Source organism: Balaenoptera ricei, chromosome 16 (genome assembly GCF_028023285.1).
Source record: "Balaenoptera ricei isolate mBalRic1 chromosome 16, mBalRic1.hap2, whole genome shotgun sequence".
In the NCBI taxonomy this organism is placed as follows: domain Eukaryota; kingdom Metazoa; phylum Chordata; class Mammalia; order Artiodactyla; family Balaenopteridae; genus Balaenoptera; species Balaenoptera ricei.
Genome location: NC_082654.1, coordinates 111738368 through 111810456, shown reverse-complemented (window position 1 = coordinate 111810456; position 72089 = coordinate 111738368). Strand labels below are relative to the sequence as shown.

Below are 72089 nucleotides of genomic sequence, written 5' to 3'. Positions count from 1 at the left end.
TTAAGAGTACTTAAAAGCTCATAGATTTTTTAAAGCAAAATAGTAACAATGTATGTGGGGTTTATACTATATGTAGGGGTAAAATTAGTGTCAACAATGGCTCTAAAGCCTAGAGGGGAAAAATGGAAGTGTACTCTTCTAAGGTTGTTATGCAGGATTGTTATAATGTCATTTAAAGATATACTGCGATATGTGAAAGATTTATACAATAAATTCTAAAGCAATCACCAAAATAACACAAATAAGAGTTATGGTTCATAAAGCCAATAAAGGAAATAAAATGAAGTCAGAAATAATACAGCTTGGCAGTTTCCTAAAAAATTAAATGTACACCTACTATATGATCCAGTTATTCCACATTTAGTTACTCACCTAAGGGCAATTAAAGCATATTTAAAAGACATGTACATAAATGTAAAACCTAAAACTATAAAACTTCTGGAAGAAAAGAGAAGAAATTTTTGTGACTTTGGGTTAAGCAAAGATTTCTTAAGTACAACACCAAAAATACAATATCAATTTAAAAATTGAAATATTGGAGTTCATCAAATTTCAATACTTTTGCTTTTCTAGAGAAACTTAGAATAATGGAAAGACCAGCCACTTCTGGGAGAAAATATTTGCAAGCATGTATCTGACACAGGACTTTTATCCAAAATGTAAGAAGAACCCTCAACACATAAGGAAACAAACAACCCCCCAAAAAATGGACAAAACATACAAAGAAACACTTCACCAAAGAAGATGCAAATAAGCACATGAATAGATGGTCATGTCACTAGGCTTCTGAGAAATTCTAATTAAAACTATAATGAGCTACTACTTAACACCTGTTAGAAAGGCTAAAATTTAAGACTGACCATATCACGTGTTGGCAAGGATGTGGAAGAACTGGAATTCTCATACCCTGGTGGTTGATATGCTAAGGGGTACAATCTCTTTGGAAAACCATTTGGCAGTTTCTTAAAATTTTACATATACACCTACCACATGATCTTGCTATTCCATGTATTTACCCAAGTTTTTAACAAGCATGTGTCCAGACAAAGACTTGAACACTAATGTTTACTACAGCTTTATTTGTAATAGCTGTAAACTGGAAACAACTCAAATATTCAACAGGTGAATAGGTAAAAATATTGGGGTATACCTTTATAATGAAATACTATTCAGCAATAAAAGGAATGGACTCTTGATACACATAACAATGTGGATGAATCTCAAAATAGTTATGCTGAGTGAGAAAGGCCAGAAAAAAAAGAGGACATACTGTATGAGTCCACTGATATAAACCTATTGAAATTCAAACTATCTATAGTGACAGAAAGCTGATCAATGGGTTCCTGGGCCTGAGGATGGGAAGGAAGAAGACATTACAAAGGGAAATGAGTCACCTCTGGGTGTGATGAATACACTCGCCACATGGAGCCTGTGGTGACGCTTTCATAGGTGTATGCCTATGTCAAAACTTGTCAAATTGTACACTTTAAATATGTGCAGTTGATTGTATGACAATTATTCCTCAATAAAGCTGGTTTTTATTTAAAGAATGGATACATGCCAAACTCTTAACAATGGCTGATAATGGCTATCTCTGGGCAATGGGAAAAGGACCAGGATTGGGAGAAAGTAATACTTACAGGAGACTTTAGGCTTGTCTGTAATGTTCTAATTTTATAATATAAATATTAATTTATGTATACCTTATTTAATTAAAAATTTAAATAGAACACTTAGAAATGATTTTCATAAATGTGCCTGCATAACAAAATCAGTCTTGCCCCTCCACAAACATTGTTTCACAGATTGATCTGTTTGCAAAGCTTCAGTCACCTGAAAAAATTATCTTCACTTTTCTCATTTTCCAGACTATAAAATGTTCAAATAAATATGAAAATTAATAGTTGATTTTTTTGTGCTTTTTATAGAATAAATGGTGATTAGCATATTTGACTTAAGACTGTTCCTATATGCAATTGCACCATTAGCGTTTCATTCCTTTGTGTTACATTATTTTGATCCCTTTTATTTATTTAATTTTAACATCTTTATTGGCATATAATTGCTTTACAATGTTGTGTTAGTTCCTGCTGTATAACAAAGTGAATCAGCTATACATATACATATATCCCCATATCTCCTCCCTCTTGCGTCTCCGTCCCACCCTCCCTATCCTACCCCTCTAGGTGGACACAAAACACCAAGCTGATATTTTGATCCCTTTTAAAAGGCAAACAGTTTTATGCTATTATCAATTAGTTTTATCCAATCAGGTTTTCTCTGGGGAATATGGGAACATGGGAACATTGTGAAAGGAGGAAATAATGAAGAGGAGCCAGAAGATGGAAATGCACCGAAAGGGAAGGTAGGGGGCACCAAAGGCAAACAAGAGTGCAGAGAACCTATGCATGAATTACCTCAAACCAGCACCTGTAACGGAGCTGTTTCAGTGAAAGGAACTAGTACTTCTTCATCAGTAATTTACACTGGGCACCATCAGCATGGAGTGAAGTTTAAATCAGTTGAAACAGAAGGGCAAGTTTAGGTTGCGCATTATAGAACAGAATTTCTCATAGGTTAATAGAAGTTAATGGACCTTTCTTTTGTGGTCGTTAAGAACTTGCATTTCAGAGATGCCCATCAACAGTAATTCAATAAAAGCTCTCTCAGTTTCAGAACTCCTCAATTCTTTTGTAGAGAAAGGGGATTGTGCTGTTAGTTGTTTCAACAGGCAACTTTCTGTGGTGCTCAGAGATTTTCCATTTCAATCAGGGCAGCTGTGGAAAGAGGCCAGTCCCCATCTCTCTCCTCCTCGCCCCCTGCCACAAAGGATCTGATCAATTATGAGTAATACAGTCATTTTTTAAACAGAGTTTGAGATTGAGGATTATGGATGTGAATTTTGGATCTAAGAAGAAAATTAAACAAAAGAGTAATTTTAAGTGCAGAAAGATATACTTCATTTTAGCTGAAGTATAAATAAGAAATAAAGGAAAGGTAGTAGCACCTAAATGTTCAATGACAAGAGAGTGGTTGAATTATGATACATTAATCATGACCACAAAAGTATATCAATATAACAATAAAATAGTCATTTTGTTTTCAAATACTTAAAACTATTTAATGGTGAGCAGGTAAGGAACTTGCAAGTCATCACTCCTTCCTAACAACAAGTAGACAGTTCAACAAACTGAAGCATCAACAATTCCTCTTAGATTCATCAGAGGAGTGATGTCACAGAGCAAACTGCTGTCCTTAAAACTCAAGAGACCAATGGGCCAATACAGGGAATTGCAATTTACCAGAACAGAAACACACAAGCAGACACCTCCATGGGAAGGAGTACCAGGGTAGGAAAACCTGAACCGCAACTGACAAACTGCTGAAGGTCTCAGTGTAGACCAATCTGAGAGAGAAAAACTCTGGGGGCGGTGGGCGCACATTTATGAGTTTTACCTCCAGGATTTTTTTTTTTTTGGACGCGTGGCTTGCAGGATCTTAGTTCCCCAACCAGGGATTGAACCCAGGCCCACGTGGGTTCGGCAGTGAAGGCCCCAAGTCCTAACCACTGGACTGCCAGGGAACTCCCCTACCTCCAGGATTTTGACGAGGTTCTCATGCTGAATATCAGCAGGGGAAGTAGGAAAAGGAACCATTTTGAAATACCCAGAGCATTCTGTTTTTAGCAAAACCTGCCCTCCAGAGAAACTATTCTACCAAAGCCTAAACTATCGGGGTTTTATCAGAGGCTCGCCATCCTGGGGGAAGGAAATGCCCAACTCCAGCTGCCTCTAACCTTTCCCATGGCGGAAAGGAAACACCCAGCTCCGACCCACTCTAGTGTTCCTGTCTCGCCTAAGCGGGAGAGGGGACTGAGAAGTATTTGTGAAGTTCACAGTCCAGAGGCACAGGCTCACTAAAAGACTGAGACCTAATCACAGGACTAGAGATACTTCCCTTCCCCTCACACCTCACCACCACATCATTAAAGGCCTATTTACTGCAGTTGCGTTTGCCGAGTACATCATGTCTGGCTATCAAGAAAAAATCACAAGGCATACTAAAAGGCAAACCACACAGTTTGAAGAGACAGAACAAGCATCAGAACTAGTCTCTGATATGGCAAGAATGTTGGAATTATCAGACAGGGAACTGAAAACCACTATGACAATACGCTAAAGGCTCAAATGGAGAAAGCAGACAGCAGGCAAGAAGAGATGGGCAATGTAAGCAGAGAGATGGAAATTCTCAGAAAGTATCAAAAAGAAATGCTAGAGATAAAAAAAACACTATAACAGAAATGAAGAATGCCTTTGATGGGCTCATTAGTAGACTGGACACGGATGAGGAAAGAACCTCAGAGCTTTAGGTTATGTCAATAAAAAGTTCCAGAATGGAAAAGCAAAGGGAAAGAAGACAGAAAACAAAAAAGGACCAAAATATCCAAGAGCTGTGGGACAACTACAAAAGTTTTACATAACATACATACATGTAATGGGAATATCAGAAGAAGGAGAAAGAGAGAAAAGAAGAAATATTTTAAGTGACAATGATTGAGAATTTCCCCAAATCAATGTCAGACACCAAACCACAGATCCAGGAAGCTCTATGAGAATGGCTAAAATCCAAAGCACTGACAACATAAAATGCTGATGATGATATGGAACAAAGGGAACTCTCATTCATTGCTGGTGGGAATGCCAAATCTTGGAAGCAACCAAGATGTCCTTCAGCAGGTGAATGGATCAATAAACTGTGGTACATCCAGACAATGAAAATTTATTCAGCAAGAAAATGAAATGGCTATCAAGCCATGAAAAGATATGGAGGAAACTTAAATCCATATTAATAAGTGAAAAAAATCAATCTGTAAAAGCAACATACTGTATGATTCCACCTATGTGACATTCTGGAAAAAGCAAACCTATGGAAATAGTAAAAAGATCGATGGTTTCTAGGGGTTACGGAGGAGGATAGGATGTGTAGGCAGAGCACAGAGGTTTTTTAGGGTAAACCATTCTGTATGATACTATAATGGTGCATACATATCATGACACGTTTGTCAAAACCTACAGAGCACAACACTAAGGATGTAAACAATGGACCTTGGGTGATAATAATGTGTCACTGCAGGTTCTTTGATTGTTACAACTGTAGCACTGTGGTGGGAGGTGTGGACAGTGGGGAGAGGCTGCGTTGACGTGGGGACGGAATAAACGGGAACTCGCCATACCGTCTGCTCGACTTTACTGTGAACCCCAAACTGCTCTAAAAGATAAAGTCTTTTTAAAAAAAAAAAAAAAACTTTGTAATGCAAGACAATATAAAACAAGAATGCATATCAAGAGAGAAATAATATTTAAATAGGGACAAAGAGTGTGCATAAGACATACCTAAGGATTTGGGGTGGTACATTTGTAGCAAGTTCATACGGTCATTAGCAATTGTTTACCTGTCCAAAGCAGAGGTAACACAAATAAATAATAATGAAAATTCAAAAATAAAACACTGAAGATGAAAATGCCATCTCTGGGCTCTTAAGAAATGGAACAAAATTGTTTTTCCTCCAACGCTTCTTGACTTTACAAAAGCTGTGGGAAATGAAGGGACAGAATGGAAATTCAACTTTATGATTTTTAAAAGATCAGATAATATGTCCTTCTACAAAGAAGGCCCCTCGGGGTAATGAAGAAACGGATATGGTAGCAGAAGGTGTAAAAATGCTACTTTCCCTTCAGTTCACACTCCCTGAAGCCCTGCTACTTAGTAGACAGTCATTAATGACTTGATGGGTGGCCAATGGTACTCTTTTAGATTCTTGAGATATTCACTAAGGAGTCTTGGTATTCCTATAGTAAGTGAAGTTCGTGAACCAATTTTTTTTTAATATGTGAAAAAATGTCTACACTGCAAATATTGGCAAATAACTGAAGCTTTTGAAGAGAATATTTTAATCAGCAGAGAGGGTCAAAATGGCAAAGTTTCAGGATGGGAGCACCTACATTTAATATAGGGGATATTTAAAAGATTTAAAGCCTTTTAAAAGATAGTTGACTGTTTAAACAAAAATTGCAAACTCACTCAGAGAATCATCACATTATTTATTTGTGAAACACCTCTTCTCTGCTTGCTTGTGTGCCAAGTGTTTGACCGGTTAAGAGTACATTAAGTTAGGTAAAGTCGTAATAATTATCAGTGTCTTAAAACACATTGTAAACTTCCTTTTTTAATAACTTCCCACCCTATAGTTAGAGAAATTTATTTGTGAAATACCTCTACTGAAATGAAATGTCTCATTACTGTTACAAATTTACCACGGGGGAGAGGGGATTTTCTATTAATGAAGTGTCGAGAAGGGGGGTGCCACTGACAATCATGAGACGTTTTGGAGAAGGGGCGATTTGGTTGCAGAAATTTGAAAGCAGTCAGGTAAGACAGAGCCATGCGCTGGAGGAATTTTTAAAGTTCCCCCCCAAAAAAACAATGACCAAGAATTCAAGTTTGCTATTAAAGGTATGGCATGATTACAAGGAAGGAGAGAATGACATGGTCAAAATTACATTTGAAGAAGATGAAAGATTTGACGCAGTAGGTCCATGTAGATTATAAATTACTGGGTATAGAGTATATAAAGGGTACAGGAAGGAACATATTTTCACCTTATCTGATCAGAAAGTGGTTGAAGCCTGAATTAATGTAGAGAGAGGAAAGGTCTGGGAAATATATGGAAAAATATCCCCAGAACTTAACAACAGCAATAATAAGGGCTACTTTTATTGATCTAGATCCCGTGCTAAGCACTGCCTGTGGTGGGCAAAGGCGAGTCCATGGGAGCTAGAGGACAACCATCTATCTGTTCAGGATCCAGCGTCTCCTGGGAGCCAAGCCTGGGGTGCAGCACTGGAGCTGAAAAGGCTCGGTGCCCTCAATGCTCTTTCCTTCTTCACAGAACGGTGGGGTGGGGAAGATCGGCAAGTCTACAGTGCCATGCGACAGGCTCTATGATAAGGGGAAATGAAGGCTGCCAAGGGTTGGAGGTGGGAGGGAGCCGCTAAGTTAGGAGCAGATTTCCAGGGAGGTGATGGTTGAGTGCCACCTTGAAGAATGAGTGTGAACGTGCCAGGTTTTCAAAGTGGCAGGAGGCGGCACTGTGCATTTGGGAAACTACAGCAAGTTCAGGACGACCTCGGCACCTGGTGTGAGGAGCATGGATTGGAGCCAGAGGCTGGTGATGGAGGCTGAGCCCAGAGCATGGAATGGAGGTGAGATGGTTTGTATACCATGCTGAGGAGTTGGAATACTACACTGTAGGGCAAGGGGAGCCACTGGAGGATTTAAAGTAGCAGAGTCATAATCACAGTAAAGAATTGAATTGAATCTAAGCTTCTGTCAATGGCAAGATACACCATTTTTATGTACTGCTAAGAAATAGAAACGCTGTCACTTGAACTATGATATACCATCGAATGCAAGATGCAAGCCACTTTAAGAGACATTAAAATTGGGAGGAAAAAAGTAAATCTTAGAACCTATAAATTATGGTAATAGAACAATTAAGAAAGGGTGACCGTTTGAATCAACAAACAGGTGATTATTGCTCACTAGGCGCTCCACACTAAGTCTTAGAGAGAACACCTAAGAACACCTGTGCGAGGTGTCCTTCCGTTCCCAAGGCTCCACAGCAGTTAGACCCAAGGTACAGAGAGCAGCCAGTACCTCCAGGCATGAGGTGCCATGGCGCAGACTCTACCAGCAATGGCCTTTCAGAGAGGAGAGGCTGACCTGGGGTGGGGCTGAGAGGGGGACTCTCTGAAGTGAAGAATACCTAACGGAAGTGGGAGGTGGGAACCTAAGATGATTGACACACAGAATTGGGGTTGACGTTTCTATACACAACCGTGTGACAGTCTATGAAATTCCACTTCCCAGAGATCTTGAGACTCCCCAGAAGTTCAAGTATTTTTCATTTTGGACAGAACACTCACGATAAATATGACCCATTCGAGTTACTGCTTCACTTTTCAGAAATGTTTCTTGGGGTTCATTGGCACAAGCAGAAGGTTTTGATACTCCAAAAGGGAAGTCCGGATGGAAGCAGGGCACAGTGTTTATGACAAACGCTCCACTGGGAAGAGAAGAGATTAAAAGCCAGACCAGCCTGACCTTGCAGGATAGGTAGGGTTGGTCTGGCAACCTCGTAGGGAGGAGGAGGAGCAGATGGGAAGTGCCCATCTCAGGCTGAAGAGCTAGTAAAGACGGGAAGACCCCTCCTGCAGAGACCAGGAGGAGGAGGGTGGGGCATGCTGGGAGGCCCTCGGCGTTCGCCCGAAGCAGGCACCGAGGAGTCGCGTGGATACGGGGGGGGCATGCTGGGAGGCACCCGGCGTTCGCCCGAAGCAGGCACCGAGGAGTCGCGTGGATACGGGGGGGGGCATGCTGGGAGGCACTCAGCGTTCGCCTGAAGCGGGCACCGAGGAGTCGCGTGGATACGGGCAGCCCTGTAGGCCCTCCTTCCTTTTTCAGGCCTGGCTGCCTGGGACCGTTACCTGTCGCTCACTCCAGCTGGCTGAGGCCGTCACGTTCCTGCCCACCTGCTCGCTGCTGTTAATGACCGACGGGAGTGACGCTGGTCAGCACCCTGTGGCTTCGCCTGGCTCAGCTCCTTGAGGGCCAAGCACGTACTGAGCGACAGATCAATACAATCTTAAGCCCTGAAATAGAGTGCGACCTCTGACTTGTGAAAAATTGTGTTGGAGGGAGAATAGGGGGAAGAGGAAGATCCAAAACTTTTATAGGAGGTAGAAGTAAAGCAGCTGGACAGTGGTGAAACTTGGCCTTGTACAGTAATGAGATATTTTGTTTGAAACTTGATAGAACAGTAAGGAACCATCGTCAGGCATTTCGCCCCAGCATGACCTCGTTATTGTTTTTGTCCATCACAGGCAGTGAACCTTCCTGAAGAATGAGGAGCCATGACCTAGGTTTTGGTATGACTTGAGCAGCTGGAAGAGTCATCAGCTCACTCCCAGCAAGGGCCAGCTTTCTGCATACACATTCCCGGGCTTCTCCATTGACCCCCTGGCTTCTAGCTTCCCTTTGGGATGTTGCTTTTCCCCATGGGCCCTCAGGCCTGTCTGACTGCCCCGAGCACTCCACTGTGGTTTCCCAAATGTAACTCAGCTTATTTCCCACCAACAAAATCTACCAGTGCTGCTCCTTGGTATCAGAACCTTAATTAATGATGAAAGGCCATATGTTACGGTGTCAATGGTTATAATATGTTGCCCTTCTCTGAGAATATAGTATTTTAAATTAGAGCCTTTATGCCTAAAATAATTAATCAGCAAATCTTTTTGTCTGTAAAGTAAATGATAGGTAATCTTATAATCTAGTCATCATTTCATTAAAAAGGCATATCCCTTACCACAAAAAACTTACATGTTCTTGGGAAGACATGTACAGATAGTGAAATGAAAATACATATAGCTGGATAATGGATTGTCGAATGCTTGATACAGACAGTAAGTGCTATAAAAAGTTTAGAGGAAATAGAAATATGAGAGAAAGAGATCCTTTTGAGTTGTAAAATTCACAAGAATAACAAGGGCAAAAAGTATTGTTAAGCCTTTGAATGACTGAATGGGGAGCTGCGGTGAGGAGAGGGAGGAACAAATATTATGCAGATGAGGACACGGTGTGGATTGCTGCATAGTGAGAAATCAAACAATAGTGAGGGAACATGTGATTAAAGTAAAGATTCTTATGGGAGATAAGGTTGGAAAGAGGTGGAAGAGCCCAAGTAAGAAAGACATTAAATGCCAGCCAGAGACTTGTTTGTCCTTTTGAAGGTGGTAAATATTATGGGTTATATGATAAAATTTTACAGTTATAGAAATTAATTTTATTTGGATTATAAATGTTTTATAACAGGTATTGGGATTGGGAATTAAAGACTACAAAAATCAATGTTTCATCTTGTTCCTTCTAGAGAGCACATCTACTTTTCAGCATTATTTCTTCAATTATAATATAATCTGGTTTTACACAATAAACTTCTTTCTTTTTTGCAGAATATATGCTTTAATACAAAAGTAACCTAAACCTGTAGTGAAAGATTATTGATGGGAAGGACAGGATTCTAAAAAGAACAACATCTTGGTATAATATTTAATTTTAAAACTAAATGGACCATCAATATTTATGGTAGGGGTTTTATTTATTTTTGGCTGCGTTGGGTCTTCGTTGCTGCACATGGGCTTTAAAAAAAAAAAATATTTATGGTAGGGGTCTTAACACTTTGTTTTTTTCCAGTTAATTTCTATCAAATGTCTATCTACAGTAGTGTCTGAACAGTCCTCTTCTTATAAATTAATAAGCCAAAAAAATCTTAATCCAAAAGCCCCAATTTGGGTTTTGAAAAATATTGCCACTTTGTTAATGTAGAATTTAGTATTACACACAAACTTAGATATTATCAACCCCAATCACAAGAATATAGTGAACAGTTAAATGGATAATTTAATCAGCAGGCACTAGGCATAAATTTTGGTGCCCTCTGTTTTTCTGGAATCTTGATTTGTTGATTTCATAAAATGTTTAAGATAGTATCTTAAAAAAATAAAACACACCCTTAGTTTCTATTTCCAGCAAAGATGGAGTTATATGGACTCAATTTATTGTCCAGCCTGAAACAACCCCCCCAAAATAGACAAGATATATGAATCAATGGTTTTAAAGACGCTCCACATCAAGGAAAGAAGAACAATGATCAAAAAACAAAGGGACAAAAAACAAAGAAGGTGAGCCCTATGATTATCCCCACTTACTACCTTGAGAAAAATTTTAGGCCATGGTGCTGAGTGGAGAAACTGAGGTAGAATCTGGCAAACTTCCTGCATTGAAGAAATGGAGTTATGAGTTTAGGGAAACCAAGGCAGCTACTGTCCATAGATCAGAGTACCAGAGAGGAGAGGGCTACACGGAGAGACAAACCTGGGGATCCTCAGAGGGTCCCCCTCATTACTCAGTTGAGTACTAATCAGCACATGTGTGTGAGGAATCCACACAAGGCCATAGAAGGAACCATCAGAAAGGACTAGAGTGAACCGTGACTGGTGTCCACAGAGGGCCAAGCACAGTGCCTGTTCCCACAGCCAGACTGGAAAAGCTCATAATTCACAGGGCATTAGGTTCAGGAAGGTCTTATCTCAGTAGTGAGGAAGAATTAGCCCCTGTCAGAGCACTACTCCCGACCTGCCTAACAAATTTTAAAAACAAGAACTGAAAGATCCAACTGTTTCCAAGAACAACACACAAGAAGATTTATAGGAATACAAAAATATCCAGCACCCAAGAAGGTAAAGTCACAATATCTGGTAACAAATCAAAAATTGCCAAGCATGCAAAGAGGCAGGAATATATGACCCATAATGAGAGAGAAATAAATCATAACTACTATAGAACTAACACAAATGTTAGAATTATATCCATTACATTTAGAATTACACTTTTATGTCATTAAATTTATTCCACACATTCAAAAAGTTAGAATAAGCTTAGAGTTAGAATAGAAATGGGGGACATATTTTTAAAATACCTAAATCAAAATTCTAGAGAGAAGAAAATAACAATGTCTAAGTAGAAAAGTACACTTAGATGGGATGAAAGGCAGAGTATACCTTGCAGAAGAAAACATTAGTGAATTTGAAGGCAATAAACACTAAAGAAAGCAACACACTGTGAGAAAAATAATAGTAACAGAGAATGAAGACAGCATCAGTGAGTTGTGACATAACAGCAAGCAGACTAATACATGGATAAATTGAGTCCCCCCAAGGAAGGGGCAGATAGAAAAATATTTGAAGAAATAATGGTCAGATATACACACTACTATATATAAAATAGACTAATAAGTACCTACTGTATAGCACAAGGAACTCTACTTAACACTCTGTAATGACCTCTATGGGGATAAAAGCTAAAAAAATGAGTTGATATATGTATATGAATAACTGATTCACTTTGCTGTACAGCAGAAACTAACATAACATTGTAAATCAACTACACTCCAATAAAAATTTTTTTAAAAAAAGGTCAGAATTTTTCTAAACTTGATTAAAACTATACACCTACAAATCTGAGAAGCTCAAGGAATTCCAAATACAAGACCTATCAAGAAAAAGAAACCAAGTCACATCATATCAAGAAATAAGGAGAAATCAAGCAATAAAGAGAAAATCTTATACATTTGTCAAAACCTATAGAAAGGCACAATACAAAGAGTGAGTTCTAAGGCAAACTATGGACTTCAATTAATAATAATGTATCAATATTGGTCCATCAATTGTAACTAATGTATCACACCTATGCAAGATGCTCACAATGGAGAAACTGTGTAGGGGTGGCTGGTGGGAGGAGGGGATTTGTGAAAACTCTCTGTACTTTCTGCTCAATTTTTCTGTAAACTTAAAACTGCTCTAAAAAATCAAGTCTGTTATTTTTTTTTTTAAAGTAGCCAGAGAAGATAGATGTAACATATAGAGAAACAAAGATAAGGATGACATTGGATTTTTCATAGGAAACAATGCAAGCAGGAAGCAGTGGAATAACACCTTTAAAGTACTGAAACAACAAGAAATCAAAACCTATCAACCTAAAATTCTATACTTAGAAAAATATCTTTCAAGAATGAAGATGAAATAAAGACATTTTCAGTCATACAAAAAGCTGAAAGAAATCAGCAGCAGCAGGCCTATACTCCGAGAAATGTTAAAAGAAATCCTTTAGATAGAAGGAAAGCAATTATTGATAGAAATCTGGATCTACACAAAGAATGAAGATCAGTGGCAATGGCAACTACATGAGTAAATATATCTTTTCCTAATGATTTAAATCCTTTAAAAATATAATTGGCTGTTAAATAAAATTTACTACAATGTATTATGATAATACAATATATACATATGTATAAGTAAAATACATGACAACAATGTCTCCTGGCATGCAGGCCAGGAGGAAAGAAATGGAAATATATTATTATAAAATATACTGTACATGATATGGTATAATATCATTTGAAGGTAGACTGTGATAAGTTAAAGAATAATTGATAAAACAAGTAGGCAGAATATCAGCAACAATATAGCAGACTGGAACAACACTATTAATTATTTTGACCTAATTGACTTTTATAGAACACTCCGTTCCTTAATTGCAGAATACATGTTCTTCTCAAATCCACACAGCACAACAGAATCCAATGGATCATATTATGTACCATAAAACAAGTCTCAATAAATTTAAAAGGATTCAAGTCATAAGAAGCAGGTTCTTTGACAACAATGAGATTAGATTACAAATCAATAACAAAAACATCACTGGAAAATCACCAAATATTTAGACACTAAATAACATACTCCTAAATAACCTAAGGTACAAAGGAGACATCAAAGGAGGAAAATTATAAAGCATTTTGAACTAAGTTAAATTGAAAACAAAACATATTAAAATTTGCTGGGGGGCTTCCCTGTTGGCGCAGTGGTTGAGAGTCTGCCTGCCAATGCAGTGGACACCAGTTCGAGCCCTGGTCTGGGAAGATCCCACATGCCGCGGAGCAACTGGGCCCGTGAGCCACAACTACTGAGCCTGCGCGTCTGGAGCCTGTGCTCCACAACAAGAGAGGCCGCGATAGTGAGAGGCCCACGCACCGCGATGAAGAGTGGCCCTCGCTTGCCGCAACTGGAGGAAGCCCTTGCACAGAAAGGAAGACCCAACACAGCCAAATAAATAAATAAATAAATAAATAATAATTAAAGGTGCTAATAATTAAAAAAAAAAAATTGCAGGATGCCATTAAAGCAGGTTTTAGGGAGAAATTTATAGCACTAACACCTATATCAGAAAGAATAATGTCTCAAATCGAAGACCTTATTTTCCTTAAGAACCAGAAAACAAAGGAGCAAATAAAATGCAAAGTAAGCAGAAAAAAGGAAATAATAAAGATTGGAATGGAAATTAATACAATATAAAATAAAAACAAAAGAGAAAATCAATGAAACTAAAAGCTGGTTCTTTGAGAAGATCAATAAAATTGATAAACCTATAGCCAGAATAACTAGGAGAAATTATTTTCTCTCTGAAGATATAAATTGCCAATATCAGGAATGATAGAGGTGACATCACTACAGATTCTACATATATTAAAAGGAAAATGTGAACAATTTTATGCCAATAAATTTAACAATTTAAACAAAATGGACAAATTCCTTAAAAGATACAAATTACCAAAGCTCACTCCAGAAGAAACAGATAATGGGAAAAGCCCTATATCTGTTAAGGAAATTGAATTTGTACTTAAATACCTTTCCACACAGAAAACTCCAGGTCCAGATGGCTTCACTGGTGAATTCAGTAAAGTACCAGTAAAGTAAGAAATAATCCAAATCTACACAAACTCTTCCAAAAACATGAAAATGGAGGGAATGCTTTCTGACTCATTCCATGAGTCCAGCATTAGCTTAATGCTAAAACCAGAAAAGACATCACAAAAAGTAAAATTATACAATATATTACTTAAACATAGATGTAAATGTTCTAAACAAAACATTAGCAAACTGAATCCAATAATACATTAAAAGGATAATACATCATGACCAAGTGGAGTTTAGCCCTGGATATGAAGTTGGTTCAGTGTCCAAAAATCAATGAATGTAATACACCATATTAACAAAGTAAAAAAGAAAAGCCATATGGTCACTTCAATAGATGCAGAAGAACATTTGACAAAATTCAACATCCATTCCTGATGAAAACTCTCAATAAACTTGGACTAGAAGGCAATTTCCTCAAACTGATAAAGAAAATCTTCAAAAAAGCTATATCTAACACCATACTCAGTGATGAAAACATGAACGCTTTCTTCCTAAAATCAGGAACAATACAAGGATGCCTGCTTTCACCACTTCTATTCAACATTCTACTGAAGGTTTCCGCTAGTGCAATCAATCAAGAAAAAGAAATGAAGGTATTCAGATTGGAAAGGAAGTAAAACTATTGTTATTCTTAAATGACATGATCATCTATGTAGAAAGTGTGATAGATTCCTCAAAAGAGCTACTAGAACTATTAAGCGAGTTTAGCAAATTTGCAATACAAAATACTAAATACTAAAATGAATTATATTTCTGATTACCAGCAACAATCATAAATAAAACTAAAAACTATAATTTATAATAGAATTTAAAAATTTGAAATGCCTAGGGATAAATCTAAGGATATAAAAGGCCTGTATGCTGAAAACTAAAAAACATTGCTGAGAGATGTTAAAGAAGTTATGAAGAAATGGTTACCTTTTTCATGGGTTAGAAGACTCAATTTTATTAAAATGTCAATTTTCCCCAAGTTGATCTTTATATTCAAAGCAACTCCAATCAAAATCCTAACTAGTTTTTCTGTGGAAATTGAGAAGCTAATTCTAAAAGTCATATGGCAATGCAAACTTTATAAACTAGTCAAATTGCCAAAGGACAGAGTTGGAGGGCTAACACTATCTGATATCAAGAATCTGTATACAGCTACAGTAATCGAAACAGCATGATATTCACTTATATGTGGAATCTAAACTATGACACAAATGAACTTATCTACAAAACAGAAACAGACTCACAGACAGAGAGAACAGACCTGTGGTTGCCAAGGGGGAGAGGAGCTGGGGGAGGGATGGATTGGGAGTTTGGGACAAGCAGATGCAAACTATTATATATAGAGAGAATGGATAAACAACAAGGTCCTACTGTATAGCACAGGGAACTATATTCAATATCTTGTGATAAACCATAATGGAAAAGAATATGAAAAAGATTGTACATATATGTATAACTGAATCACTTTGCTGTACAGCAGAAATTAACACAACACTGTAAATCAACTATACTTCAATAAAATAAATTTTTTTAAAAAGCATGATATTGGCATTAAGATAGACACAGAGATCAATGGAACAGAGTCCAGAAAGACACTTACACATATATGGATAACTGATGTTTGATAAAGTTACTAAGACAAGGCAATGGAGGTAGGATGGACATTTCAACGAATGTTGCTTTTACAACTGGATATCCATCGCTTAGAGAAAAAAAAAAAAAAGAATTTGGATCCATACTTTACACCACATACAAAAATTAACAAAAAATTGGTCATAGATCTAATAAAGCCTAAGACCATAAAACTTCTAGAGGAAACAAAGGAGAAAGCCTTTGTGAACTTGGGTTAGGCATTTTTTAGGTACAACATCAAAAGTGCAATCCATAAAATAATAATAAGATGATAACTTGGACTTCATTAAAATTAAAAACTTCTGCTCTTCAAAAGACACTGTTAGAAGAATGAAAAGACAAACCACAGACAGAGGGAAAATTTGCCAAGCATCTATCTGAAAAGGGACTGGTATCCAGGATAAATAAAAATTTCTCAAAACCTGAGAATAAAAAAACAACCCAATTAAAACTGAGCAACAGATTTAAGCAGACATATCACCAAAAAGATATACAAGTGGCAAATAAGCACATAAACAGATGATCAACATCATGAGTTATTACAGAGATGCAAGTTAAAACCACAATTCTATACCACTATGTAACTTTTAGATGGCTAAGGTTTGAAAAGATGACAATACCAATTATTGGTAAGTACTGGAGCAACAGGGACTTTTGTATACTGCTTGTGAGAATATAAAATGACACAACCACTTTGGAAGTTCATTGGCAATTTCTTTAAAAAGTTAAACCTACATCTATCATATGATCCAGCCATTGCACCCCTAGGTATTTTCCTAAGAGAAAAGAAAGCATCATCCATACAAAAACCTGTACATAAATGTTCACGGAAGCTTTATTTATAATAGCCTCAAACTGAAAACAACCCAAATGTCCATCAATAGGTGAAAGGATAAACAAATTGGGGTACAACTACACAAAAGAACATTACTGAAAAATAGAAAGTAACCACTGATACACAAAACAACATGGATGAATCTGAAAGTAATTATCCTGAGTGAAAGAAGCCAGACAAGAAAGAGTACATATGGTATGAATTAATGTATTTGTATAAAACTGCAGAAAATGCAAAGTAATCTATAGTGACGTAAAGGAGATCAACGTTGCTTGGGGACAGGTGGTGAATGGTGAGAATGGGGAAAGGGGGAGGGAGGCATTACAGAGGATTATGAGGAAACTTTCGGAGGTGATGGATATGTTCGTTATCTTCATTGTGGCGATGTTTTCGTGGGTGTATACATGTCAAAACTTATCAAATTTTACACTCTAAAAATGTGCAGTTTATTGTGTCAATTATATCTCAATAAAGCTGTTCTTCAAAAAAACTGAAAATTTGAGAATGTACGGTGTGTCACTGCAGGACCTGCTTCCAGGCTCTGGTAACTGGTAACGCTGCATCCTTGTCTCGCTAGCATCCACTTCCTTCCTTCTTTCTTCACCTCACTGTCCAGTTTCTCTTCTCAGCTCCTCCATCGTCAGTGTAAAAAAAATCCCTAAATGAAATTTCCTCTGTCCTTAACATGAAGTTGCTTCTGTTTGCCTGGCAGTACTGTCTGATATATTTGATCATCAAGCAATAAGTATATTTAATATATATATAAATATGTACCTATGCTGGTGCATATACACCTAAGCTAGTAGATGTCGGTCTGTGTGACCTTACAAGAATGTCAAAAGACCTCATTTTCTCTCTTTCCAGGCTCCTGGGTGTCTGAAATCCCCACTATTAGCATCACTCCTTGTTGGCCTTCTAGAGAGATTGTGCATTTATCCTGGTGGTTTTTTAGTGGTTAAAAAGGACAGTGTGGGACTTCCCTGGTGGTCCAGTGGTTAAGACTCTGCACTTCCACTGCAGGGGGCATGGGTTTGATCCCCGACTGGGGATCTAAGATCACACATGTCTCACTGTGTGGCAAAAACAAACAAAAAACAAAAAACAAAAAACATAGTGTGAAGCCAGTCAGCCAGTCAGGGGACTAAGTAGCCAGAGGGGTGAAGGTGAGATGATGTCAGAGAAGAGATGGTAGTAGGATAGAAAGGTTCCAAAGGAGTGGTGGAGAATTTGACAATCAAGTGTACCTTCTTCACAACCGTGCTCAGAGCCATTTATTAATTCATTTTAAAAAATGAAAAATATATTCCTTGCATGTTAACACAAATAATATATTTTTTATGAAAGCAACTACTTTTTCCAAAACAAAGGAAGTAGTAAGAAGTGTAGCAAAGTTTTATATGTTTGCAAATCTCCTTGTGACTGGCTTAAGAGAAGACAGCGGGATTCTCATATTTGTCTCTGAATTCAATCTCTTGTGATATGTCGTTTTGCTTGAAATATATCAGGAAAATCCAGCCTCACATAGATATACGGTAGGAAAATGAAGGGTTATTTTATTTTATTTCTTTTAAAGTCTTTATTGAATTTGTCACAATATTGCTTCTGTTTTATATTTTGGCCTTTTGGCCCTGAGGCATGTGGGGTCCCACCTCCCTGACCAGGGATCAAACCCACACCCTCTGCACTGGAAGGTGAAGTCTTAACCACTGGACCGCCAGGGAAGTCCCCCCAGTGAAGGGTTATTTTAATAGCATTTTTAAACAGTTTTGAATATTCTTCTTTTTTTTTTTCTTAAAAAAAAAGTTTATTCTTTTTATCTTTATGGGGAATTAACAGCTGACAACAATATCTAATTAATACTATCTATAATGGGCAATTTTTAGTTAAGAAGTTCTCCTTCGCTTTGAAACTTTAACTGAATTTTGAAATGTTAACCATAAATGTGTAATAACTGCTCTACTACAAAATTTATAAGTCACATTTCCAATGCCCCTCTTGCCTCAATGAAAATTACTGAAGGTCCTCCTTTATCATCAAAGCGCAAAGACATTTATGCCATGGCATATGGTAAGTAGATATGAAAACTGTTTATCATCATGTAGTAAGTTACACAAGATTCCAGTTCAAGTTGATAGACAAAACATAAACTAGATTTAAAGTGCTGTATTAAAAAACAAAAACACAGTTTGCATTTTGGGGTAATTAAAATGTAGAGACCTAACACTAAAAAGAATGAAAAACGCATATAAGATTATCATTCTGTTTAGCTCTTTTTACTCTAAGCATGTAGTCTTATTCCAAACACGACAGTAACCTGGTCAAATTTATGCTTAAGGCATTTATCCATACTTAACCAGAGGTTTCAGAGACGATAATACCAGTCAGGTATTCTGAATTCTTTTATGTTAAATAGGAACATTTTCTCAATAGCACTCTTAAGTCACTTCTCATTTATCTTCCTCCTTAAGAACTGCATAGGCTTGTTTTAAATAGTTTAAATACCTGTAATAAACTACAGTTTGCTAAGAGTAGAGGTACTCTGGTTACTGCTTAAAATGATGTGGCCAGAGGAACAGCAAGCATTATTAAATATGAATGCAGTCCTTACCAACACGAATTGAATCTTTTTTTTCAATAAAAATGCTAGTCCAAAAAGTCTCATTCTATAAAGATTTATCGTTTCCAAATCACGGTGAAAGGAACTTAAGTAATTTACCAATTTTGTTTTCTCCTACGTGCCTTAAAGATACCTCACTAAAAACTGGTATCTGACACAATAGAATGACATATGCAGAATGTAATATTGTAGTGACAGTACTGAGGTTGATTGTTACAGACATATTTAAACTCTGAGTATTAAATGGTTACATCCTAATTATTTATATAGAACATTGGTCCAATAACAAAAATAGAGAACAGCAGCTGAAAATTTATTTCATTCAATGTTCAGAGATAAAAGGGTTAACCATTCTTTCCATTATTTTCTGCAGATAAGTCCTTTTTTTTTCATATTTAAATCTGACTGCAACTGAATTCTGGCATTTTTCCAAGCTACTGTATGAAGAGGATATTGAAGGCCATCACAATACAGCATGCTACAACATAAGGACTCTTCCGTTCACCATTTCTGGCACACTTCCAAAATATACCCAACAACCCAGTTTTATTTCTGTCCAGGAGGCTGGGTGCCAAGGATCGGATATAAGCACAGGTACATATAAGTAGCAAGATTACAGTGAACAGATTCTGAAAATTGAAAATGGCAGACATAGTGAGGCCGGCGAAACCCCAGCCACATCACCCTTCTAGGCCCAGGCAAATATTCTTCTTTGATACCAGATCAGAACTTGTAAAAAGAAGCCTATGTTCAGCAATTAATGTTCCAGTTCTAGTACCTTATTTTAATTGGGAATGACCTAGATATTTAATAAACTTCTACCATTTAGCTTAATTTAGTAAGACTCTTCAAGTTACCAAAATCTGGAGAGATGATTTTTTTTTTTTTTTTTTTTTTTTTTTGCCACGCTGCGTGGCTTGCAGGATCTTAGTTCCCAGACCAGGGATCGAACTCAGGACCCCAGCAATGAGAGCGCTGAGTCTTAACCACTGGACCACCAGGGAATTCCCTGGAAAGACTATTTTTAAGTAGATATTCCTAAAACATAATTATTTGTAAAGGGTTTACCTAAAAACTTTTATCTCATTTACATTAATTTATTTATAAAAATTTCATGATACCAAGTTATTTTTCTTGCTGACAAATTTTGCAACAGATATAATAAGATCTTATTTGACTTCTAGTAAACCGAGGTACAATAAAAGTATTATACTTAATGTTGATGACTCTAAAGACATGCCTGCATTAATTAAAGCAACAAACAAACTTAAATATCAATTATTAATTTAATGTTGAATATTTCCCAGTCACATGAACCTGAAATTTATTTGGATTAGTTTCTTTTATATTTCTGAGAATTTATATATTCCTTTAAGTCAATTAAATAGTGCTCGTTTATGAATTAATTTTTGTAATACCATCTATAGGTAAAGATATATCATATCTATAATGTATACACAGACACAGAGATCTCACAGCTTCATTTTTAAAACTTAGTCATGAATCAGATATTACAATATAAAACTCACTAGTTTATAAATAACTTTTAGAATAAGTTAAGTTTATTCACTTGAGTTCCAAAAGGACTCTTTTTCCTTTTTTTCCCTCAGTCTCAGGAATTGGAGATGATAAGATAAGAATTCTTGAGAGCACTGGTAGAACATTTACATCTCAAGGCACAGGGGGAGAAATGCAAGCTCCTCTAGAAGGACTTGTTCTCTTAGGGTCAGTGTTCTGAAACAAAATGTTTTATAAAGCTGGCTTTCTCTAATTCTAACTGCATATGCAATAAACTGGTGTTGGAATGTCAAAAGAGCCCCATGTGGCCATTTTCAGGGTGAGATTTTCTTTAATTCCTAATTAAGTACTTGTAAGTGTAAGTTTCATTTGTACATAAACCTGGCTGGGGTGTTAGTTGGAGGCTGGTTTTCTGATGTCCCTTGTTAATGAGAGACATTAGGCCAGACACCCACATAATCACCCACTCCACACCTCTCAGTGTCTTTCAATTGAGCAAATCCAAATCTTTCAACCAGGCTCCCCCAGTATTTTTTAACTGGGGGACACTTTTCCCCAGTGTCTTTCAACTGGGTGCCCCCAGTATCTTTCAACTGGGGGGGCCAGGTACTTGTAATACACCACCAAATAAAACTCAAGATCATGAACCAATAATCGGGAGATCAGAGAACCAGGAGAGACTCACCCAAATTCATGTGGACTCGCCAAAGAGGGAGATGGACACAAGGGGCCCTGCTGGTACCAAGGCTCCAGATCCTTGTAGAGTTCAGGCAAAGGAGAGAAGTCTGCTCCAGGTCCCTTCATGGTTGCCAAAACTGTCAACTGAAATAAAAATGCACAACATGAGAGCTGTGAGTTTCAGTTTTATTTGGGGACTTACTGAGGACTATAGGCCAGGAGACAGCCTCTCAGATAGCTCTGAGGAACTGCTCCAAAGAGGTAAGGGGGTAGGTCAGTATATGTGTGATTTTGGAGAAGGGGTATGTGCAATTAAACACACATCTTGGTAGAACGTTACTGCTAGTCATTAAGCACAAATATCTTAGTTAATCATTTTAGTACTTTCTAAGTATAGGAAGATGCAAGAAATTGGGTTTGTAACATTTTCTCTTGAAAGTATCTAACTAACTGAAGCTCTTTACTGCCAGTTTTCCCAGAGCACAGAGTGCCTCATTCCTTATCTCCCTGAACTTCTTTCAGGGTGTGTTGAAGGTCAATGACTGCACTGGCTAATGACCTAATCCCTGTAAAGCTGAATTGTGAGAGACATTCTCTAATTGGCAATATTTTATACTAAATGTATATCATATTGTTTTTCACTTGGTCCTTAAAAAAACTCTATGATTTATTATTATAATTTTACGGATGGAGGAACTAAGGCTTAGAGGGGTTAATTAATTTGTCCAAGGTCACACAGACCAACAAGTGAAGATGCTGGAATTTGATGCTAAGTATGGTCTCCAACATTCTAGCCTTTTCTCTTACTCTGACATTTTCACCTAAAAATCCCTGGGTTTCTCATGGCACTTTAATGTGTGTAAGTCATCTGTGCACAATCCAGGAATTGTTTCCTGGGTAGGCGCTGCAAAACCTACTTGGCATTTGAGGTCAGTACATTAGAGGAATAAACTGTGCTGTATCTAGGCTTTTAAGTATCTAAATGATTAAGAGTTCGTTTTCAAAGGAGAAAAATAACAGCCTTGTAAAACGGGATTACCAACGCAGTGCTTGGTATCTTAGAATCTTTAAGCCTCAGAACACAGAGAGCAGAAGAGAAAAAAAAAACATTTCTAGCTACAAGAGAACTAATGAGCTCCCACGGAAAGAGCCTGTCTTTTTGCTAAGCAACACCAAAAGCTGAATATCTGGTGCCTGCTCTCTGGGCAAAAGGCAGAAAAATCAAGGGACGAAAAGATACCACCTCGTTTAACAGACACTTAGAGCATTATTACACATTTCCGCAACTTTACCAAAAATAGTCTCCATTTTAAACACTAACCTTAGTCTAACATCTCTTTGTGTCAGCAAGTGTCTTGTGCATGGTGGGTGCTCAGCAGCCCCACAGTCTCAGAGTGAGAATAATTTTTACCACCACCTAACATAGCTGTGTGCAGATACACATGAGAAAGGAAGGCCAAGAGATGAACAGCTGGCCTGAGGTCACACGGTTCTTTTCAGCAGAGCTCAAACAGAGCCCAGGTCTGTGGTAGGTAGAAAGTAACCACCCTGGGCTCTGCTGCCTCAGTTGAGGGCTCAACTCTAACATTTAGTGATAGAGTTACCCGGGCCAGAGAAATTGATCATGCCCAACTCACAGAGTTTATAGTGAAGGGTCCTGTGATACTCTAAAGGAAAGACCGGCCATCTGGTACATGAGCTCTCTGTAAATTCACTACCCTTAGTGCCATTATTACTGACCAGCTTCTCTGAGCACCTTCTACCACACAGCCTGCCAGCTCTTTCAATAATGTCTTGAAGGCGACCAGACTAGCCACTCCAAAGTATGACTATTTGGCACATGGATTATTTTGAGCTACAGGGAATTGAGAGCCAACAGATGCACGAAAAGTTCTTTACCTCCCCTTAACTGACTATAATATAAATTTCCTCTTTTGCAAAGGAAATGTACATTTACAAAGGAAATTTCTGGGACTTCCCTGGCAGTCCAGTGGTTAAGACTCCACACTTCCAATGCAGGGGGTGCGGGTTCCATCCCTGGTCGGGGAACTAAGATCCCACATGCCATGTGGCATGGCCAAAAAATAAAAAAACAAAAACAAAAACAAAAAAAAGGAGATTTCCATTTGTAAAGTTGCCTCAGTGTCAGGAAGATGGCTACACCCAGAGACAACTCTTACAATCTGAGACTATTAGCTGCACAAGACAACCTTTACATATTTCCTCCCCTCAACTTCTTCTAACCTGACTCAACTCTCCCAGAAGTCCCAAACTTCTTTTCCTTTGTTTAGCCTAAGATGATATTTAAGCCTCAATCACTTGGCCACCATCTTGAGTATATTTTCCTTGTGAGAGTCCCACACGTCTTTTGTCAGTTTAATTTCCAAGGCCCTCAGCTGGAGAACCTACTTGGGTAGAAGGAAAAGGTTTTTTTCCTCCCATACACTCTGATTAAAATAAATTATTTATTGGGCTGACACAGGAGAAAGTTCTGGTCTCTTTTTAAATACACCAGCCAAACTTGTAACCAAGCAGGACCCTACGGGGTCTTCCTGGAAGAAGACCCCTGCCCCCCCCCCCGTGTCCTCTGCCTGCCTCTTGTCTGTAGAGAAACTTTAGCCTCTGAGGCCTTCCCCAAGTTCCAAAGAGAAATGAGAAAATGCAGAAAGAAAGGAAAACAGTCAAACAAGACAAAATAATAATAGTTTAGCCATTAAACAAAATCAAGGACCTTTCGTTCCTCCTCAAGGGATATAGATAATAGTCTGAGCCATGTCCTTTGAGCTGTTTGGCAGATACTGAACCCGCCCCCCTGCACCCCCGCGCCCATGGAAGAAGTTAACTGTATGCTGCTCACAAGCACCTAGACCCCAGACCTGTTGGAATCAGAAGGGAGATGATGCTGACTTCCAATAACCTTACCACCAACCAATCAGAAGAATGTCCACGAGCTGATAACACACCCCACAAGCCCTCTCCCTCCTCCTGTCTTTAAAAACCTTCCCCTGAAAGCCTCGGGGAGTTCGGGCCTTTTAATCACGAGCCTACCTGGACTCCTTGCTTGGCGCCTGCAATAAACGCTGCACTTCCCTTCATCACCACCAGGTGTCAGTAGACTGGTTTTACTGCGCGAGCGCCAGCTAGGGACCCCAAGTTTGGTTCAGTAACAAAATCTGTAGAAAGTTGTCAGCATCCAGCACTTGGGATTGGAATACTTTACCACCACCTAAACTTGAACTGGGTTCATTCAGGGATTTTTATCAAGAGAAGGACTGGAGAAAAGGCAGGCACCTTCTGTACAGGAGGTTCACGTGTTGCAGCTTCACCTTGCAGTTCTGTGAGCAACGGAACTTCTAAGGTCTTGGTCCTTGTGTTTGAAAATGTGGACCGTGCAGGTGCCGGGTTTCTGAAAGCAGCCTCTTTTTACAGTGAGACGAAGGAGAGGAGGACAGCCCCATCTTTGGAAAGTTCAGGCCAAATTCTGGGCCCTCAGGGCCGTGCAAGTTCAGGGCAGAAGAAGTGCAGTCTTTAGATGCACTAACGAAGGATGTGGGAGCGCGACCAAGGCGAGAGGGACGGAAAGGCGCACCGCTCCGCGCGTCCGCAGCTCCTTGTTTTGGAGGCCCGCGCGGTCCCGCCTCATTCGCTGAGGTGGCCCCGGAGGCCGGGGAGGCGGGGCGGCCTCCTCAGCTGTACGTAGTTCCCATGTTTGCTCCGCCTTCGCTCCCGCCTTCTGGTTCGAGGCGGTCTCGCGGCCGCGCGGAACCACAACTCCCACAAGGCCCCGCATAGGGGGCGTGGCCACGGCGAATGGGCGTGGCTTGAACGGCTGGACGAGCTGTGATGCAAAGGGGGTTTTGGTGCTCAGCGTCTCTGCTTCCCCGCCGGGCTTCCTAGAGCTCGGGAGCTTTCTCATCCATGGATTGAGATCTGATCCTCTGACCCCTGGAGTCACTCACCGTCAGGGAGCGTCGCTTCGGACTGGCGCTCGACTGGCAGCGTGTGCCTAAGTGTAGGTTGGGGAGGCGCAGGGTGGGACCGGGTTGCACTGAAGCTGCTGGTGGTCCTGGACTTCCTGGGGGAGCCTGTCTGAAGCCCAGGAAATTACAGGTGCTGGTAGGGGAATCCCGGGGGGAAAACCGGGGCCCAAACCAGCACTACGGGCCGGAAGCCAGCAATAACTCTGGGGAAAAGCCCAACCTCTAAGATGCTTGAATTTTGGCTGTGAAGAAGAGCAGGAAAGATGACAGCCAAATCAATGGGATATCTGTGGACCGGTGCTGAAAATTTTAGATCTGTCCTCCAGATTTTTCTACCTGTCATTCATAGCTTTTATCTTTTTATCCCTTGTGTTGCGTTCTGAGAGAATTCTTTGCCTTGGTATTCCAGCTCTCTGGTTTGGTTTTCAGCAGTGACCATTCTGCTATTCAGCCCATCTCTTGAAAGGTTTTATTTCAATAAATGTTTGTATTTCCAAGATCTCTGGTTAACTCTTTTCGTAACTGCCTGCTCTCATTTCATGATGTGATATTCTTGCTTATCCCTATGATTATTTTAATTATGCTGGTTTTAATGTCCTGATCACTTTAAAAGAAGTTTCCTCAGGTGCAAATTCTCTCTTAAAAAAAAAAAAAAGAGAGAGAAAGCATATGTTAAAGTTGTTCTTCTTTTATGTTTTGATTTTCCTGAAATGTTTGTGATTGTTGGTCACTCATTTTTTTTTGTACCTGAGGTTTCCTGATTTTTACCCCTTTGCAGAGGGAAGAGAGATAAGGAGAGGGCAATGTAGGGTTTAATTTTTTTTTTTTTTTTTTTTTTAATGAAAGTGGGAAGAGGCAAGGTTTGTAGCCTAGTGGCTATCTGGGGTACCCCATCCTTCCTGAACCTGGTAATTATCGGGATTTTGCGTGTTTCTCTTGCTGAAGCTCCCATACTCTCTGCTCCCAGCTGGAAGCAGAGATCCCATCTTCTGCTCCCTGAAAGCTTATATTTTGGTGAAGCTTCTTGTTCTGGTATCTCAGCCAGTTACCTTTCCATTTCCCTTGGCTCCCTCTCTCCAGGTTTTCAACCCCCTTTCCTTATGTACCAGTGAGGATGGTAGGAAAGAGTGACCCAAGGAGCCCTCCCCAAATTTTTTTAGTATCTTTTTTTTTTTTTTTAGTATCTTTTTTCAGTACTTAGAAGGGAACCAAGCATCCTCAGTAGGACTCTCAAAGATGAATGAAAAACAATGCCAGTAATAACTCTGCTAAAGAAATGATGACATCAATTCTTTGTATTGCATATAAATATTTTTTGAATTAATGTTATGTTAAGCATAAGAATTTCCTGCAGGTAATCATTTGAAAATTGATGTCTGTACACTTTTATATCTTATTAGAGCAAGATGCTCTACTAAGCATCAGAGTCATGCTGATCATGCATATTCTGTATAAGAACTCTTGGAGTTCTGTTAAGATAACACCATCCATTTAAAAAAAAAAAGGTAAAACTGGAACACTGATGAAATGTTAACTCCTATTTGTGCCCTGAAGCTCTGTTATTAGTGGGCATAATTTAAAATTTGATTATTTACCCTTTAAATTAAGAAATTTGAGTGTCTATTGTTTTCAGCACATAAGCACTTCACTGATAGAGGTGTGATTTTCAGCATTCTTTAAGCAGGTAGCAGAAGACACACAAAAAAATACAGATATTGTTTAATCTTGGTAAAAAAAAAAAGTTAAATGACTATGGCATGTAAAACCTTTAGAGTACCTGGGATGGCATACTGCATCCCCATTTTGAATTACAGCAAATTCAGGTTGAACAAATGTTTTCGCTTCCAGAAATAACATCTTCATCATCCTCACTCTGGACACCTCTGCATCTGCTCTCACAACAGTAGGCAGGTACCTAAGTTACCAAGCTCCACTAGACTCTGCCCAATAGAGTGTAGAATCAGACTTCATGCATTTCAAAATTTAATCCTTTTGTGCTTTCCATTTCCCCCTTCTCTTTCAACAGGTAAAAAAAACCTTGCTCAGCAAAACTTTTATTTTTGACCAGTTCATGAGAGAGACAATAAAAATACTGAAACCAATTAATTAGCTATTATTAGTTATTAATTAATAATAATTATAATTAGCTAATACTAATAGCTAGTTATACATAATTTCAAATGTTGGTGGAGACATTGACCATGAAACTTTTTTTTTCACAGCTAGTTACTAATAACTAGTTATACATAATTTCAAATGTTGGTGAAGACATTGACCATGAAACTTTTTTTTTCACAGCTAGTTATTAATAGCTAGTTATACATAATTTCAAATGTTGGTGGAGACATTGACCATGAAACTTTTTTTTCACAGCCTGGTAGTAGAGTGAGAGCACAAACAGCTCAGCTATGACGAATTCACACACACACACACACACACACACACACACACACTACAAATGAGATTAATGGCTGAATTATGTTGGTGGTTTCTTCATACCCAACCCCACCCTTGCTTGGGTACAAGAACTTCAAGCACCTCCATAAATATCAAGTAATTTTAAACCCTGTGTTCCTTAGGGCCCCTCTCATCTTGTAACCTATGATGTTAGACTTCCAAATACTGTTTTAGGAAAGTCTGAGTTTAGGATTTCATCCTAGCAATTTATTAGCACACTTCCTAGATTGGGGAAGAAAGAAAGCACAAATGGTGACAAGAATGCCTCATCCATGGACAGATCACATTCTACTGTACAGAGGTTGGTAATATAACCCACCATGCACTCCCGCACCCCCAAGCTTCCTCGTCTCTCTAGCTCACAGATATCAAGCAGAAACCCTGATTTTAAATTTTGTTGCATTTTTATTTTCCAGATAATATATCCACATTGACATAAGTCTCAAAAAAGGTAAGATTCCCCTAACATTTCTGCAAACAAATCAAACTCTGTTTGGGGTAATTGGTGTTTCCTTTCTATATTCCACATGCATGTTATATGATTTATGTAGTTTTAATTATGGTTGAATTTGAAAACTACCCACTAACTTATGCTCTCTTTATTTTTTAAAAAGCTTTGTTGTCAATCTAAGAGTACAAAATCAAAGTACATTGCTTTGCATGTGAATGTTCTCTTGAAATTATATTACTATTTAAACTAATTACAAGGAATTTGTTCATTAATAGAAAATTAATGAACAATGGGAGAAGAGAAAATGCCATCAAATTTCCCATGCAGATGGAATTTCTTTGAGGTTAGATTATTCTCATGTGAAAGAAAGTAGGACATGAAATAAATTCACTGGAGAGAGGGGAGAGAATAAATGACCAACTTAGGATAAGTTCAAACTTAAATTGGAAAATCAAAAGCCCTTTCTAAATGCCTCTCTTATAAATAATTCTATTCAAATAGCAAAGCCAACAGAGTACAAAATTATTTGTTTCCAAATATATACCCTTGAACTTTTGTTATCTTGTAGAAAATTACCCATTTGCCTCTATTGGTTGGTTGGAATTTTGAGAGGAAGCTAGTGTATAGAATAGGAGGGTTTTTAGCATTGAGTGAAGGCAAGGAAATGGGTGTCTTAACACTGCCTGCACAGTGTAGCAGCAGCTTTTTGAGGTCACAGTCTGATTTTGGATGGCCATCCTTTGCCTCAGGGAGGGAGTGACTGTTTAGCATGAATGTGTATCTTTGAAGGGAGGACTATCCAAGCCTCTGGGGGTGTGCCTGTCTCATGCACTGGTCTGGTGACTTACTGCTTTGGATATTTGCATGATAAACTCTAGTTAAAACCCACCTCCAGCTACTTACAAATTATTACAGGCCCTGGACCTTCAGAGGCCTCTGCGACCAGGCACCCTGTTAAAAACATAGAACAGGGTGCTATGTAGCATACACGGTGTGAAAAGTTGACATCAGTATTCACTCAGTGGTTTCAGTAAGTTGTCCACTAGATTGTAGAGGTGAGAAACATCTGGAAGGTTCCCAGGAGGTGGTGGATTTTGGGGGGAAAGAAGATGAGGGTGGGATTACCAGATTTAAGAGGTAACAAATAAAGCATGAGAGGTAGGCCTGGAATCATGAACTTTTGCTGTTGTCTTGGCAGGAGTCGAGGTACTGGGTTGGCCCAAAAGTTTTTTTGGGTTCCCGTAACATCTTATACTGAGGCTGCGTTGAAGTGGGTCAGCCACAGGGAGGTGGTGGTGATTCCACAGGGGAATCATCATTTGGGTTTGGGTATCAAGAAACAACCAAAGTAATTTAGCCAGAGAATCCCACTTGTAGCGTGTGTCTGCGTGTTAACTCTTCATAGCTGAGGATACTGAGCTGGACGGTTACTGATATCCTATCCAATTCCACCATTCCTCATGTCTGGACATCTTTGTTCTGCTTCTAACCAGATGTGAGACCTCGGGCAATTCCTCAACCTCTAATTCTATCCCCATGTGGTGGCGTCATGTGTCCCAAGCCCCAGAGTTTGTTTTCTCCATAACCAGACACAGGTCCTTCAGTTCCCAGTCTCTTAACTGGGCTGACCATTACAGTGGAGAAGATGCATGACAACCCTGGATGAGAAGTGATGGTTCACTTCCCCTTGAGGAGAGTGGGGAAGCGCTAAGAGAGGGCGGATCGCAAGGGGAAATCCTGCCAGCGCCTGGGGGCACAGGGAAGAGGGGAAGAGTGTGCTGACGTCAGACTTCCGGAGGGGGTAGAAGGTGCTGTCACTGGTTGCACTGTAGTCACAGAACCGGGTTGGGGGCAGAGCGAGGAGGAGTGTGGTAACGGAGCATCAGCAGACGCAGAGAATGACCTGGCTGAGTAATTAGACGGGAAAGGTCTTGTTATCGGTTTTGATTTTGTGAATGTGTGTGTGTGTGTGTGTGTGTGTGTGTGTGTGTGAGAGAGAGAGAGAGAAAATGTGTTACATTTTAAACGAGGGAGATAAGTGATGTTTACTTTTGTTTCTAGTGAGATCTTTTCTGTGATAATAAGAAACTCATATGATTGTAAATGGAGTACTGGTGCTGGACTCCAGGTGCAGGTTCAGAGAGTCGAAGAGGGAGATCTGGGGAGCCGTCCTCTTTTTTTTTTTTTTTAATTTAATTTTTTTTAAATTGAAGTATAGTTGATTTACAATGTTGTGTTAGTTTCAGGTGTACAGCAAAGTGATTCAGTTACATATATATGTGTGTGTATGTATATATATATATATATATATATACACACATATATATGTGTTCTTTTTCAGATTCTTTTCCCTTATAGGTTTTACAAAATATTGAGTAGAGTTCCCTGTGCTATACAGTAGGTCCTTGTTATTTACCTATTTTACATACAGTAGTGTGTATACGGGGAGCCATCCTCTTAATAAGAGAAGTAAACACTAGTCACAGTAACTTCAGAGGTCCTACAATACAGCATGGCTGATGTCATCTGGACCCCGTTAAACGTGTTTTAATCTAAGAGTATGATTCTTCATTGTGTTAAGTACAACAGGCCTTCTGCAGAGCAGTGAGGGAGCTGGGGGCAGCTGTGCCATGGGGGCCTTTGTGGAAAGTACTTGGTAGTACGAATAGCAGTAGTTATCAGTTTTGGAGAGCTTACTCTCCTCTGTTCTAGGCACTGTGCTATCATGTAGGTTTATAAGGGTGAGATAAAAGTAGAAATAAAAATAGATGTGGGCTCTGTTCCCATGAAGCTGAAGCCCATCTGTTCCCTTTTACTGTCCATTCCCTTCCTGTCTTCTCTGGGCACCATGCAGCCCTCCCAAGCACCTACAGGGTTGAAGTGCCTGATTCTGTAAAAGGACTGCAGTGTCCTGAGCGTGCTCACCGGGCTGGCTCTGCCTTGAATGGTGGAAGAAGACACAGGGCATTTCCTCCTTCTGTTTGCCAGTGATTTTATCATCTGGTGGTGGTTTCTGGTTCCTGAAAGTTGGTGACATTATCTGGCGTGACCAAGTTGTTAAGTATGAGATAAGAGTGGAGGAAGATAGACTGATGTTGTGGAAGAAGAGCGGTCCCTGAGGGGTCCCCTCCCACGCGCACGCACGGGGGACAAGCAGATTCCAAGAACATGATCAGTGACCTGAGCATGGCAGGCGTGCCGCGTGGAGTGGATGGGAGATAAAAGGCAATGTCAACAACCCAGTTCTGTGAACTGATTTTCTGAATGCTATTATGCCTTGTACAGAAGAAGACAGTTTGTGGAACAGAGGGGCAGCCTTACAGAGCAAGTTTTACCAGTCATTGAATTTATTGCATTTTTCCATCCTGGACACAACGCTCATTAGTCCAGTCAATCTGTTGGTTATAAAAATGAGCTTTCCTCTAACTGACATTTGTCACTTTGTAACCTCTTTGAGCAATATGATCATTCTAACTTTATCCCCAAATACCTAATCCTGTCTTGTAAAGAAAACTTGAGAGTTTTATAGCTCCATAAACATTTAAGAAAAACAATGGACTCATTCTAGTTACTTTTTAATCCTGTTGACACGCCAATGAAAGGAATCAGTAAATATCAGCAATCTTATCACCAAGCACAAATTACAATTTATACCTAAGTCAAGATGTCATCAGTAAATAAATCTTCTGCCTCCTCCAAAGCCTTTTACCCACCTTCTAATATCTCTATTATGCCATAAAAATAAAAACGGTCACCAGTGTCCAACTGTCATTAATCACAATTCAGCTTACTCCAGAAGTACAAATAAACTGTTCATTACATTTTTATCCCATTACTTTGACACTGATACAGAATTGCTCATTACCTTATTCCTAAATCAGGAACTACAAAATTTTAATAGAACAACAGTTTCCTTGATGGTATCATGGAAATGTAAATGCCCAGTGCAATTTTCTTAACTTGTACAATTACTCACACATTACAGTAAATGGGTCAAGGCCATTGTCAAGCCTCCATCAAGGAGAGTCATTAACTAGAGGAATTTCCCCTTGTTCTTCAGGATGACAGCCTCTGAGCTGACAGGTTCCATTAGTTGGCCACACACATTTGACAACCTTGTAGACTTTTTGATAGCTGAACAGCATATCTGTGTTTAAGGCATTGTGATCCTTTTTCTTAATATAAGAATGCCAGTTTTTTCACCTTTCACACTACTGCCCTCATTAGGAAAGTTCCTGCCTCAGAAGGTTGAACCAGTCCTCCAAGGGGATTACCTGAAATACCTCCAAGATAAAAGTGAAATTCTAAACAACATCCATACTAACTTTATTAATATTGATAAGGAAAGGATTTTCCCCTTGATACCGTAATACGTATATATGTACATATATGGAAAGATAACTAAAAAAAAGAGCAGTCTGATAAATGGAAGAAAGAATAAACATAAAAATTCAGAGGAGTGAGACCACTGGTATATGGGCTCCATGAGACCAAGATTTTTGCCTGTTTTATTTACTGCTGTGTCACCAGCACCCAGAACAGCGCATGGCACTGTATCCACTCAAACTTAGGTTGTTTTGAATAAATCACTTTGGCCTTTGATAGTGAGGTAGTTAGTTCACAGTCCTCAGGCAAGGGGTGGGATCTGTGTTGGGATTTCAAGAATGGGAGCAGCCAAATAACAAAATAGAAATGCTAAGCTGTGCAAGGATACACTTTGCTGGATTGGGGTAGGTCGGAATGCATTTCAAACGTGATTCATGTATGACTGTGGTCTGTACACATGTTGATCATTTTCCTTTGAAAATGTGAAGCACGCGGATGTCGTCCACAATGAATTGTTTTGTCCATATACAGAATCACAAAACAAGTCATCCTGACTGGTCTCTGCCCACACACCCCAGGAGTATAAATAGACTTCTCCCCATGGTCTTTCTGATGTCAAGACTAACAAGTTGACCTCTCCTCTGTTCAGTCCTGCTCCCATCAGTCGTACATTACGCCCAGTGTTTGCAGTCTTGGAGTTGCCGTACCGTCTGCCTTTTGGTCATACGACGTCTTTGAAAGCCAGTGTGTATTTTACATTTACAGCATGTCTCAGTGTGAACTAGCCACATTGCAAGGGGTCAATAGCCACGTGGGGCTACTGGCTGTAGTATTTGTACAGTGCGGGTCTAGAAAGACCACACATTTTTCTACTCAAAAAAAATGTTATGAGTTACTACATTACATCTTTTTTTTTTTTAATTTTTTATTTATTATTTATTTATTATTTTTATTTTTGTCTGTGTTGGGTCTTCGTTTCTGTGTGAGGGCTTTCTCCAGTTGCGGCGAGTGGGGGCCACTCTTCATCGCGGTGCGCGGGCCTCTCACTATCGCGGCCTCTCTTGTTGTGGAGCAGAGGCTCCAGACGCTCAGGCTCAGTAGTTGTGGCTCACGGGCCCAGTTGCTCCGTGGCATGTGGGATCTTCCCAGACCAGGGCTCGAACCCGTGTCCCCTGCATTGGCAGGCGGATTCTTAACCACTGCGCCACCAGGGAAGCCCCACTACATTACATCTTATTTCAATAATTAAGTCAAGTGATGGTAGCAACTCAATCATGGAATCAAATCTGATGAGGTAAATTCTTGCACTGCCCCTGTGCTTACATTTGCTGTTCTTCTTATTGTTGTTGTTGTTTTAACGCTTCTCACTCACTGTGTGTTTGATCAAAGAATTAGGGAAATGTGTGACTGCAAAAAATAGGATGGGCCACGACGAAGACTGTCTGCTTGACCAAAGTTGAGTCAAACTCCTCCGAGTCCTCTTTCTGACGAGGCCCTGATCTTGGGCTCTGTTCTTTAGTCCAGTGGCTCTGCCCATTCAGTCCAGTTTTAGCAAGAATCCTATTGAGTCGATTTGTCAGAAAATCCCCTACCCTTGATATCTGATCAAATTCCTTATCTCCCACCCTTGGTATTTTATCCCCCTGGCCTGCCTTCAGCAATAATCCTGTCCATTTGATTTAGCCAGAATGCCCCCACCCTTCCCCTGATATTTCAGCCTGCTCTTTGGCTCTAAATCTCCACTTGTCCTTGTTGTATTTGGAGTTGAGTCAGATCTCTCTCCTGTACTACAAAACCCCATTGTAGCAGCGCCCCTCCCCCCAAGAATGAAGTCTTCTTTACCGTCTTTACCAAGTGTCATGAGTGATTTTTCCTTAACAGTCAAAAAGGTGCTAATAGGGAACCATGACAAAAAAATATAACCTCCTATAATGGACATGTGTTGGGTTTGCCTGATCAGTATCCTTCCCTCTTCCTCTGAGATACTACCCTCCTCAATTCCAGACGGTCTTAGCAGAACTGCCAGCTGAGTTTTTCTTGCTCAGGGGTGGGCAAGTGAGCCAGACTAGGCCAAAATGAAAATTCTGTTGGGAAATCGAACCTTGAGGATTCAAACCAAGGATGAAAATGGATTGATGCTGCTGTATTCTGATGGCCCATTCATTCTTGCTTTCTTGGTTTTGGGGTCCACCATAGTTCCGCCTTTCTGAAGATAAGGACCACTTGGGGGAGATCACTGTTCGCAGAGTCCCTCTGCAATGGCCCACGTGGGCCAAGGTTGGGGAGCATAATAGATCTCTGGAAGTTTTTAAAAGATGCCTTTTTCCATTTTGCATGTGGCCATTCAAGACAAAAGGTCTGGGTAGAGTAGAGGATGATTAGAAAAGGTGAAGTTATAGCTACTCACTGATTTTGTGGTTGATGGAGAAATGGAAACACCCAGGTACAGGGCTGGGGGGCAGGGGTGGGGGTGAGGTATGGGGAAGGGAGAGGCATTAATAATCTTTGTCTTTCAGAACAGCCCCTGAGACCTTCCTCACAAATGAAAATGCCCCGGTGAGGTTCTCCTAAATTCTGGCAAGTCCCTTAAATTAAACTGACTGCTGAGTCTGCCATCCCCATGGCCAGATGATAGCTCTGACCATGATCTGATTGCCATCCTCTTAACCTGACAGAGGAGGCCACCGGAAACAGCAGGGAATGCCCCCAACTCCTGCACCTCCCACACAAACCAGCTGTCAACACCTATGAACATCTTCCCCACCCCCATTCCTGTAGACATTGCTCAGTCATTCCACGAGGGGCACAAATGCTGCTAGTTGGTGGCGTGGACAAAATGAGCAAACTGGGCTTGCAGCAAAGCAAGGACTAGACTCATAATCCAAGCTGAACTAAGAACTCTAGGGCTTACCAGCCTGCCAGGAAATCACTTGGGAGGCACTCAACCTGTGCCCTTCCACTGATTTGGGTCACACTAGGGGGTTTCCAACAATTGTCAACAACATTTTCTTTCTGTTGGATCCATGTGACCTTCTGGGGCCACACTTCTTGTGTAGAAGCCAAGCATTAATTTACCTCCTTTCCCAAACCACATGGACTTGTACTTTAGAGGGGTGGGCCTAAGAGACCCTCAAGAGTTTAAGGAAACACCACCAGGAGGTCATGTAGCCCTAAGATGACTGCAGACATCTCCCCCAAATGAGGCTATTCTTGGTTACTCAGGGGAACCTTCCAGAGGGATAACTGCCTCATTATTTATACTCACGTTGCAGACAGTCTTCCCTACAATGGGAGTCATCCAGTTAGAAAAGGTGCTACCAAATTTGTCCTGACCTTAAAGAACTGATCAGCAGTTTGACCCGAGGAGGTCGTCAGGTCAGCCTCGACTCGTGGGCCAGGCTTCTAATGGGTGTCAGAATTGTGGGCCAAGGCAGAGACTGTGCAATCATTATTACATACTGCTGCACCCATGGGAATGCCTTGCACCACGTGGAAAGGTCAGTAGAGACCCTTAATGACAACGATGGTTTCTGAGATTTGTTCATCTGGTTGAGTCCAGGACCCTGGGGGGCGTGATTGAGGTCAGTATTATGGGTTGGTCTCATCCCACTGCTTGGGTTCTGTCGATCATAGCTATAAATGCTATATGAGACGAAGTGAATGGATTTGGTCCCAGCCTCTACTGGTCAGAGTCACCAAAGTGTCTCACTTACGAAAAGATTCCCCAGAAGCCAAGAGAGTATAGAAATAAGGAGTGGATATTGTTGGGAGACAATTTTCTGTGGATCTCTTCATTGCTGCACATCATGTGAGCAGAGGCACTGAAAGCCCTTGTTCCAGACTGTCTGTTCAAAGGTATTTATGTAGTGAACATCCTTGAAATATAGGAGTGCCTCTTTCCAAAGCAGAGGGGAGGTTTGCTTACTGTCCAGTATAATAAAGATAATGTCTCCATTTAGGGAAAGGTCAGCCAGGCTTATCGTCCATTATAAAAGAGTTGGGGTCCCTATGCTCAGGGCTCCTCAAATGTGATGCAAACCTACTGTGTGCCCAGCATCCACCTGGGCTGCTCCATGTAACCCCCGTGGCACCTGAGGAATGAGGGGAACCGACAGACGTGAACATGAATCTCACGCCACTTGCTGTGCCATGAGTAATAAAGTCCTCTGTTGTTTTGACCTAAATATGCTGTGTTTTCTGACAACAACCATGAAACTGGCAGGCTAGCTTCTTAGTTTGCAGGTAGGGTAAAATTTCAGACCCTTACAGTTCTTGATAAAAAGTCAAGTAGGCAGTTGAATGTACAAGCATGGAGTTCACAGGAATAGTGTGAAAGGTGTAGGTCCTAGAACATCTCTAATTTGTGGATGAAGAGCCTGACCTTAGAGATGAATGGATTTATCCCTCATTGTGGCAAGGTGACAGCAGAGCTGAAACTAAAGCCACGTCTGTGTGCTTATTGCTTAAGCCTGGCTGTGAATTCAAGCTGCCTCCGATCTTGGTTCTTTTGCTACTTCTTGTTCTCTGACCCTGTTTCATAATTTAGGAAATGGTGGGAGCAGTAATAACCGTACCTGCCTTAAAAGGTTATCCTTTTTTGTCCTCTTCTTTGGCCGCACAGCATATGGGATCTTAGTTCCCCGACCAGGGATGGAACCTGCACCCCCTGCATTGGGAGCATGGAGTCTTAACCACTGGACCGCCAGGGAAGTCCCTAAAGGGTTATTCTAGTTCTGAATGTTTCAATCCTTGTCAGACATTTACCACAGTGTTTAGCACACACACAGAAAATGCTTGGCCCTCAAAAAAACTGTTTTCTAATACTAAGACTACTTATCAGTGCACTTTTTACCCACTACCAATTGGCTCTTTTGCCAACAACTGATTAAAGCAGAATTGTCATGTGAGAGACTTCTAAGCCAAACAGTGAACGCTGTGAGAACGTGGCACCTGGGAGGTTTTGTCTTGGCTGTGCACCCATGATTAGAAGGTGGCAGAACAGGCTTCAGAGACGCAGTTCAGCCCTTCAGGACCCAGTCAGTCAGGAACTTTCTCAGCGTGTTAAAGCCTCAAATTCCAAAGACCACCAGGAACAAGCCTGTTGTCTGTTAAAATCAGATTTATTGACTCAATACCGTGAGAGAAGATATTTCGCAGGAACCAAAGGCTGCTGACCAAGAGGGTGGAGGAAAGCATCTTTCGGAAGGTCCCTCTGAAGGAGTCTGAGGCAGGTCTAAGAGAAGCAGTTCTGGACTGGTTTCTGAGGTGAAATTAGTAGAAGCAGGGATTAATCAGGATTTGGGTGCTGTCTTAGTTCAGGCTACCATAACAAATAACCTCAGACTGGGTGGCTTTAAACTGCAAACATTTATTATTCACGGTTCTGGAGGCTGGGAAGTTCAAGATCAAGGTGCTGGCAGATCTGAGGTCTGGTGAGGACCCGAATCCTGGTTTGCAGACAACCATCTTCTGGTTCTATCCAGAGAGAACAAGCTTGCATGTCTTTTCTTATAAGGACACTAATCCCATTCATCATGACCTAATCACCCCAAAGGCCATGCCTCCTAATGCCATCACACTGGAGGTTAGGATTTTAACATATGAGTTCAGGCAGAACATAAACGTTCAGTCCCTAACAGGTGCTGTCGTGAGGACCGTGTGGCTTAGCCGTTGGGTATCCCCAGGGATTTGTTAATTTTGTTGATCCTTTCAAAAAACCAACTCTTGGTTTTGTTAATTTTCTTTATTGTTTTTCTGTTCTCTATTTACCTCAGCTGTAATCTTTATTGTTTCCTTCCCTCTGCTAGCTTTGGATTAGTTTGTTCCTTTTCTAGTTGCTTAAGGTGTAAAATTAGGTTGTTGATTTGAGATCTCTCTTCTTTTTTAATACAAGCATCTACAGCTCTAAGTTCTCCTCTTAGCACCGCTTTCAGTGCATCACATAAGTTCTGTCGTTAATGTGTTTAATTTTTATTTGTCTCAAGATGTTTTCCAGTTTTCTTTGTGATTTCTTCTTTGATCCATTGGTTAAGAGTGTGTTGTTTAATTTGCACATATTTGTGAATTTTCCTGTTTCCTTCTGCTGTCGATTTCTAGTTTCATTCCATTTAGTCAGAAGATGTACTTTGTATGATTTCAATCATTTTTTAAGACTTGTAGCCTAATATATGGTTTATCCTGGAAATATTCCACGCCACTTGAGAAGAATGTGTATTCTGCCCTTGTTGGGTAGCGTGTTCTATATATGTCCGTTTAAGTGTTCTATTTTCTTATGGACCTTCTGTCTAGTTGTTCTATTCATTGTCGAAAGTATTGAAGTCTCTGACTATTATTGTAGAACTGTCTATTTCTCCTTTCAATTCTGTCAGTGTTTGCTTCATATATTGAGGAGCTCTGCTGTTTGGTACATAGATTTTATAATTGTTATATCTTTTTGGTGAATTGACCCTTTTGTCATTATATAATGTCCTTCTTTGTCTCTTGTGACAGTTTTTGATCTAAATTCTATCTTTTATATTGGTATAGCCACCTCTGTTCTCTTCTGGTTACTATTTGAATAGAACTATTCATCAACTCTTTCCTCATCATTAAAATGACAAGTCAACCAAAAGGCAGTCATGGTAGAATGGCAATACATTTGCTAGTGTCATGGAAATGCAAATACTAAGTGCAACTTAATTCACACAATCACTTAACACTACAGTAACCTAACAAGGAGCTCTGAAGCCTCTGTTGTTAAAAAACATCCTTAGCCATTTGAAATAGTGCTTCAGAGAAAACTTCTAGCTGACAGGATTCTATGCATTGGTACTGACATGTAGGATATTCATTTAGACATTTTGTGTCTCTGATGTCCTTTTTATAAGAAGCTATAAATCTCTTGTTAGTGAAAGATCACTTTCCATCTTACTGCCTTTTCAGGAAATGCCATATTAAGCCACCTAAAAGAAATATTCAAGATACTGGAAAAACAAGATTCACATTTTACAGTTAAAATTCATAAAATGTATTTTTCTGAAACGGGCCTGAGAAAGAATGTTAAGACAAACTGTCTTAGTGCTTTCTACCTAAAAAGTAAATTTATGCTAAATATATACTGGTGAAGTTATAGAACAAAGGTATAAGGTCATAGATGGAAAACTAATCATCATAGTGATGGTGTATACATTAAAGTTTGGGTGAGTAAATTAAATTTCTACAACAAATGAATTTAAAAATTATATTTCCCAATAATAAAAACATCATAAATATAGTATCTTACAAAAACTTGTAACCCTTCACTCAAGGCTTAAATTCCATAAGAGAGGGCAAAAATTTTACACTGAAAAATAGATGATTACAGGACAATGTTTTGCCTTTCACAGAAAAAAATTAGCTAGAAACAACTTCATAATGCTAAAAGTTAAAAATTCAGATTACGTTCAGCACTTTACCCTACTTGGCTAATTCTCTTTTCTCTTTGTGTCTTTATGGTGACTGATAAGTAAATGTTTTTCAGGCTTCTCATTTTTCTCCGTCCAAGGATAATGACAAGTTCAGTGTTGCTTTCTCAACAGGGCTTGCGTCATTGATCTTATGCTCTCAAGGAAATTTGATACTGATTTTTTTTTTTTTTTTTTTTGCCTATGGCATCCAAGTTAGTAAGAGCTAAATCAAAATATTTAGGGTTTATAATTTTACCTTTCTACAAGAGGCACCAATTCTAGGATGGTCATTTGGGATATCCTTTGAGATCAAAAGGAAATTCAAACAACATCAATGATTCAATCAACAAATGCTTATTGGCAACTGTGTATAGGTACTGTGGTAAATAATCAGAGAACTATTACATGAGTAAGGAATTCTCTCTTCAAGGATGTTACAGTCTGGATAGGCTATTTTTTAAAAATATTTTTTGTCTGTGCTGGGTTTTAGTTGCGGGATCTTTGGTTGCAGCACGTGGGATCTTTTTAGCTGCAGCATGCGGGATCTAATTCCCTGACCAGGGATCGAACCCGGGCCCCCTGCATTGGGAGCGCAGAGTCTTAGCTACTGGACCACCGTGGAAGTCCCTGGGTAGGCTATGTTACAAACACACACACAAAAGGCTAGTCATACAGAGGAGCTAATGAAATAAATGCTATGGACCACAGTTGACACTGGGTCAAAGAGAGAGATTTCTTTGGCCTGTGGTAGTAAGGTTGGCTACCTAGAGGAGGTAAAGAATCAGTGTAGGATGGAGAGAAGGGAACAGCAAATGTTGAAGGAGGAGAAGGGGAGATATCTCCAGAATAAACCGAAATGATCTGCCATGAATTGAAGTATGCTTTAGTAGGTTGGAAATTAGATTTGAATATATTTCAAATATACTGATCTGTGCATATTTTCACACTATCCCTTTGGAAAGGTGGAGCATATATGGTTGACTCTCTTGGCCCCATCCAGTGCCACAGGGTACTGCCGTGGCCAATGAAATCACCCTACTGCAGGCCTTTCCCTCACCCTTAATCTCTTTCATGTCTTCGACCCTCTTCCATATCCAGTACTTTGCTTCACTGTGGATTAGGATTTATAATCTTACCATCATCAAGTCTTAAAGATAATTCCCAGCCTTCGTCTATGTAACAGTCTTTTAAATTGCAGCACTGCTCAGAATTTTGTCTTCTAACAGTACCTGGATCAATGATCATTTTAACTTCAAAAAATTTCATTAACAGCTGCTAATTAAAGATTTGCAGTTTCAGACTTAACCCATGATTTTTATTAGTCAGGATCAGAATAAAGAGAATATAGGGCTCTGGTTATCTGTTTTAAATATAGCAATGTGGGCTTCCCTGGTGGCGCAGTGGTTAAGAATCTGCCTGCCGATGCAGGGGACATGGGTTCGAGCCCTGGTCCAGGAAGATCCCACATGCCTCGGAGCAACTAAGCCCGTGCGCCACAACTACTGAGCCTGTGCTCCAGAGCCCGCGAGGCACAACTCCTGAAGCCCGGGCGCCTAGAGCCTGTGCTCTGCAACAAGAGAAGCCACCGCAATGAGAAGCCTGCGCACCGCAACAAAGACACAATGCAGCCAAAAATAAATAAATTAAATAAATAAATTTAAAAAACAAACAAAAAAACCCATCAGGACCCAAAAAAAAAAGAAAAATAAATAAATAAATAAATATAGCAATGTGTACATGCCAATCCCAAACTTCAATCTATCCCTCTCCCCTCTCCCCTCCACTCCCCGCCCCGTAACCACAAGTTCGTTCTCTAAGTCTGTGAGTCTTGTTTCTGTTTCGTAAATAGGTTCATTTGTATTTTTATTTCAGATTCCGCATAGAAGTGATATCATATGACATTTGTCTTTAAAATAGGTAACCAACAAGGACCTATTGTATAGCACAGGGAACTCTGCTCAATATTCTATAATAATCTAAATGGGAAAAGAATTTGAAAAAGAATAGATACATGTATACATATAACTGAATCACTTTGCTGTACGCCTGAAACTAACACAACATTGTTAATCAACTATATTCCAATATAAAATAAAAACTTTTCTTAAAAGTCACTTAAAAATAAAACAAACAAAAAAGCACACACAGGTCTCCAGAAATACAATAATCAAATTAAAGAATTCAGGAAAAAAATTACACGAATGTCTGCCTGTACACAAACACCCCTCCCTGCTCATCCATGTGGAGGGCTCAGGAGAAAGACAACATCTCCCCTCTCACCCCACCCCACTTTGTTAGCCAAAGAGTTGCCTTCCTTACTAGAAAAAGCAAGTGATCCCCCACTGACTGCATTGCCACTAATTTCTGATGGATTGGGGGCAACTTGCTAAACTTCTTGGTGTCTCAGTCCTAACCCCATGGGGTTGTTGGGAGAATTAAACAGTAACCTGTAAAGTGAAAACAACACTAGTGAGTGACAGCAGCAGCAGCAACTGGAGTAGTGATAGCTGCTTGCCATATAATCCAGTTTCAACCTCAGTATAACCTTGGTATGACGAGGATAGGAATGGTGCAGAATAGGAAGAAGGAAGAAAGAAACCGTAAGAATTCACTACTTTATTTCTTTAAAATTGGTGGAATGTTTGTGGAGTTTGAATTTGAAGGTATTTGATGAAGAGGATCATAATTTCAAATCCAGATAAATGTATTGCTATTGGTATAATCACTACCGTCTGCCTTCAGTATGTTCACCCTATTAGCTGGTTACATTTCAACAGTTTTCTGGGTTTGCTACTGCAAGCTTGGACCTAATGGTGCCCGTGTTAAATTCTATAAATAGATAAGAAATCCTTTGGCATGATGGAGCAGTGGTTCTTAGACAGTTTGGCAGTTTTCTACAGACATTTTTGATTGTCACAACGGGGAGGGTCCTCCAGGCTTCTAGTGGGTAGAGGCCAGAGACGCTGCTAACCATCTACAGTGAGCAGGACAGCCCCTCACAACAAAGAATCATCTGGCCCAAAATGACTACCGTGCCAAGGGTGAGAAACCCTGACGTAGGTGAAGCAATACCAAGACGTGGGACGATGGGAATACTGGCTTTGAGCCATATGAATGCTACTCTCATTCATGCCCTCGCTGTGTCACCGAAAGGCCAAGAAAATTACTTATATCCCATTGCAGAGGAAGTTTTTAATTAAGGAGACAAGGCAACCTGTTTTCCTTGCCAGTCCAGTATAATCATGAATACATCATTCTCAGTGGCAGGACTTCAAGTTATGTGAAAGTTCAGTAATATGCACTTTCAATCACCAAAGCTGCCACTGTGCAGCGCCTAATCTGTTTAATTTGCGGGCCACCATAATTCACAATGAGCTCCCAATCTGGCAGCCTGATCTGAGACGGCCAGCTAGCTACCTAGTGGTAGGCCGGCAACTTTGGACTCTTTCTTCTCAGAAAGGGAAGCAACTTTTCCTTCACTGGGACAGATGCATTCTGAATTTGGACTTGCTTTTCTATCTGTCCTGCCTCTCCCAGCATCATTATCTGTGGATTCTCTTTTGCAACAGGAAGTGATCAAGAATGAAGTAACGGGACAAAAAAATCATTTTGGACTGTAAAATGCAGTAGAACACATGAGAAAGAATAGCCAAAATATTTTTAAAAGATCCTAAATCTGATAAAAAAAATTGTTTCATGATGACTGAAATTTGATTACTCATGGGAAAGGAAATAATATGAAAGCAGGTGTTCAATTAGTATTGAAATGTTAAGTAACGAAAAAATTTCTAACTTTCTTTTGAGTAATTTGGAAAACAGAATTCTGCTTTGAGCAGTGTGCTTTTAAAATAAATTAGAAATGAGTTGCATGAACATAGGAATACGAATCTAATAAACTTTATTAAATATTTAAGCAACATTGCAGAGAAGATTGCAGACTACCTTCCCTCACAATCACAAGATAGCTGCTAGTAGCTCTTAAGACAGGATACTTCTTCACTTACCCCATCCCAGGTGTAGAATAAAAGCTCTTCCCATAAGTCTGACTGGACCAGCTTTGGTCACTTCCCTATCCCTGAACCAATAATAATTGCCTGAAGTTTTCATGTGTTGATTGCTTCTAACTTAGGTTTATGATTCTATTATTGTGAGGCCAGTGGAATCACCATATTTGAATAGACTAAACAGGATGCCTCTCTGTGGCTGGGAATGGGATTATTACCTCTGAAATCACATGAGTCATAAGGGGAGTAAATGGAGGATGGATGGAAATTGGGGTTCTGATGCAAAGGAGGAAAGGAGAAACAGATGCTAGGGAAAGAGTGTCCACAAGGAGTGAAACTCTCTTTCCCTTGTAGAGAGAGTCAAGGTCACATCCCCTCCAACACTTACACCTCCCTTCTCGTCTGTTTTCCTGGTTGTGCAAAAAGCCAAACACAGCCAAGTGACAGTGTCAACTTCTGTTTCAGCAACAAACTTACTATGTCTTGGAGATGGGGTGGGAGGGAGGGAGAACATGTCAGTAAAACCTTCAGATCTACAGAGCCAAGAGTCCGGGGAAAGAAAGCAAGTGGTTCATGAGCTGTAATGTCGTGAAGAATCTTCTTATCCATCACTCAGCTCTAGTCTTGGGTTCCTGTATCTGTGCATTCTGCTGTGGGAAATATAATATATGCCACTAATTCAAAGCATATATTGCATCTGAAAGGCAGCAGCCAATCCCCATTGCGTTGCTTTTGTTAGCACAGATAAAGCTGGCCCACGGAGGAGGGCAGAGCCAAGAGAAGATGTGAGAAATTAAGCAGGACCTTTGATCAAAATGTGCCTGAAACCTAATCTACCTTCTGACTTCATGTTCCTGAGAAAATAAAGTTCATTCAGTTTTTTTTAATTTTATTTTTTTATTGAAGTATAGTTGATTTACAATGTTGTGTTAATTTCTGCTGTACAGCAAAGTGATTCAGTTATATACGTATATATATACACATTCTTTTTTTTTTTATTTTTATTTATTTATTTATTTATTTATTTATGGCTGTGTTGGGTCTTCGTTTCTGTGCGAGGGCTTTCTCTAGTTGCGGCAAGTGGGGGCCACTGTTCATCGCAGTGCACGGGCCTCTCATTATCGTGGCCTCTCTTGTTGAGGAGCACAGGCTCCAGACGCGCAGGCTCAATAATTGTGGCTCACGGGCCTAGTTGCTCCACGGCATGTGGGATCTTCCCAGACCAGGGCTCGAACCCGTGTCCCCTGCATTGGCAGGCAGATTCTCAACCACTGCGCCACCAGGGAAGCCAATACACATTCTTTATAAAAATATTCCTTTCCGTTATGGTTTATCATATGATATTGAATATAGTTCCCTGTGCTATACAGTAGGACCTTGTTGTTTATCCATTCTGTACATAAAAGCTTACATCTGCTAATCCCAACCTCCCGCTCCATCCCTCCCCCAACCCCTCCCCCTTGGGCACCAGTCTGTTCTCTATGTCCCTGATTCTGTTTCTGTTTCCTAGATAGGTTCATTTGTGTCATATTTTAGATTCCATATATAAGTGATACCATATGGTATTTGTCTTTCTCTTTCTGACTTACTTCACTTAGTAGGATAGTCTCTAGGTCCATCCATGTTGCTGCAAATGGCATTATTTCATTCTTTTTTATGGCTGAGTAGTATTCCATTGTACATATGTACCACATCTTCTTTATCCATTCATCTGTCGATGGACATTTAGGTTGTTTCCATGTCTCAGCTATTGTGAATAGTGCTGCTGTGAACATAGGGGTGCATGTATCTTTTTGAATTATAGTTTTGTCTGGATATGTACCCAGGAGTGGGATTGCTGGGTCATATGGTAACTCTATTTTTAGTTTTCTGAGGAACATCCATACTGTTTTCCACAGTGGCTGCACCAACTTACATTTCCACCAACAGTATAGGAGGGTTCCCTTTTCTCCACACCCTCTCCAGCATTTGTTATTTGTAGACTTTTTAATGATGGCCATTGTGACCAGTGTGAGGTGATACCTCACTGTAGTTTTGATTTGTATTTCTCTAATAATCAGCAATGTTGAGCAGTTTTGATTCAATTTTAAAATGGAGTTTCTGTTATTTGTTTTCCCCCCAAAGCATCCAAATAGATATACTCTGATACAGTGGAGGTCGTGAAGAGAGGTTCACTAGGTTCACTAGGTTCACTGAGGTTCACTCTGGGCTCTTCCTTAATTACTATTTCTAATGGCAAAGGTGCATGAAAACCACTCTCCCCCTACACCGGCAGAAGGGCCGTGGAATATGGTGGTGCTGGAAGAGAAGTGTGTTTTTTCTGCCTAGCCCCCATCATTTGGAGATCTGTCTTCACCTACTCTACATGGTACTTGATATGTTAATCCAGTTTCTTCAAGATTAGATGGCAAGATGGAGTTAAATGTGCAAGAAATTTATTGGGGAAATGCTTATCAGAGAAAATGATGAGGGGGGCTGGAGAGGCTGGGAGCGTGGTCAGACTTGGATGCAGGGCTGATTAAAGAAGAGGGAAGATGGGAAGGAGATGGAGGCGTGTGGGCTCTGTGCTAACCTACTGATGGCCTTCAGAGCACAGTATCAGGGCCCTGCAGTCAGAGATCTGAGAGACGCCTTCCCCTTGGCTGCACAACCAGTAATAGAAGGGAACATGCTGGACTACGCACGCCCACTGCAAGGGCAGTGAGACTAGGTCGGGTCAATGACATACCCTTTCAGGAATTTTAATGTGAGGGAGAAAACCCACAAAGGACTTAAGGTGTCAGAAGCAGAGTCACACAGTGGCAGGGCCCACAGGGAAGTTCCTTCTGCTGACGACTTCAGTGCTGCCTTGATTGCATTTCAAGGTTTTATGGTTCAGCATTTTCTTTGACCGCATGGATTGTTCAGTATGATTGCAATACATCCTTTTGTTTTGAATTTCGAGTTGTTTTCTATTGCTTGTAGACGTCAAAGAACCCTAGCTGAGGTGGGAGGAAGGGGTTAGTTTTTAAAATAAGTAAATGAGGGGGCTTCCCTGGTGGCGCAGTGGTTAAGAATCCACCTGCCAATGCAGGGGACACGGGTTCGAGCCCTGGTCCAGGAAAATCCCACATGCGGCAGAGCAACTAAGCCCGTGCACCACAACTACTGAGCCTGTGCTCTAGAGCCCACAAGCCACAACTACTGAGCCCACGTGCCACAACTACTGAAGCCCGCGCACCTAGAGCCCGCGCACCGCAACGAAGAGTAGCCCCCACTCACTGCAACTAGAGAAAGCCCGTGCACAGCAACAAGGACCCCACACAGCCAAAAATAAATAAATAAATAAATTTAAAATAAGTAAATGCTTTTAGAGAAATAAAAGTAGGTATCAGTATTGTTTAAAAATTTTAAAAGTACATATACGATTTTATATTGAATATGTTCTGGAAAGTTGCTTTTTTGTTTAAAATTATGTCTAAAATTTCATCCATGGCTACAGTTCAGTATGGAATATTCCATTAAATGGATATGGTTATTCCATTGAAAGATTACAGTATTTTGCAGTTACATAGGTGAATGTATGTGTCTTTTGTGTACCTCTGCAAGCATTTCTACAGAATACGTACCTAAGAGTATAACTGCTGTGTCCTGAGGTAACCATTTCTTTAACTATGATCGTATTGCCAATTGTTCTTCATAGTGGTGGTAACAATTTACTCCCCTGTCAGGAATACAGAAGATTTCTCATTGCTTCACATCACTGAAATACTTGGTATCTTTAGATTCTTTATTTTTAAGCAAGAAGTAGATTTATTAATATAGGATGCTCGCTCGTGAAGGTTACAAGCGGGAAGTCAAGACGGCTCTGCCCTCTAGATTCCTAAGTGTGGTATAGCCATAAAATATTACTTGGCAGTAAGAAACAGTGAAGTACTGATACATACTACAACATGGATGAACCTTGAAAATATGCTAAGGGAAAGATTCCATTTATATAAAATGTCCAGAAGAGGCAAAGCTACAGAGACAGAAAGCAGGTTAGTGCTTGCCAGGGGCTGAGTGGGGTGGAGGGAAATGCAGGATGAAAGCCAATAAGTATACAGTTTCTTTGGGGGGCAATGGAAATATTCTAAAATTTATTGTGGTGATGGTTTCACAGTTTTGCAAATATGCTAAAGCCATTGAATTGTACACTTTAAATGGGTGAAGTAGATGATATGTAAGTTATATCTCAATAAAGCTATTGCAAAAAAAAAGTTTGGAGACTACCGGTCTAAACAGAGTAGAAAATATTAGCAGTAGTTAACAAAGTGGATGATGGAGTAATATGAAGTAAAGAAGCCACAATTTTTGATTGCTTATTGGAGATGGCATAAAATTAGAGGTGACAGATTACAACCCAGGTAGACTTGCAGACTTGTATTATGAATTGAGATGATACCAACATAGAGAGGGTGTAGACAGCACCATGTGTCTCCAACGGCTGTGATTTCAGAGACTGTCAGAGCCTAGTGATGTTGCCGTGGCAGAGAGCTTTGGGGCTCCTATAACATATAATAAGTGCATGGCTGCCTTCTTTCTTTCTGATGTACTGCGATTAAAGTATTATGTGAAAATTAAAGGTAAACAAAGACCATGAGTTGCTATATAAATATTTAAAAAGACAGAAAGTAATTTTAATTGTGTCAATGTGGTACAGCAAGGACGAGGATTGCACATGTAAGACTTCAAACTACCAGGTACTCTTCTTGTTCTTTCTGGATAGCACACCTGCTTGTCAGCAATGCTTTCTCATTCCCAGTAGAGAAATGATGAATACTTATATGGTACAGTACATGCCCTAAGAGATGCTAAATATAACATAAATCTGTAATTACTGATTACACTCAATTCTGGCTTCGATGATACTGCTATCTTTGTTCATATCCACTTATATCTAAATGGACTTTCCTTATAGATGGGGCTATAGTTCTAGATTTTCCAGAGATCTTGATTTAGTATGGTTTAACTATTGCCAAGAATAATGAGTTGTGATGTATATCTAAAAATAATCCAGAGTAGGATATACTCTGAGAAAGTATCAAAACATAAAAAAAAAAAACCTCAGACCACATATCCCAATGTGGAGAATTGAAAAACTTTTCATAAAGAATTATCATGAAGGCACTTCCTGACTCCACGCTTCCACTGCAGGGGGCATGGGTTCGGTCCCTGACTGGGGAGCGAAGATCCCACATGCCACGGGGCACAGCCAATAAACAAACAAACAAACAAATAAATAAAAAGACACCAACCAAAAAAAAAATCACATTAAAAAAAAAGAATTGTCATGAAGAAAATTCTCTCTATGAAGGGTTGTCTTATTCACTTATGCATATTCTGTTTCAAGAGTTTTCAAGTAATAATCCCTTCCTAAGTTAGCTATTACGTTGATCATCATTACAGCTTTCTGCAGGTGTGACATTTGGAGCTAATTATCTATATAATTCTGGCACTTCATTTGTGAAATGAAAACTTAAAAAAAAAACCTGTCTTAAAATGTATATATTTTATGCTCTGAAAATGATTTATCATCAAGCAAGTCCTGACAAAAGACCATTTGATAAAATGGATTTTCTGCATGTCTGAAATCCTCATTATTAACACCATTCCCTTAATGGCTTCTAAGGAGATGTTTGCATTTTAGCAAGGCTAAGTTTTTGTTTGTTTGTTTTTAACCTGGAAATAGCCCCTAATTGAGTAAATGACCTGAACTGACTTCAACCAGAAAAGTGCTAGGCATCTGGTGAAAGGGGCTGACGTCAGGGAAAAGCCCTAAGAGGCTAGAATAGGGATGGCCACTTTGGTTGCTATTAGGAGTCCGGGAGGTATGAACATTAGTGAAATGGGCTGCTGGGGGTGGAAAGTGGTGTTCAGGTGTGTTCCAATGGCAGCAGCAGCCCCTGAGCTCCAGGTGATGGCTGATTGTGGGATTGTTGTCAGACCTTCAGATTTTTCAATAGGCCAGCAACTTGGATACAACTCTGAACTCTTCTTATTGCTAAATGTTGACAGCTAATTACATTAAAAAAAAAAAATCTGTAGGTCAACCATTTGTAAGCCAAAAAGGTTAGTTCTGCAGGCTGTATGAGGCCACAGACCACCAATCTGAAATTTTCACAATAGAACATTTGCCAAAGGAAGCTGAGGAATATTGAGGACAAAAGTTGGCCACTTCTCAGTTGAACCTAGAGCTAGCAGCAGCAGGAATTCTCACCTCTGCTCTTTGCACAGTAGGTGTCTCTATGGACGAGGCCAGCTCCCTCCCTGAAGGTGGAGTTCAAAGGCAATTCTCAACTCTCTCAACATTTTTAGAGCAAGCAGAGGCCCCATCCTTTCCCAGAAGTCACAAGTCAATCTTCTGAGTTGAATAAAATCATGGGGGATACTGCTGTTACTTCTACCAGGGATTTAAGAGCATAAAAGTTCTTAGATATTTACCTTGCTCCTCATGCCTCCCATATACTGGTTAGTACTTGGCTTCTTAGATGACAAATCACTAGGAGCTTAGAGTATGAAAGTCCGGCCAGGATGTTGGGAGTTGGTGTTCTATACATGACTGAGCCAATCAAGCTTCTGCTATGGTTAAGAGCATGAGTCTGGAGCCAATTGCCTGGTCAAATTCCGACTCTACTACTGACTTAATAACTGAGCTTAACCCATCTGTAAAATGGGGATAATAAAATACCTGTATATGAGGCTGTTGTGAGGATGAAGTACATTGATACTTAGTGCTCTATATAGTTGTTTGCTATTATAGGAAAAATATTATTTTGGAAATTTGGAGGAAACTGAGGCTCCAAGAAGCTAATTGATTTGTCCAAAGTCACACTACTTTTAAAAAAAGTAGGTGCTGGGATTTGAACTACAGTCTCTCTAATTCCAAATACAGTATTCTGGTCTATTTAGCCCACCCCAAATTTTCTCAGAATAATGTGGGGTTTGTCTGATTGCTTAATAGAAGTGATTTGTACAAAAGCAGCTTTTGCTGCAAATCCTGGTTGCATTGGAATGCAATATTATAGAAATCAATGGTGGTATTTCTAGGCAAATCACCTTCTAAATGATTAAGTTTGAGTTCTTCAAGAGGAAAACAGGTTCAGGCAATAAGAGAAGATTCACAAGGCAAAGCTGGTCCCACAACCAGAGGGCAGTGGAGAAAAGAAGTGTCTCTAGAAATAGTGGACTCCAGATTAAAAGATTTGTCCAAAAGCAGAGAAAACTAAAAATTTATCCTTTGGTGCTTGTTTTGGGACATAGTAGGTCAATTCAGGGTTAAGTAGTAAACTAGGCAGTAAAGCCTAGTGATCAAAAGAGGCCTCCTGAATTAAGTGGCCTTGCAAAATTCACCTATATCCAAAAGTTCATTCAAAAACATTTTTATTAATTCAACATCTATCTCACAAGCAGCTTGATGACCACTGACAGGTAAGGAAAGCAAGGCCTGACTTTAACGAATAACTTACACAAGGTCACATGGGGAGTTGCGGCAGGATTAGAACTAGACTCCAGGAACATGCATGTCGGTGGTGAGGCCAGGACTCTGGACTGGCACACAGCCCAGTGCTACACAGATGGCTTTATTGAGCTGAGACAGAAAGGTACGTTCAGACCTTTTCAGCCCTGCCTCGCATCAGCTCACAGCAGCAGAAGCCCCACGCAACTCACACCTGCTAGATTTTACCAGACCTGAGATGAGTCTTCTCAGAAAACAGGTTCACTCAGGGACCCCGAATCCAACAAAAATCGGTGGCAGGTAGGGTTTCCATTGGGTAGTCAGACTCTGTGGACACGTTAATCTGGGTGCCTTTGGGCTAACACGCTGCAACTCCTTTTGGAGGCTGAGGGGAGAAAAACCAGCCAAGAGGACCACCATTCAGCCTGCACCTTCCCCTTGCTTTGCAGGTCCCTTGACTCCCTCCCTTTTTTGCCCCAGGTCATGGGCTCCCTGTGCTTACTACTCTCACAGCAAATCTCCTACTCTGCTGTGGAACCCTGAGACCCTGAGAAAAGATACCAACTGCCCCCGTGCAACTACCCTGGAAAGGCCTGGCTGGGAAAGAAGGGGGAGGCCAGGGCCCCATGGAGGAAGAAGGGAGAGTGCTGGACTTTACAGCTTTCACCTAGGGCTACTGGAAGCTGGAGGAAGGTTTTTCTGGCCTTTTTGAATGATCGAATCACTGATTCTGCAGTCTCTCATCTTCTGAGACCGACGCTCTAGAAGGAGACAGCCTGGGCCATGGTTGCCAAGAGGCTGCTGGTGGCAGCGAGCTCCCTGGGGAGCTCCTCCGAGGCACCCACTGGGAGGTGCAGGTGAGCACAGGTGTTGGCCAGGGCACAAGGCCAGGTGCCTGGAACAGCCAGTGCAGCCGGGCTGGGGCCTTTGGGGTGGGTGGGAATGGGCTGGGCCACTTGCAGTGATTTCTCTGCTAGAGAAGTTGATGAGGAATGATGACATTATATAAAATACATGTGGGTCAATATTAGAACATTTAAATGTATCCACCATGCCTCTTTGGCTGAAATTCTTCATCAGCTGCTATCCTCATTCACCTATGTTACCCAAAGTGATTTTTTTTTTACTGTGGTAAAATATATACAACATAAAAGTTACCCTTTTAACCATTTTTAAGTATACAATTCAGTGGCTTTAAGTACACAATTCAGTGGCTTTAAGTACATCCATAATGTTGTCTAACCATTATCACTATTCATTTCCAGAACTTTTCATCATCCCAAACAGAAGCCCCACACCCATTAAATGATAACTCCCCATTTCCCCCCCCTCTCCAACCCCTGGAAATCTCTATTATACTTTCTGTCTCTATGTAATTGCCTATTCTAGGTACCTCATGTAACAGGGGTCATAAAGTATTTGTCTTTTTGTGTCCGACTTATTTTACTTAGCATAATGTTCTCAAAGTTCACCCACGTTGTAGCGTGTGTCAGAATTTCATTCCTTTTTAAGGCTGAAAAATATTCCATTGTATGTATATACTACATTCGGTTAATCCATTCATCTGTTGATGGCCCCAAGGAATTTTTAAACAACTAGATATTTCATTTCTAACATCTCCAAAATTTTAAAAATATGTAATAAACTTTCATGTATATGATCTCTTCTTTTAAATGTTTGAAGACATTAATTATACTTTCAAAATATCCCTGCCCTGTAGACTCTGCCACCTTCGTGTTCTCTCGAGTCAGTAAGTCCCTTTATTTTCTCTCTTCCATAGTGTCAGCTTGCCCCAGGTATCTGGTCATTTTTAATTTATTAATTTATTTATTTATTTTTGGCTGTGTTGGGTCTTCGTTTCTGTGCGAGGGCTTTCTCTAGTTGTGGCAAGCGGGGGCCACTCCTCATCGCGGTGCGCAGGCCTCTCACTATCGCGGCCTCTCTTGTTGCGGAGCACAGGCTCCAGACGCGCAGGCTCAGTAGTTGTGGCTCACGGGCCTAGTTGCTCCACGGCATGTGGGATCTTCCCAGACCAGGGCTCGAACCCGTGTCCCCTGCATTGGCAGGCAGATTCTCAACCACTGCACCACCAGGGAAGCCCATATCTGGTCATTTCAGATCACAGGCTCATCTTCCTAGATGAGACTCTCTGTAGAATATCTGTTGTCTTTATTTGTACATCTCTCGGGAGAGGGGGAGTGGGAATCCAGATGAGCATCACAGACTTATATCCTGCCAAATTCTAGTGGGAATAAGGGAGAAGCAGGGTGTATTACCCACACTCACACCTCCAACCTAGAGGCAGATCCCCTCCCCTCTTAATGCCCCAGGCCAGAAGAGGGACAGGGGAGGGCCCAGGGGACGGGGCTACCTTTGCTTCAGTCTCCCAGCTAATCAGCTTGGCTGTTGTCCCAGGTCCTCCTCCTGTGACGGTTTCTCCCACCTCCATTTCCACCTCTGTAAAATGGGTGTGAAAATAGAATTATTCTAGTAGATTAACATTAAATTTTTATCCTCTTTTCTTCAATATTTCCATTAGAGAGAATCTTTTCTGGCTATATCAAGGATGAATAATTAACTCTTTTAAAGAAACTACATTGCACCTATGCATGTGTGACTCTGTGTGTGTGATTTTAAGTAATGCCATGTAAAAAGGAACCGCGATTTTTAAATTATGTTTTAAATGTGACATTACTTGAAAAGGAGGCATTAGAATATTTCCATAGTGCTAGGGACTGATGGGTCATATTGTAACTTAAACTAACACTAATATGATGATCCATTCTTCTTAGGTAAAAATAATTCTCCTAAAGTGTGTAAAGAAGTTAACACCAGATACTTAACATAAATAAATAAATAAATATATATATATATATATATATATATATATATAGAGAGAGAGAGAGAGAGAGAGAGAGAGAACATTGGTCCAATATAATTATCAAATTTGTTCTTATCTGGTACAATCACTATAATTTTAAAATGGAACCAATATCTTTAATAGAGAACTCTTATGTGGATAAAGATTTAATCCTAAGCAAGAAAATGCAGGCAGAAAAGACAAATATGAAATTTCTAAACCTCATATACAGTCTAATGAAAAATAAAAGTAACTGATGATGGAGGAGAAGGCTACAAACTAACAGGTTTTTAATACTGTATTCCTATTTTAAGTTACCATAATTTGGGGATGAATATAATGTTGTAAGCCATTATAAAGTCCTGGCTGGGGGGGCTTCCCTGGTGGCGCAGTGGTTAAGAATCCGCCTGCCAGTGCAGGGGACACGGGTTCGAGCCCTGGTCCGGGAAGATCCCACATGCCGTGGAACAACTAAGCCCATGCGCCACAGCTACTGAGCCTGCGCTCTAGAGCCCGTGAGCCACAACTACTGAGCCTGCGAGCCACAACTACTGAAGCCTGTACACCTAGAGCCCGTGCTCCACAACAAGAGAAGCCACCGCAATGAGAAGCCTGCGCACCGCCGCAAAGAGTAGCCCCTGCTCACCGCAACTAGAGAAAGCCCGCATGCAGCAACAAAGACCCAACACAGCCCCCCAGAATAAATAAATAATAAATAAATAAATAAATAAAATAAAAAGTCCTGGCTATTTCTAAACCTGCCCCTAAGAAAGCAGGGATTCCTCAGTTCCCAGGCTCTCTGGCCAGGCTCAGCTCAGTACAACCAACGCCAGGATCAGATTTCGCTCAAATTATAAAATGTAATCTTTCTCTTTCCTCTTCCCTATTTTCCCTGTTTCTTTTCAGGTGAAGGAAATGTTTGCTCCAAGGATCCTAAGTGTATTTGTCTGGTTCCTAAGATAGAGAGACACAGGACTTTTAAAAAAATGACCCAGAAATGACAAAATTTAAATCATTCTAAGGAGGCACATTCAACCCATCCTTTATTATACAACTATATAACCTGGTAAAAAGGATGGTTACTAGAACCAAAACTGAATGAATCAACGAACAACAATCCATCCAGCAAACACTCTAACTTGTACCAAACTACAGTCTACTACCTTCCTAATAAGGCTTGAAGAGCCAGTGATTTCCTTAACTCCATATAATACACCAAGTAATACATTGCTATTTTGTATAATCTCTAACCGCACTGCTCATATCTACAGTTATACAATGTGTAGGGTTCAAAGTCAAACATAGAATACTGCTTAAGCAAGCAAGTAGAGAGCGTTAGTATACATCTCCCAAATTCCTCTCTCTTTGGCTGCCTTCCATATCAGGTAGAACATTACTGTACTCAGACCCTATATATGGGCAACTTTCTCAGTTGGCTTCTCCAAACAGATAATCACGAGGGCCAATCTTCATGGCCATTTGACTGACTCCTTTTTTTTTTTTTTTTAAATTTATTTTTGGCTGCGTTGGGTCTTCGTTGCAGTGCGCGGGCTTTCTCTAGTTGTGGCGAGCGGGGGCTACTCTTCATTGTGGTGCGCAGGCTTCTCATTGCAGTGGCTTCTCTTGTTGCAGAGCATGGGCTCTAGGTGCGCAGGCTTCAGTAGTGTCGCCTGGGCTCAGTAGTTGTGGCACGCAGGCTTAGTTGCTCCGCGGCATGTAGAATCTTCCCTGACCAGGGCTCGAACCCGTGTTCCCTGCATTGGCAGGCAGATTCTTAACCACTGCACCACCAGGGAAGTCCCCTGACTGACTGCTTTTGAATTAGCCTCTTGGCCTGGGGCTGAGCATTTAGTTAGGATCAACACAGACCCCTGTTCCTGCCTTCATGAGGGTTAAAGTTTGGTGTCATTTGGAAAGTTTTACCATTCTTACTTTTGCAATTCTCATAATCCAAAATATGGTTTTAGTTCTAAGCCCTTGTCTTGTAGTATGAAGTTGGAACCTCTGATGAAGCTTCATTGAAATTAAAGGAAAAGTGCCTGGAGATAGCAAGGAGTCAGCACCAACAAATCTTATTTGTTATTTCATTTTACTCTTGCAGCAGCCTTATCAGGCTTAAAGTAGGCAGGTATTATTGACCTCACTTTCCAGGTGAGCGTATATGAAGGGAGGTTATAGATGACTTGATCAGAGTCATAAAAGCTACCGGGGGGTAGAAAAAGGGACTGCAACTTTAGTTCCCTGCCAAGCAGGCTACCAGTGAGTGACATTGCTATTCTTTGCTCCTTTTGAGTAAAAACCTCCTTTGTACTTCCTCCAAAGCGTCCAGCTTTGCCTGAAAAAAAAAATTTTTTTTCGAGTGCATCACATCCCAATGAAAATTAAGCATTATCAGAATTAGTGTTCCTTAAGGCCCCTTTAGTCAGTTGTCTCATCAAATTCCCACTTTAAGACATCTTTTCCAGAGGCTTCACAAGTTCCTGAAACTCTGAACTTAGGGCTGTTTCCTAGAGCTGGTAGTAAAACTTCAAGAACAGAAAAGGGCATATAGATACCTAGAAGTTTACCTAGGTTTGAAAGATCATAATCTTCATAAAAAGATTCGGTCAGACCTACCTACCTGCCCCCATCCAATCTCTCTCTCTAGCCAGTAGATCTCTAGTGTCATCACTAACCTTAATATCTTTACAAATTTATTTCACAGATAAGGTAGTATATTAACATACATTTAACTAAAAATGTTAAATATACCTACATTCTTGCAAGCATATCAAACTGCTTTTATTTGTCTGCATTTTCTGTCCAGATCTTATCTATGTGCATACAAATGCCATATATAGTTTTTAATCATGGCCCATCTTTTATTTTTTTTAATGGATATAAATAATAATACCCTAGCTGACTTAAAACACTCATTTGATTCACTTAAAAGCTTTCGGATTGTTCTAAAAGAAGGAAAATCAAAGACCATCGCTCTATACTTGAACCCTCAACTGAAGAATAAAGTCTTTTTAAGATATTCTTTCCTTCATGGATTAGAGGGAATAGAAGAGAGAGGTGCATCAGTTTTTGCATTTAGCCATGGGAAGTACTTTAAGGTGAGATTACACGTGGAAGTAGAACAAGAAAAAAAAAAAATCCTTGGGGAAGAAAGGGAATAAATGACTCATTAAAAATTATTCTAAAAATTTTTTTTAAAAAAGGAAAGATCAATTTAAGTGCTCTCTTACAACACAGATAATCTTATAAAAATGACAAATATAGTAGAGCATAATATTATTTTCATCAGAATATATACTTTTGAACATTTGTTGTCTTGTAATAAATTACCTATGTAGCTCCATGATGAAAATAGCCATTTAACAGAAAAAAAAAAGTCATGTTGGACACGAAAGGATACCAGAACACAGGGTGCTGATGACTTTTTCACAATCTATTTTTATCCCCTGAGGTTTCTCTCTCCTTTTAGTTGACCATTCTCTCCATTAAGAAACTTAGATAAGATGTACATTCAAGAAGTAAATACGGTTAGCTCAGTGCTGCCAAAGCATATGTCTTGAATCTTCAGAGTCTAAAACCTTCCCCATAAAATGCCTAACGTAATGGTGAGTAAAGAGGAAAGGCTCGCTGAGTTGTGGATTCTATGCTCGTTCATTATATGTAACTCACTCCCACACTCTAGTCTCAAGTGCGCTAGATTTTAGATTTGTTCCTCCAAAAGACTGCATATGACTAACCTCTGAGGTTCTTCACAGCCCTTCAGGCCACTCCAAACACACCTGGTAAAATCAAGAATTGGAAGATTGACTGGGACCTTGCTACTCAAAGTGGAGTTCAGGGACCGCCAGCATCGGTAGCCCCTGAGAGCCTGTTAGAAATGCAACATCTTAGGCTCACTGCTGACCTCCTGAGTCTGAACCTGCATTTTAACAAGATGCCTGGTGACTGATATGCTCATGAGAGTTTGAGAAACATGTGGCTAAAACACATCCCAATGTCTTAGGATTTGCAGATCTGGAACCCGCTTCCACGCTCTGGCTGGAACTATGTAAGTAGTTCCTAGTCCTTATGGAAGGATTCTTCCTTGAGTTTCCCTATTGAATGGAGACAAAGGAGTGAGGGATTTCTTGAGACCTGGTACAATCTCATATTGGTCTGTATTTATAGCAAATTTAGGGGGCTAATGTTTACCTGACTTGACAACAAAGACCAAAATAATAACTGCTATTATAATAATAATTCAGAATTTCTAGGTAACAGTGTTATTAGTCCAACAGTCTGGAGATGACTATTCACCATTCCAAATTTGTCCCTAATTTGTATATTTGCCTGGTGGTTTGTTTTAAGTTTTTGTTGAGCAAGTGACATGGATGGTTTATTTTCAGGAGTAGAAGTCTGAACACTTCTGCCCACTGCGTCTTGGTGTGGGAGTTGCCAAGGAAAACAAAATACAGTCAAAGCACCGGATGGAACAACGCTTTACTCACATGAAGGAGACAGAGCAAGATGGGCTTCAGTAGAGGGCGTCGGTCTCCCATGGCCAGTGGTTGCCCCCTGGCAGCATATGCAGGGCAGTTGGCTCTCATGCCCCGCTCCTGAGCTGTGTACCAGAAGGACCCCATCCCCTTCCCATACGGGACAGTAGAGCAGTGGGGTTGGCCAAGTGCCGTATGACACACATGCTGAAGCAGAACAAAGGAGTACATATTGAGTCTGAAACAGAGAAAGATGTTCCCACACAGGGTGACAAAGGCAGCACAGGCTGTAAGGACTCTACCTCTTTGGAAGGCAGTGTTCCAGGCTTACTGGGGCCGAGCGGGGGTTGAGAAACTGCACACAAGAGACCCCTTTCCCAACAGTTTTAATTTTAGTATCCCTCCACCTTAGATTAAGTTTGTATAAAGCTATTTCATGTAACAGTAACCTAAATGGAGAAGGTTCACAAACTGAGATCAATCCCATTTTCCGTCATTACATTGGCCTGGGGATACTATTCCTGTTTCTCTTGAATGCTGACCCAAGAACCACAGCCTTTGAAGATACTTTTTAGGAGATCAGAAAGTGCCATTAATAACTGCCTGAGTACCTACTGTGAGCCTTATGGTGGCACTCACAAGTGAATTACATCGTACACATCATTCCTAGATCAACTGTTAGGTTTTGTTTCTGATCTTTGTTCCACTGAGTGGCTGAGCTAGAAGAGTACATGCTGTTCCTTGGCATCATGAAATATTTTTATAGAATTTCCAGTGAACAGGATCCCAGGGCTCCTGGGCTGTTGCTAATGAACTGGACCCATGATGGCCTAACCATGTAACCACGGTGGTACTGAATGGCTACACCCTTAGTACACGTGGTCAGGAAAAATAAAAACAAACTGACAATTTGTGATGCTTACATTTAGATGTAACAAATCTTGTCAGATTGCTCTTCCTTTTCACACTCTATAGGGACTCTGAGGATAATGTGTTTTGTGATGTACCGCAACTTTGTTGATGGTATCCTTCATTGAACAGAAATCATTAATTTTGTTGTAATAAAATGTATCAGTTAAGTTTGTTTTGAAGTTGTGTTTAATAATTCCTTTTCCAAGGATGTTCCAAAGACGTTCTCCTGTATCATTTTCTATTCACTTTATAGTTTTGCCTTTCAAATTTAGATATTTAATCCATCCAGAGCCCTTTTGTATGGTGTCATGTAGAAATAATTTAATTTTCTTCATATAGTAAATTGTTTTTTTTCTAACAGCCTGTAGTAAGTAATCTGTCCTTTCTCCATTGATTTGTGGTACTATTTTTATGGTATACTTGGTTCCCATCTACACACAAATCTATCTCAAAGCTCTCTCTTCTGCTCCATGGGGCTATTTATCTATTCTTTAGCCACTATCACCATTTTAAAGTTTATTTAAATGACTTTAGATAAAGGTATGAGGTATGTCTTGATATCTGAAACTTTACTGAATAAAGGATGTTCCTTTCCTATTATTAATTTGCTCAGAGTTTTTTCCCCTTAATTATAGTTACTGAGTTTCATATTTTCCTGCATCCTTTGATGATTATATAGATTTTCCTCTTCTGATCTGTTGAATTGTATTAATTGATTGTTTACTGTTATTCCACTCATATTCCTGGTATATAGTCAACTTTGTCATCTTCTTTGTATGCTGCTGGATTCAGTTTGTTAATATTTTGTTTGATGTTTTTGACATCTTATTCATGAGTAACACTGCCTGTCATTTTCCTTTCCTAAGCTGTCTTTATCTGGTTTCACTTTTAAGCTTATACTAGTCGAACAGAATGAATTGGAGACTATTTCCAGAGGAGGTTTTATAAGTTTGAAATGATATATTCCTTTCAAATTCGGTAGAATTTGCTTTTAAATTGGCCCAATGTAGACATTTTTCTTTTTTTGTGGCAGCCCCACGTGGCTTGTGGGATCTTAGTTCCCACACCAGGGATTGAACCTGGGCCCTGGGCAGTGAAAGCACGGAGTCCTAACCACTGGACCACCAGGGAATTCCGACATTTTTCTTTCTTAAATATATATTTATATATTTATATATATTTATTTATATATTTCATATATAAATATATTTATATATTTCATATATATATGTGTGTATGTTTACTGAACTATAACATACATCCCCAAAAGTGCAAATGACATAAAAGTATACCTTGATTTTCACAAAGTAATTTTACTATGTAATCACTACATTGATCAAAAAATAGAGTACTGGACTTCCCTGGTGGCACAGTGGTTAAGAATCCACCTGCCAGTGCAGGGGACAGGGGTTCAATCCCTGGTCCGGGAAGATCCCACATGTCACGGAGCAACTAAGCCGGTGTGCCACAACTACTGAGCCTGCGCTCTAGAGCCCGCGCGCGACAACTACTGAAGTCCATGCTTTGCAACAAGAGAAGCCACTGCAATGAGAAGCCCACGCACTGCAACGAAGAGTAGCCCCTGCTCACCACTACTAGAGAAAGCCTGCGCGTGGCAACGAAGACCCAACGCAGCCAAAAATATTCACTAATTAATTTTTTAAAAAAGCTTAAAAAAAAAAAAAGAAATAGAGTACTGATCACCCATTTCCAATTTACTTGCTATTACTATCTTTTAAAACTCCTGATTAGACATTAATGGTATTGGTTTTTTTAATGTACAGAATGTATTTATATTAATTTGTATTTAATGTACAGAATGTATTTATATTAATTTGTATTGATTTCTTTACTCATCAACCATTTTTTTTTAACTTTTATGGAGTATAGTTGATTTACAATATTGTGTTAGTTTCAGGTGTACAGCTAAGTGAATCAGTTATATATATACATATATCCACTTTTTTTTTTTTTTAAGATTCTTTTCCCTTATAGGCCATTACAGAGTACTGAGTAGAGTTCCCTGTGCTATACAGCAGGTTCTTATTAGTTATCTATTTTATATATAGTAGTGCATATATGTCAATTCCACTCTCCCAATTTATCCCTCCCCCCCCTTTTCCCCTGGTAACCATAAGTTTGTTTTCTACATCCGTGACTCTACTTCTGTTTTGTAAATAAGTTCACTTTTACCCATTTTTTAATCACTTATCCACATATAAGTGATATCATATGATATTTGTCTTTCTGTGTCTGACTTACTCACTCAGTATGACAATCTCCAGGTCCATCCATGTTGCTGCAAATGGCATGATTTTGTTCTTTTTTTATGGCTGAGTAATATTCCATTGTCTATTTGTACCACATCTTCCTTATTAATTCCTCTGTTGATGGACATTTAGGTTGCTTCCATGTCTTGGCTCTTGTAAATAGTGCTGCAATGAACATTGGGGTGCATGTATCTTTTTTAATTATGGTTTTCTCCAGGTATATGCCCGGGAGTGGGATTGCTGGGTCATATGGTAGTTCTATTTTTAGGTTTCTAAGGAACCTCCATACTGTTCACCATAGTGGTGGCACAAATTTACATTCCCACCAACAGTGTAGGAGGGTTCCTCATAAACCAGTTTTATATTTCAGACTTTCATTTTTGGAAGTCTTCTTCTTTTTTTTGAAAGTATATGGTCTATGGATTTTTTTGTTGTTGTTGTTTTAGTATCTGTTACAGATAATCTCTCTGGCTTTAGTTAATATGAAAATGTTTTATTTTGCCCTCATTTTTGAAAGATAAGTTTGATGGTACATAATTCTTAGTTGGCACTTATTTTTCTCTCAGACTTTGAAGTTGTTTATTGTCATCCCTCTTAACATTGTTGCTTTGAGAAGTCTGCAGTATATTTAATTGTCTTTCCTTCAGAAGTGATCTGCCTTTTCTTCATGGTTGCTTTAGAGATTTTTTCTTTGACTTTCTATTCTGCAATTTCCCTACATGTGGATTTCTTTTTATTCATCCTGCTTGAGATTCACTGTGGTTCTTAAATTTGTAAATAAATGACTTTTATCATTTCTAGAAAATTGTTTCCCATTACCTACTTGAATACTGCCTTTCTCTCATTTTCTCTTTTCTCTCCTCTAGGGATTTTGATTCAGTGTCTGTTGTACCTCCTCATTCTAGATTTCATGTCTCTTATTTCTTTGTCATCTTTGGGTTTCTCCATCTTCTAGTTTCTACGCTGAAATCTGGGTAATTTTTTCAGAAATATTTTCCAGTTAACTAATTCTCTCACCTGTGTCTAGTTAACTTCTTAATCTATCTTGAAATGTAGATTGAAATATCCATGATTATATTTTTCATTTTTCAATGTTGTTTCTTATTCTTTTTTTACATCTACTTTAATACTCCCTTACTATTTCTTCACTTTTAAAATTTGGCCTTCTTTCAATGTGATCATACTTTTAACCATGTCTTACACAGTTATTTTAAACTCAGAATCTGATAATTCCCATACAGGCATACCTCATTTTATTGTACTTTGCAGATATTGCTTTTTTTACAAATTGAAGGTTTGTGGCAACCCTGCATCCAGCAAGTCTATCAGTGTCATTTTTTCCAACAGCATTTGCTCACTTTGTGTTTCTGTGTCACATTTTGGTGAATTTTGCAATACTTCAAACTTTTTCACTATTATTCTGTTTGTTATGGTGATCTGTGATCTTTTTTTTTTTTAATTAATTTATTTTTGGCTGCATCGGGTCTTTGTTGCTGCGTGCGGGCTTTCTCTAGTTGCAGTGAGCAGGGGCTACTCTTCGTCACAATGCACGGGCTTCTTATTGTGGTGGCTTCTCTTGTTGCAGAGCATGGGCTCTAGGCGTGCAGGCTTCAGTAGTTGTGGCTTGAGGGCTCAGTAGCTGTGGCTTGTGGGCTCTAGAGCGCAGGCTCAGTAGTTGTGGCGCACGGGCTTAGTTGCTCTGCGGCATGCGGGATCCTCCAGGACCAGGGCTCGAACCCGTGTCCCCTGCATTGGCAGGCGGATTCTTAACCACCACGCCACCAGAGAAGTCCCTGATCAGTGATCTTTGATGCTACTGTTATGACTTGATGAAACCTCAGATGATGGTTAGCATTTTTTTAGCAATAAAGTACTATTTAATTAAGGTATATACATTGCTGTTTTTAGATATAATGCTATTGCACACTTAATGGGCTACAGTATAGTGTAAACATAACTTTTATATGCACTGGGAAACCAAAAAATTTGTGTGACTTGCTTTATTGCGATATTCACTTTATTGTGGTGGTCTGGAACCGAACTCACAATATCTGGGGTATGCCTGGAGTTGGAATCCTCAGAGGCCTAAATCTGTTATTTACTGTTTCTGCTGACTTTTACTGAACAGGTGATTCCTGTATGCTTGGTGATTTTTTTCAAAAAATCTTTATGCCAAGGGCCACAGGTTTAGCCTAATAATCATAGTAATGTTATTTACAGTTGCCCTAAGGAAAGCACATGTTTTCCTTTGTTTTCTGCTCATCAATCAGCTTTCAACTCACTAGGCCTTTTAATATCTTTATTTTCCTTGGTTCCTAGTCTATTAGTTGAAATAACTTCTTCACAGTATAAAACATAGAACTGTTTCCTCTTCCTCACAGGATAAGACCTTGTTTTGTTTTGATTATATCAGAGCTCTCCAACCTTGGATTAAGAGAGGCTACTTTCCCTTTCCTCTGGAGAAGAGAATTGGACTCACAGGGCGATGAAGCCCTGAGGAAATGTTAATCAAGGCCCTGAAAGTAGCTGTTCGGAATAGGGTACCCTGATAGAAAAATCTCAAAGCAAAATTGATATCAATCAGGGTTCTTGGCCTCCTTAATCAATAGAAATTAGTAAGAGGCCAGACAAGAAATTCAGGCAAGGCTTTACTGGGGCCCCTGCTGCAGCAAGGGGGGAGTAAAAACAAGTAACAGGTTCCCTTGCTCACTCCCCAAGGGGAGTGAGCCTAATATGTTCCTTATATGGGGTGAGGGTAGAGGTGTGTCCAGGGGTTGGGCCTGAGGGGTGGCTTAGGTAGTTTGCCCACCCCTTTGGTGGTGCTGTGTGCAGGGGGCGTGCACTGTTCCCTGCTTTTGCTCCCAGCTCCTCAGAAGTGGCAGTTGGGTTTCCGGTCCTTTCGTATCTTCTTGTCAATAATTTGCCCCACTTTACAGGCAAGCAGTTATTTTTAGTCCCTTATAGTTTCTTTGTATTTTGTTGCTTGAGGAGATGTTTGTCCAGGTGCAAGCACTGCAGCAAAGTGTCCCAGGTCCCAGCCTGTCTCAAAATCTCACAGTGGAGCAAGGCAAAAGTACCTCCACTGATGATAACCTAATTTCTGCTAAGCCTCTTTATAAGCCAAAAAGAAGCAGGTTTAAGAGAAAGATGGAGTGGTGAGACTACAGCAACATTTACAGTGCTCATTTCTGGTAGGAGCTGCTGTCTTCCATCAAGTAAAACAACACTAGGTTGTTTTTGTTACTGTATTTTATTTATTTATTTTTTGCCACGCCACAGGGCTTGCAGGATCTTAGTTCCCTGACCAGTGATCAAATCTGGGCCACGCGGGCCACAGCAGTGAAAGCGCTGAGTCCTAACCACTGGACCGCCAGGGAATTCCCATGTTACTGTTTCTGTTGATGAGCCAAACGTGAGAGGGAAATTAAGGCAAGGGTAATCGCTAATGATATTTGATCTTTTGTTTCAGATGTCTGTTTATTGTGATAAGCATGCATACAAGAATGAAAAGGAAAATCCTATCCCAGACTGCAAACACAGCTTGAAAGAATTTAGAGAGATTGACACCCCAGCCATCTCTGGAGAGACTGACTTGATGGACACAAGAGACTGGTAGTTGACAAGTCTATTTAGGATCATTGAAATATACCAGGGCTTATGTAATACAGATCCTCTTTAGCTATTTATTCATTCTGTTGCAGTGGTCCCAGTAATGTCAAATCCTCCTGGGTATTGTCAGTTGCTACCACTACAACACGTTTTGGTTCTATAACAAGGTCAGAGAAACGAAAATATCTGTGCCCTTTAAGGCTTTTATTGAGGAACTATGCCGTCCTCTCGCTTATAACTCTTTTTTCCCCCTCCATGTCAGCGGTATCCAATGAGTTTTGTTGAGTCCTTATTGTTAACAGTAACAGCTGACATTAACAGAGTCCTTATCCCAGGCTTGATACGATGAATGGGGATTCAGCAGTGAACAAGCCAAGCACACTCCTTGACTCAAAGTGCTCAAAGTAAAAATGGTTGCCCCAATCTTACCATAAAATACTTACTACCTTTGAGAAATCAGACTGAACCTTAACTGAGGGGTAAGAGAAAAGTTAGTATGGTAAATATAACACTTTATCATGAATTTCCAAGACACCTAAGTATAGTAGATATCTGCTAGGTTGCCTCAATCAATCTGCACCCACTCCTAGGTATTCTTGCAATGGCCCACTTTCATCTATACAGTTCAAATAGCATACATGCTTATACAAATCTGGTGCTTCTGTCGGGGGGTACCCGGCTCAAGCAGTTTCTGAGAATTCGGAATTGGGACCAAGAGATTATATTCTCGTTCTAGAAAAGAAGAGAAGTAAATCTTAGAGAAAATGGCTGCCATGTTCTGCTTATGTGGACAGATTAGCAGAGAAAGCTGCTATGCAGTGAAAAGGAAAAGTTGACACCCAGAAACGGCAGAGATGAGATACGCTGAGATTGCTGAGGAATTTGAGCCCCTAATTCCAGTTTATTCCTACAGCTGTAATAGGGAAGAACAAATATGACTCCATATTAGACCTGTTTCTTTTACTTTAACCTGTGCATTCTATTGCTTTTGCTTTGAGTTGAGAATGTTGCCTATAGCCTGAAATATACAGAATAGCCCATTCTCAAGGCTCTGACCTTTAAGGGTGTAACACATTTCCATTCATATAGAGATAAAAAGTTGCAGAACAGAGAGTAACATTTATCCTGTTGGAGGTTTACATGAACATCCTGACCTAACCTGCATGGACAGTTGCAAGAACAAAGGATTCCAACACCAAGAAGTTTGCAGCAACCAACCATGCCCCTCCCTCATCTTTGCCTTTAAAAATGCTTTGCTGAAACCCTTTGGGGAGTTCGGAGTTTTGGAGGCATGAGCCACCTGTTCTCCTTGCATGGCCCTGCAATAAACATTTCTCTGCTTCAAACTCTGTCATTTCGGTATCGTTTGGCCTCAACTGTGCATCAAACGCATGAACTTGTGTTCGGTAACACAGCCTGGCTTCTTTCTTGCTCCTGTGGCCCCCGAGTCACTCCTGCATCCTTATAGCACATTGCTCCTTTCTGCTTAAACTAGTCCGGGCGGATTTCTATTAATTTTTCACTAAGTTGTAAATTTGCAATAGATCAGTACAGCTATAGGGAATGTTTTTCTGTTTGCTAAAGGCTGAAAAGAAAGATGAAAACTAGAAACATTTGCTTTTTGATCAGCTCTGGGCTTTCTAAGAGCCATCAGCAGGGTAAGTAGTTTTGGCAAAACTTACTGTGCTTCATGGGTCAATTTGACCTTTGCAACTGTTCCTTTTCTGCCTCAATCCATTTGTATGCCCACCAGATGAGTCCCAATTCTGAGAGAACCTGAAGAAGTATAGTAGGGAGTCTCTAATCATTTATTGGTTAACAAACAATACACTTTGGGTTAATTATACTTATGCTGTGATTTTACCTTTTACTTCTTGAATCTGAACCAGCAATAGTATAGAATACTTTTCCCTCAGTACTTTCCTGGTACCTGGAGCACCAGAAAAATCATTCATGGGTTACTTTCACCATTTGTCTCTGATACATTGTTTTAATTATGCTAACCAGAAACTATGGTCTTATCCTCAGCCAGGGCAATTGTATTATCCTTACTGCTCACAAGGTTACTTTTGTAACTGAGGATTGTACAATGTTTATTCAGCATGGATTAAAAAGTACTTGACATAAAGTCTACAGTGTTATTCATTCATTCAACAAATATTTATTGAGTGACTACTAGGGGTGCAGAGGACGAATCAAATAAATATTCCCACCGGCATGGAGCTTACACTCCAGCTGAAAAGGAAAGAAATAAGCAAGATAAGTAAACTAGTATTTTCAAATAGTGCTAAGGAGAAAATAAAACAGAGGAAAGAGAGGAAGTACCAGGGAAAGGGGGATTACAATTCTAGATATGGAAAGCTCACCAAGAAGTTGAATTTTGAGTGCAGATCTGGAGAAGGTGAAGGAGTGAGTTACATAGATATTTGGAGGAGAGTATGCCAGGCAGAGACCAACAGTTGCAAAGGCCTTTGGTGGAAGCTTGCTCACTATGTCTGAAGAACAGCAAGGAGGCAAATATGGCTGAAGATGAATGAGCCAAGGAGAAAGTAAGTGGAGATGAGGTTAAAGAAATAATGCAGGCAGATTACATAGGGCCTCATAGGTCACTGTGAAAACTTGGGCTTTTATGAGAAGTGAAAAGGGAGTCATTGAAGGCTGAGGAATGACATGATTGGTGTATGCTTTAACACGAGTGCTACAGTTGTTTTGTTGAGGAAAAAATTAAAGCAGGGCAAGGAAAGAAGTAAGAACAATTAGGAGGCTGTTACAGTAATCCACATGAGAAATGATAGTGACTTGAACTTGGGTGGTGTAGTGGAAATGGTGACAAGTGATCAGATTCTGGATGTATTTTGAAGAGAGAGCCAGCAGGATTTGCTATTGGATCAGATTGGAGTGAGAGAGAAAAAGACAATAAAACGCCAAGGATTTTGGCCTGAATAACGGGAAGAAGGGAGTTGCCATTTACTGAGATGGGGACGATGGCAAGAGGAGCATCCCAGGGCAGGGATGCTTGTCAGACACCAAAGTGAATGTGTCAAGTCGGCAGGTGGACATGAGTCTGGAGCTGAATGCAGAGATCCGGGCTGGAGACAGAAATTGGGGGTCACTGTCATTTGATGGCATGTAAAGTGACGAGGAAATCTCCAAGGGGGTGAAAATAAATAATAAAAAAGAAGAGCATGTTTAGAGGTTGTGGGGATGAGGAAGAACCAGCAAAGGAGACAGAGGGAGGAAAACCAGGGCTGTGGTATTCTGGAAGCCAAGTGAAGAATGTGTTTCAAGGGGAGAGCGATCAGCGGTACTGCTTTAGGTCACGTATGTGAGAACTGAGATGTGACCTCTGGATACAGCAATCTAGAAGTCTGTGGTGAGCTCTGATAAGGGCAGTTTTGGTGGAGTAGTGAGGACAAAAACTTAATGGGTGTGGATCAATGAGAAAATAGAATGAGCAGAATTGGACACAAGTGAATATAGAGAACTATGTCATGAAGCATTCTGTAAAAAGAAAGGTGTGTCAGAAATAGGGTCAAGAAAGTGTTCTTAAAGGCTGGGCGTAATTACAACAGGTTTTTATATACTGATGGAGGAAGGCTGCAGGGTGGCAAGTTGACACGCCGGAAACAGAGGAGAGAACTGTTAGGGCAACGCTCTTAAATTGGCCAAAGGAATAGAGCTAGTGTGTAAGGGGAGGGTGGGCAATGAGGAAAGGTAGATGCAGGCCGGGTACATGTGGTGGTAGGAGATATATGCCTATCCTTTGGTTTCTGTATGCTTTTTGCAAATGAAACAAAATTTTTGGTTATCATACTCATATATAATGATAGTGATGGGTGACATACTCACTTTGGGATGACAAGATTATCTTTAAAATCTGAAAAGTCCGAATGTTGCTAATGCTGTTGCTGTGAACATTGAGAGAAATGGTCTGCTAATATTCCAAGACAGTCTGGTGTCCTTTCTCCCAAATAGTTCTTTCTGACACGGCTATGTGGATGTTTTAAAGTGTTTCCTTGATAATCAGCTCTATTAAAATAACCCCACGATAATTAGCCCCCTTCATCTAAACACCAGCTATTTTTTTAGTTTGGATCTTTGAGTCATAAGGTTTTTCTTGTTATTTTTTTTTTTTCCTCAAAGTATCCTACATTCCTGTTTCCTGGGCATTATTATAGGTAGTCTAGTATCGACATACATACACTACCGAATGTAAAATAGTTAGCTAGTGGGAAGCAGCAGCATAGCACAGGGAGATCAGCTCGGTGCTTCGTGACCACCTAGAGGGGTGGGGTAGGGAGGGGGGTGGGAGGGAGGGAGGCTCAAGAGGGAGGGGATATATGTATACATATGGCTGATTCACTTTGTTGTACAAAAGAAACTAACACAGTATTGTGAATCAATTATACTCCAATAAAGATCTATTAAAAAAAATTAGTAAAATATGGCTGCTGACTGCTCCATTCACTGAATTTGCAACTTATAGCTACTTTCCAGTTCAAACTATTAAATGTGGGTACATGGGATAATGGGTCATTTACTGAGTTGCTGATACTGATGCTCATACTGAAAATCCGAGGGATCATTCTAAAATGTTTAAAATATGTTAGAAGAAGGCTTTTTGTTGGTTGGTTAGTTGGTTGGTTGGTTGACAAAAGGCTTGACAGAGCTCTCTGTTTTCTAGGTGGGATCACTGAGAGTCGAGATTGAAAAACTCTTAAAAATCATCTGGTCCGGGGCTTCCCTGGTGGCGCAGTGGTTGAGAATCTGCCTGCCAGTGCAGGGGACACGGGTTAGAGCCCTGGTCTGGGAAGATCCCACATGCCACGGAGCAACTGGGCCGGTGAGCCACAATTACTGAGCCTGCGCGTCTAGAGCCTGTGGTCCGCAACAAGAGAGGCCGCGATAATGAGAGGCCCACGCACCGCGATGAAGAGTGGCCCCCACTTGCCACAGCTAGAGAAAGCCCTTGCACAGAAACGAAGACCCAACACAGCCATGAATAAATAAAAATTAAAAAAAAAAAAAAGAATCTCAGTTCTGTAAGTAAACTAATCAGAACATGTGGTTAAAAAAAAAAAAATCATCTGGTCCAATCATTCATTTGATGCTTAAACTCCCCTATAACACCTCTGCTGAATGTGTGTGGACACTTTCCTGAGCTCTAGTGCCAGGGAACTGACTACTTCACTCCTCTGTGTCATAGAAATTAACAAGCAAGGACACATTCGTAAGTTTCTACTTAAAATGATGAATTGTATGAAACTTTTCAGGACAGGCAAGAGATTTTTCAGTTGTTACTCAAAGAATTATAAGTCAGAATTATGCTTTTACATAGATACAAAATGGGGAAATGCGGGTAGCATAAGAACCTTATGCAACAGGCTGAGCTGCAAAGGATCCCAAGCTAATTCTTGTCTGAAGCACTAGTCGCTTCACAGGTGAGGGTGGAGGATGATATCCCAAAGCTATCCTGGATCTTAATTTTCTTCCCTAACCTTGACAGCGTGGCAGCCACTTTTCTTGTCTCTGACTTAGCTCAGGGTACCTGGTTTTACTGCAAGATTTAAAATACCACCCTTCTGGTCATCGTTTTGGTCAGAAGATCGAGTTCATAATCATTAATGTTTAATAAGATAACTGGACACACCTATGCATTTTGTTTTCTCTTAAAAGCACATAATGCAGACAGAGTGAAATCATTACAGGTTAATGATTCTGATGTTTCACTTTTGTTTTAATCTACCTGTTAGAATTAATTCCAGCTGAAGTATTGTCCATTTTTGACATAAACCTCAGGATAGTAAGTTTACTAAAAAACTGATTTCACTGGGGAGAGAGGAATGAATAGGTGGAGAATAGGGGATTTTAAGGGCCACCAAATGATGGATACATGTCATTATACATTTATCAAAACTCACAGAATGTGCAACACCGACTGAAGCCTAATATAAATTACGGACTTTGGGTAATAACGATGTGTCGGTGTTGGTTCATTGATTGTAACAAATGTACCACTGTGGTGGGTGATGTTGACAGCAGGGTGGGCTGTGCTTTTAGGGGGCGGGGGAATAAGGGAACTCTACTTGCTGCTCAGTTTTGCTGTAAACCTAAAACTATTCTAAAAAAATTAAGTCTATTAAA

General features: G+C 40.0%; 1 protein-coding gene and 1 long non-coding RNA gene across 5 annotated transcripts; one reads left to right on the top strand and one right to left on the bottom strand.

Moving 5' to 3' along the window:
• Positions 1-19938: 19938 nt before the first annotated feature.
• On the bottom strand, positions 19939-20157 carry LOC132350964 (protein kish-A-like). The gene has a single exon (XM_059900607.1). It carries the CDS (start codon positions 20155-20157, stop codon positions 19939-19941), a length of 219 nt encoding a protein of 72 aa, XP_059756590.1.
• A 5377-nt stretch (positions 20158-25534) lies between these two features.
• On the top strand, positions 25535-71614 carry LOC132350403 (uncharacterized). 4 transcript variants are annotated; one of them, XR_009497930.1, is made up of 4 exons: positions 25535-25712; positions 28554-28588; positions 58435-58727; positions 59065-60134. It is a non-coding gene; the product is annotated as an uncharacterized LOC132350403 (long non-coding RNA). The 4 variants fall into 4 exon arrangements; XR_009497928.1 differs by lacking the exons at positions 58435-58727; positions 59065-60134 and adding an exon at positions 70630-71614; XR_009497929.1 differs by lacking the exons at positions 58435-58727; positions 59065-60134 and adding an exon at positions 65806-66058.
• The last annotated feature ends 475 nt before the right edge of the window (positions 71615-72089 follow it).

Coding starts and splice junctions, on each gene's coding strand:
- LOC132350964 (XM_059900607.1), bottom strand. CDS start 20,157: ATGTCTGCCATTTTCAATTTTCAGAATCTGTTCACTGTAATCTTGCTA.